Source organism: Aegilops tauschii, chromosome 3, assembly GCF_002575655.3.
Source record: "Aegilops tauschii subsp. strangulata cultivar AL8/78 chromosome 3, Aet v6.0, whole genome shotgun sequence".
Lineage (NCBI taxonomy): Eukaryota > Viridiplantae > Streptophyta > Magnoliopsida > Poales > Poaceae > Aegilops > Aegilops tauschii.
Genome location: NC_053037.3, coordinates 558384424 through 558456512, shown reverse-complemented (window position 1 = coordinate 558456512; position 72089 = coordinate 558384424). Strand labels below are relative to the sequence as shown.

The 72089-nt window shown below is 44.8% G+C and overlaps 2 protein-coding genes and 1 long non-coding RNA gene across 4 annotated transcripts in view; 2 read left to right on the top strand and 1 right to left on the bottom strand.

Annotated features, from left to right (window-relative positions):
- The window catches only part of LOC109738241 (uncharacterized), a 5233-nt gene extending 3162 nt beyond the window's left edge, over positions 1–2071 (top strand). Inside the window, exons 5-8 of the mRNA XM_020297342.4 lie at positions 56–158; positions 265–560; positions 911–1216; positions 1307–2071. Of these exons, the coding sequence (XP_020152931.1) occupies positions 56–158; positions 265–560; positions 911–1216; positions 1307–1639 (1038 nt within the window). The 3' untranslated portion in view covers positions 1640–2071. The remainder of the gene's footprint in view (positions 1–55; positions 159–264; positions 561–910; positions 1217–1306) is intronic.
- Positions 2072–21306: 19235 nt separating this feature from the next.
- Positions 21307–27174, bottom strand: LOC109737940 (serine carboxypeptidase 1). The gene is made up of 13 exons (XM_020297060.4): positions 26563–27174; positions 23994–24070; positions 23781–23903; positions 23590–23692; positions 23457–23494; positions 23257–23358; positions 23065–23145; positions 22745–22981; positions 22523–22588; positions 22323–22444; positions 21958–22071; positions 21693–21738; positions 21307–21581 (listed from the first exon to the last, which is right to left on the bottom strand). The coding sequence occupies exons 1-13, from the start codon at positions 26852–26854 to the stop codon at positions 21498–21500; spliced, it is 1485 nt and encodes a 494-aa protein (XP_020152649.1). The 5' UTR covers positions 26855–27174; the 3' UTR covers positions 21307–21497.
- A 21721-nt stretch (positions 27175–48895) lies between these two features.
- On the top strand, positions 48896–52041 carry LOC109737951 (uncharacterized). Of its 2 annotated transcripts, none has more exons than XR_002226712.4 (4): positions 48896–50426; positions 50511–51137; positions 51238–51358; positions 51446–52041. It is a non-coding gene; the product is annotated as an uncharacterized lncRNA (long non-coding RNA). The 2 variants fall into 2 exon arrangements; XR_005773717.3 differs by having other exon boundaries at positions 49017–50426; positions 51238–51363.
- The last annotated feature ends 20048 nt before the right edge of the window (positions 52042–72089 follow it).

Genomic DNA, 72089 nt, shown 5'->3' with positions numbered 1-72089 from the left:
TTTGCTGCACTTGCACAATAAATTCTGATTATATTATTTCTTTGCCTATGTAAAGGGATTCCCAGCCATCCGGCCAGAACTGGATCTTGTGGAGCAGGAGGACCAATTTACTCATGATATGTCCCTTGAAACTGAACTAGACCCTGAGACTAATCTAAGTAAGGTTTTATTTCAATAATAGGCATTGTTCTCTGTTATTTCCATCACATGAGTGGATAAATTTGTACTTTTGTGTGGTATAGCCCTGACCTTTTCAACCTACAGATGTTTTCAGAGTAAACCCGAACTTTGCTGAAGATGAGAAGGCCTACGAGAACCTAAAGAAAAGCATCCTGGGAGAAGATGATGAAGATGAAGAAGGGTCTGATGATGCTTCTGATGGCGAGGACGAAGAAGAATCAGATGATGAAGAGGATGAAGAGCAGATGGAGATAAGAGATAAAACTGAGACCAATCTTATCAACCTTCGAAGAACCATATATTTGACAATCATGTCCAGTGTTGATTTTGAAGAAGCTGGTCACAAGCTTCTAAAAATTAAACTTGAACCCGGGCAAGAGGTAAGCACTGTATATTCCTGATTTGGTATTTGATGTTGATTGCAGTTTTGTTTGTTTAAGTTGCTTCTTATTTGCGCTTTGTGTGTATTGTCTTACATTTCCTTCTGTACAAAGTTTTTTTTTGGAGTTGATTTCATGCATTTGTACTTGAATCTCTGCTGATATGAGCTTTTGCAACTGTGCCAAATAATGCATTTTTTTCCGTTGCACTCATTTATTTTAACTGATTACCCGTTGTATGGCCAGACTTTGTTTTTCCGTCTTGTGTGTTCTATTGATAGTTTGATGCTAAATCCACAGAAGATGCCATTGGCCTTAAAGCTAAACTCACTTGTTTTATCATTTGACAGATGGAGCTGAACATCATGCTTCTCGAGTGTTGCAGTCAAGAGAGGACATACCTTCGATACTATGGTTTATTAGGGCAGCGGTTTTGCATGATTAATAAAGTTTTTCAAGAAAACTTTGAAAAATGTTTCGTGCAACAGTATTCGATGATTCATCGTCTTGAAACAAACAAGTTGAGGAATGTCGCCAAGTTCTTCGCGCATTTGTTGGGTACTGATGCTCTCCCTTGGCACGTCTTGGCCTATATCCGGTTGACGGAGGAAGACACCACGTCTTCCTCCCGGATTTTCATAAAGATTCTCTTCCAGGTATGTTGTAAATGAACGTGCTACTTCCCTGTTATATGTCACTTTGCCTTTCACCATAGCAGACAACTGAAAAAGTTGCTCCACATGCAGGAATTGTCAGAGCATCTTGGTATACGATTGCTCAACGAGAGGCTAAATGATCCAAACATGCAAGAATCCTTCGAGTCGGTCTTCCCAAGAGACCACCCAAAGAACACCAGATTCTCCATCAATTTCTTCACCTCCATCGGTCTGGGAGGCATCACGGAGAGCCTGCGAGAGTACCTGAAGAACATGCCCCGCATGATAATGCAGCAACAAAAGCCTCCCTCCCCGTCCGAGTCGGAATCAAGCGGAGAAAGCTCCGATTCAGGGTCCAGTTCTCAGTCGGAATCAAGTTCCGATGAGAGCGAGAAAAAGCGAAGGAAGAGAAGGAAGAAGTAGGAAGGGAGAGGAGTCAGGTGGAGAAAGCTTTACTCGATGCAACACATCGTCGTCAGTTGTGTTTGGATCAGCTGCCTAGTTGGACTCTGTTGCGTGTGCATGTGTATCAATCAGAATTTAGCTGTTGGTGCTTGTTGAATCCAGGACTTATCAATCAGAATTTAGCTGTTGGTGCTTGTTGAATCCAGGACTTCACTATCGAAGCAGCGAGGCCACACCAACCGGAAGAAGTTCGGTTTTTCTTGGTAAATTTTAGACAACACAGGTTTTGTATCTCCTTCCGAGTTTTGTATCTGCTCAAGAATTTGTTACCTTACCGGTCTGTATGTTGGTTTGCTACAGCATTGGTATATTTTTTTCCAGCAACGCCACTTAACTCCAAACTCTTTTGTGCCTAAGGATAATAATATGAACGATGAAAGTCTTATGGAAGGACTTCTCAATCTTATCATACTTTTGTCTGTGCTTCGCTTAGGGGTGCGGTGGCTTCAATGTGGATGAACCACCATAGCCAATCAAGATCTTTTACCGGGTTAGGTAATTGCACGGAGGATCATCAAATACTCGAACCACCTCCACAACTTATCTATCACAAGCCTTTAAAAATTTAACGGGTCCCAATAACTTGCTCACTAAAATGCTCGTACCAACGAAAGACCGGGACTGAACTGTAATTTCAAAGAGCTCAAGTATCTAAGCAGATAAGCCCAGTGTTCAAATTATGAACCCAAATGATGAGTGCTACACGTGTGGCACGAAGCACTCCGGCCCTGCCCTTTTTTATAGCTAAAGTTGCCATCCAAAAAGAAAACGAAACTTGTCATCTGGGCCCTGCCCTTTTTTATAGCTAAAGTTGCCATCCAAAAAGAAAAAGAAACTTGTCATCTGAAAAAAGAGTTGTGTACCATTCTTGACAACTAAAATTGCCATCCTCACGTCACTAAATTTGCCATAAAAAATGTTTGGAGTTGCCCGTGTGTTCGTGCCATACTTGTGGCACTTATCAAGGTCCATTATGAAATGGCCAAGTATGATTTTTTTGAATGATTACAAATATGATATTGTTTCTTTTACAATTTGGGGATAGGAAACACTCCAAATCAACTGAAATTCAGAAGCCATGTTTGGGTACGATGCGTTTGGCAGTTTGCATGAGGCCCAACCAGGCCCGCACGGTGCAAAAGTCGGGCATCTGGTAAGCTGGGCTGCACGCATTTCTCGGCCCGCATGTTTTTCGTGAGCCACGTGTGGCTCTCGCCTGCATGCATTGGGAAGCGTGGGAGACGACTCGACGTCTCATAAATACTCCTTTCTCTTCAATCACCGCCCATTCGCATTCACGCGACACCCCCTCTCTCCCTTCTTTCCTCTCTCTCACCGCCGCTTCGTGCTTTCCGGTGGCCGACCTCTAGCCGCACGTCACCCCCATCCTCGTTGGCAACGACGCCATCGAAGACCGGTGGGTGGTGACCTCAACAGGCCCGGCATTGACATGATGTCGGCAATCCGGGCGTCGCCCCCATCTACACCAGGCCGCAGTCACCAGCCACTGACCCACCGCGTGATGTCGTGCCAGCCAATACGGCTCCGACTACGGAGGTAATCATTTGGGGTGTGTCGGCGCAAGGAAGCAAGTCGACTGTGGCGACGACGACGGCGGGAAGCCCATTGGTCGTGCTTGTTAGGATGCGTAATCTGGCCACTGATGCAATGCAGACTACCAAACGATGTGAACAACATAGTTTTAGTCTGCATTAGCTCAGTCAGGCCCGGTTGAGTCACACATGCAAGGGGCCGGAAAAAGGTGCAGGCTACAAAACGCATCAGCAGTGAACTAAGCATGAAAACAATGTCAAAGCTGTTGGGGATCGTTGCAGAAATTAAAAATTTTCTACGCATCACCAAGATCAATCTATGGAGTTTACTAGCAACGAGAGGGGAGTGCATCTTCATACCTTTGAAGATCGCGAGTCGGAAGCGTTGCAAGAACGCGGATGAGGGAGTCGTACTCGTAGCGATTCAGATCGCGGTAGATTCCGATCCTAGCGCCGAACAATGGCACCTCCGCGTTCAACACACGTGCAGCCCGGTGACGTCTCCCGCACCTTGATCCAGCAAGGAGGAGGGAGAGGTTGAGGAAGAGGGCTCCAACAGCAGCACGACGGCGTGGTGGTGATGGAGTGGCAGTTCTCCGGCAGGGCTTCGCCAAGCTCACGCGGAGGAGGAGAGGTGTTGGGGAGGGGAGGGGTTGCGCCTTGGATGTGTTGCTGCAGCCCTCCCTCCACCCCTCTATTTATAGGGAGAAGGGGGCCGGCCCCTCTAGATGAGATCTAGAGGGGGGCGGCGGCCAAGGGGGAGGGGGCTTGCCCCCCAAGCAAGGGGGGCGCCCCCCTTTAGGGTTCGCCCCAACCCTAGGCGCATGGGCCCTAGGGGGGGATGGCGCCCAGCCCACTTAGGGGCTGGTTCCCTTCCACCTACAGCCCATTAGGCCCTCCGGGGCAGGTGGACCCTCCCGGTGGACCCCCGGAACCCCTCCGGTGGTCCCAGTACAATGCCGGTATACCCCCGAATATTTCCGGTGACCGTATGATGACTTCCCATATATAAATCTTCACCTCTGGACCAATCCGGAACTCCTCGTGACGTCCGGGATCTCATCCGGGACTCCGAACAACATTTGGTAATCACATACAAACCTTCCTTATAACCCTAGCGTCATCGAACCTTAAGTGTGTAGACCCTACGGGTTCGGGAATCATGCAGACATGACCGAGACACCTCTCTAGCCAATAACCAACAGCGGGATCTGGATACCCATGTTGGCTCCCGCACGTTCCACGATGATCTCATCGGATGAACCACGATGTCGAGGATTCAAGCAATCCCGTATACAATTCCCTTTGTCAATCGGTACGTTACTTGCCCGAGATTCGATCGTCGGTATCCCAATACCTCGTTCAATCTCGTTTCCGGAAAGTCACTTTACTCGTTCCGTAATGCATGATCCCGTGACTAACTACTTAGTCACATTGAGCTCATTATGATGATGCATTACCGAGTGGGCCCAGAGATACCTCTCCGTCATACGGAGTGACAAATCCTAGTCTCGATCCGTGCCAACCCAACAGACACTTTCGGAGATACCTGTAGTGCACCTTTATAGCCACCCAGTTACGTTGTGACGTTTGGTACACCCAAAGCATTCCTACGGAATCCAGGAGTTGCACGATCTCATGGTCTAAGGAAATGATACTTGACATTAGAAAAGCTTTAGCAAACGAACTACACGATCTAGTGCTATGCTAAGGATTGGGTCTTGTCCATCACATCATTCTCCTAATGATGTGATCCCGTTATCAATGACATCTAATGTCCATGGTCAGGAAAACATAACCATCTATTGATCAACGAGCTAGTCAACTAGAGGCTCACTAGGGACATGTTATGGTCTATGTGTTCACACATGTATTACGATTTCCGGATAACACAATTATAGCATGAACAATAGACAATTATCGTGAACAAGGAAATATAATAATAACCATTTTATTATTGCCTCTAGGGCATATTTCCAACAGTCTCCCACTTGCACTAGAGTCAATAATCTAGTTACATTGTGATGAATCGTACACCCATAGAGTTCTGGTGTTGATCATGTTTCGCCCGTGGAAGAGGTTTAGTCAACGGATCTGCGACATTCAAATCCGTATGCACTTTACAAATATCTATGTCTCCATTTTGAACATTTTCACGAATGGAGTTGAAGCGACGCTTGATGTGCCTGGTCTTCTTGTGAAACCTGGGCTCCTTGGCAAGGGCAATAGCTCTAGTGTTGTCACAGAAGAGAGTCATCGACCCCGATGCATTGGGAATAACTCCTAGGTCGGCAATGAACTCCTTCATCTAGATTGCTTCATGTGCTGCCTCCGAGGGTGCCATGTACTCCGCTTCACATGTAGATCCTGCCACGACGCTTTGCTTGCAACTGCACCAGCTGACTGCCCCACCATTCAAAATATACACGTATCCGATTTGTGACTTAGAGTCATCCAGATCTGTGTCGAAGCTAGCATCGACGTAACCCTTTACGACGAGCTCTTCGTCACCTTCATAAACGAGAAACATATCCTTAGTCCTTTTCAGGTACTTCAGGATGTTCTTGACCGCTGTCCAGTGTTCCATGCCGGGATTACTTTGGTACCTTCCTACCAAACTTAAGGCAAGGTTTACATCAGGTCTAGTACACAGCATGGCATACATAATAGACTCTATGGCCGAGGCATAGGGGATGACACTCATCTTTTCTCTATCTTCTGCCGTGGTCGGGCATTGAGCCGTGCTCAATCTCACACCTTGCAATACAGGCAAGAACCCCTTCTTGGACTGATCCATATTGAACTTCTTAAATATCTTGTCAAGGTACGTGCTTTGTGAAAGACCAATAAGGCGTCTCGATCTATCTCTATAGATCTTGATGCCTAATATATAAGCAGCTTCTCCAAGGTCCTTCATTGAAAAACACTTATTCAAGTAGGCCTTTATGCTTTCCAAGAATTCTATATCATTTCCCATCAATAGTATGTCATCCACATATAATATGAGAAACGCTACAGAGCTCCCACTCACTTTCTTGTAAACACAGGCTTCTCCATAAGTCTGCGTAAACCCAAACGCTTTGATCATCTCATCAAAGCGAATGTTCCAACTCCGAGATGCTTGCACCAGCCCATAGATTGAGCGTTGGAGCTTGCACACCTTGTCAGCATTCTTAGGATCGACAAAACCTTCTGGCTGCATCATATACAATTCTTCCTTAAGGAAACCATTAAGGAATGCCGTTTTGACGTCCATTTGCCATATCTCATAATCATAGAACGCGGCAATTGCTAACATGATTCAGACGGACTTCAGCTTCGCTACGGGTGAGAAAGTCTCATCGTAGTCAACCCCTTGAACTTGTCGATAACCCTTAGCGACAAGCCGAGCCTTATAGATGGTCATATTACCATCCGCGTTTGTCTTCTTCTTAAAGATCCATTTATTTTCTATGGCTCGCCGATCATTGGGCAAGTCAGTCAAAGTCCATACTTCGTTTTCATACATGGATCCTATCTCGGATTTCATGGCTTCAAGCCATTTGTCGGAATCCGGGCCCGCCATCGCTTCTTCATAGTTCGAATGTTCACCGTTGTCTAACAACATGATTTCCAGGACATGGTTGCCGTACCACTCTGGTGCGGAACGTGTCCTTGTGGACCTATGAAGTTCAGTGGTAACTTGATCATGATCGTCATCATTAACCTCCTCTCTAGTCGGTGCAGGCACCACAGAAACATTTTCTTGTGCTGCGCTACTCTCTGGTTCGAGAAGAGTCATCTCATCAAGTTCCACTTTCCTCCCACTTACTTCTTTCGAGAGAAACTCTTTCTCTAGAAGGGATCCATTCTTGGCAACAAAGATCTTGCCTTCGGATATGAGGTAGAAGGTATACCCAATAGTTTCCTTAGGGTATCCTATGAAGACGCATTTTTCCGACTTGGGTTCGAGCTTTTCAGGTTGAAGTTTCTTGATATAAGCATCGCATCCCCAAACTTTTAGAAACGACAGCTTAGGTTTCTTCCCAAACCATAATACATACGGTGTCGTCTCAACGAATTTCGACGGAGCCCTATTTAAAGTGAATGCGGCAGTCTCTAAAGCATATCCCCAAAATGATAGCGGTAGGTCGGTAAGAGACATCATAGATCGCACCATGTCCAACAGAGTGCGATTACGACGTTCGGACACACCATTACGCTGAGGTGTTCTAGGCGGCGTGAGTTGTGTTGTGAAACAATTCCACATTTCCTTAAGTGCGTGCCAAATTTGTGACTCAAATATTCTCCCCCACGATCTGATCGTAAGAACTTTATTTTCCTGTCACGTTGATTCTCAACCTCACTCTGAAATTCCTTGAACTTTTCAAAGGTCTCAGACTTGTGTTTCATCAAGTAGACATACCCATATCTACTTAAGTCATCAGTGAGGGTGAGAACATAACGATAGCCACCGCGAGCCTCAACGCTCATTGGACTGCACACATCAGTATGTATGATTTCCAATAAGTTGGTTGCTCGCTCCATTGTTCCGGAGAACGGAGTCTTGGTTATTTTGCCCATGAGGCATGGTTCACACGTGTCAAATGATTCATAATCAAGAGACTCCAAAAGTCCATCTGCATGGAGTTTCTTCATGCGTTTGACACCAATGTGACCAAGGTGGCAGTGCCACAAGTATGTGGGACTATCATTATCAACCTTACATTTCTTGGCATTCACACTATGAATATGTGTAACTTCACGTTCGAGATTCATTAAGAATAAACCATTGACCAGCGGGGCATGACCATAAAACATATCTCTCATATAAATAGAACAACCATTATTCTCGGATTTAAATGAGTAGCCATCTCGCATTAAACGAGATCCAGATACAATGTTCATGCTCAAAGTTGGCACTAAATAACAATTATTGAGGTTTAAAACTAATCCCGTAGGTAAATGTAGAGGTAGCGTGCCGACGGCGATCACATTGACCTTGGAACCATTTCCGACGCGCATCGTCACCTCGTCCTTCGCCAGTCTCCGCTTATTCCGCAGCTCCTGTTTTGAGTTACAAATATGAGCAACCGCACCGGTATCAAATACCCAGGAGCTACTACGAGCGCTGGTAAGGTACACATCAATAACATGTATATCACATATACCTTTTGTATTGCCGGCCTTCTTATCCGCTAAGTACTTGGGGCAGTTCCGCTTCCAGTGACCGTTTCCCTTGCAATAAAAGCACTCAGTCTCAGGCTTGGGTCCATTCTTTGTCTTCTTCCCGGCAGCTTGCTTACCGGGCGCGGCAACTCCCTTGCCGTCTTTCTTGAAGTTCTTCTTACCCTTGCCTTTCTTGAACTTAGTGGTTTTATTCACCATCAACACTTGATGTTCCTTTTTGATCTCCACCTCCGCTGATTTCAGCATTGAATATACCTCAGGAATGGTCTTTTCCATCCCCTGCATATTGAAGTTCATCACAAAGCTCTTGTAGCTAGGTGGGAGCGACTGAAGGATTCTGTCAACGACCGCATCATCCAGGAGATTAACTCCCAGCTGAGATAAGCGGTTGTGCAACCCAGACATTTTGAGTATGTGTTCGCTGACGGAACTATTCTCCTCCATCTTACAACTGTAGAACTTGTCGGAGACTTCATATCTCTCGACCCGGGCATGAGCTTGGAAAACCATTTTCAGCTCTTGGAACATCTCATATGCTCCGTGCTGCTCAAAACGCTTTTGGAGCCCCGGTTCTAAGCTGTAAAGCATGCCGCACTGAACCAGGGAGTAATCATCAACACGTGTTTGCCAGGCGTTCATAACGTCTTGGTTTGCTGGGACGGGTGCTTCACCTAGCGGTGCTTCAAGGACATATGCTTTCTTGGCAGCTATGAGGATGATCCTCAAGTTCCGGACCCAGTCCGTATAGTTGCTACCATCGTCTTTCAGCTTGGTTTTCTCTAGGAACGCATTGAAGTTGAGGTTGACATTAGCGTGGGCCATTTGATCTACAAGACATATTAAGTTCATCTAATCAAATTATTAATGAACTCCCACTCAGACAGACATCCCTCTAGTCATCTAAGTGATACATGATCCGAGTCAACTAGGCCGTGTCCGATCATCACGTGAGACGGGCTAGTCATCATCGGTGAACATCTTCATGTTGATCGTATCTTCTATACGACTCATGTTCGACCTTTCGGTCTTCCGTGTTCCGAGGCCATGTCTGTACATGCTAGGCTCGTCAAGTCAACCTAAGTGTATTGTGTAAGGGAACGTAGCAGAAATTCAAAATTTTCTACGCATCACCAAGATCAATCTATGGAGTAATCTAGCAACGAGGGGAAGGGGAGTGCATCTACATACCCTTGTAGATCGCTAAGCGGAAGCGTTGCAAGAACGCGGATGAGGGAGTCGTACTCGTAGCGATTCAGATCGCGGTTGATTCCGATCTAAGCACCGAAAGTACGGTGCCTCCGCGTTCAACACACGTGCAGCCCGGTGACGTCTCCCACGCCTTGATCCAGCAAGGAGAGAGGGAGAGGTTGGGGAAGACTCCATCCAGCAGCAACACGACGGCATGGTGGTGGTGGAGGAGCGTGGCAATACCGCAGGGCTTCGCCAAGCACCGCGGGAGAGGAGGAGGAAGAAGAGGGGTAGGGCTGCACCGAAAGAGAGACGTTCTCATGTGTCTTGGGCAGCCCAAACCTCAACTATATATATAGGGGGGGAAGGGGCTGCGCTCCCCTTAGGGTTTCCACCCCCAAGAGGAGGCGGCCAGCCCTAGATCCCATCAAGGGGGGGCGGCCAAGGGGAGGAGAGGGGGAGGCGCCCCACTAGATGGGCCCTAAGGCCCATCTGGACCTAGGGTTTGCCCCCTCCCACTCTCCCATGCGCCTGGGCCTTGGTGGGGGGGCGCACCAGCCCACCTGGGGCTGGTCCCCTCCCACACTTGGCCCACGCAGCCTTCTGGGGCTGGTGGCCCCACTTGGTGGACCCCCGGGACCCTCCCGGTGGTCCCGGTACATTACCGATTTCACCCGAAACTTTTCCGGTGACCAAAACAGGACTTCCCATATATAAATCTTTACCTCCGGACCATTCCGGAACTCCTCGTGACGTCCGGGATCTCATCCGGGACTCCGAACAACATTCGGTAACCACGTACATACTTTCCCTATAACCCTAGCGTCATCGAACCTTAAGCGTGTAGACCCTACGGGTTCGGGAACCATGCAGACATGACCGAGACGTTCTCCGGTCAATAACCAACAGCGGGATCTGGATACCCATGTTGGCTCCCACATGTTCCACGATGATCTCATCGGATGAACCACGATGTCGGGGATTCAATCAATCCCGTATTCAATTCCCTTTGTCTATCGGTATGTTACTTGCCCGAGATTCGATCGTCGGTATCCCTATACCTTGTTCAATCTCGTTACCGGCAAGTCTCTTTACTCGTTCCGTAACTCACATCATCCCGTGATCAACTCCTTGGTCACATTGTGCACATAATGATGATGTCCTACCGAGTGGGCCCAGAGATACCTCTCCGTTTACACGGAGTGACAAATCCCAGTCTCGATTCGTGCCAACCCAACAGACACTTTCGGAGATACCCGTAGTGCACCTTTATAGCCACCCAGTTACGTTGTGACGTTTGGCACACCCAAAGCATTCCTACGGCATCCGGGAGTTGCACAATCTCATGGTCTAAGGAAGTGATACTTGACATTAGAAAAGCTCTGAGCAAACGAACTACACGATCTTGTGCTAGGCTTAGGATTGGGTCTTGTCCATCACATCATTCTCCTAATGATGTGATCCCGTTATCAACGACATCCAATGTCCATGGTCAGGAAACCATAACCATCTATTGATCAACGAGCTAGTCTCCTAGAGGCATACTAGGGACATGGTGTTGTCTATGTATCCACACATGTAACTGAGTTTCCTATCAATACAATTCTAGCATGGATAATAAACGATTATCATGAACAAGGAAATATAATAATAACCTATTTATTATTGCCTCTAGGGCATATTTCCAACAGTCTCCCACTTGCACTAGAGTCAATAATCTAGTTCACATCACCATGTGATTAACACTGACAGGTCACATCACCATGTGACCAACACCCAAGAGTTTACTAGAGTCAACAATCTAGCTCACATCTCTATGTGATTAACACTCAATGAGTTCTGGTTTGATCATGTTATGCTTGTGAGAGAGGTTATTAGTCAACGGGTCTGAACCTTTCAGATTCGTGTGTGCTTTACGAATATCTATGTCATCTTTGTGGATGCTACCACGCGCTACTTGGAGCCATTTCAAGTAATTGCTCTACTATACGAATCCGGTTTACTACTCAGAGTCATCCGGATTAGTGTCAAAGTTCGCATCGACGTAACCATTTACGACGAACTCCTTTTCACCTCCATAATCGAGAAAATTCCTTAGTCCACTAGGTACTAAGGATAAGTTCGACCGCTGTCATGAGATCCTTTCTCGGATCACCATTGTACCCTCTTGACCAACTCATGGCAAGGCACACTACATGTGCGGTACACAGCATAGCATACTATAGAGCCTACGTCTAAAGCATAGGGGACGACCTTCGTCCTTTCTCTCTCTTCTGCTGTGGTCAGGTCTTGAGTCTTACTCAATACTCACACCTTGTAACACAGCCAAGAACTCCTTCTTTGCTGATCTATTTTGAACTCTTTCGAAATCATGTCAAGGTGTGCGTTCTTTTGAAAGTATCATCAGGCGTCTTGATCTATCTCTATAGATCTTGATGCCCAATATGTAAGCAGCTTTATCCAGGTCTTCCTTTGAAAAACTCCTTTCAAACAACCCTTTATGCTTTCCAGAAATTTTTACATCATTTCGGATCAACAATATGTCATTCACATATACTTATCAGAAATGTTGTATCGCTCCCACTCACTTTATTGTAAATACAAGTTTCTAACAAACTTTGTATAAACCCAAAAACTTTGATCACCCCATCAAAGCGTATATTCTGACTCCGAGATGCTTGCTCTAATCCATGGAAGGATCGCTGGAGCTAGCATACCTTTTAGCATCCTTAGGATCGACAAAACCTTTCTGATTGTATCACATACAACCTTTCCTTACGAAAAATGGTAAGGAAACTTGTTTTGACATCCATCTGCCAAATTTGATAAATGCAGCTAATGCTAATATGATTCCGACGGACTTAAGCATCGCTACGGATGAGAAAATCTCATCGTAGTCAACTCCTTGAACTTGTGGAAATACTCTTTGCCACAAGTCGAGCTTCATAGACGGTAACATTACCGTCCACGTCCGTCTTCTTCTCAAAGATCCATTTATCTCGGATTTCATGGCTCTTAACCATTTGTCGGAATATGGGCCCACCATCGCTTCTCCATAGCTCGTAGGTTCATTGTTGTCTAACAACATGACTTTCAAGATAGGATCACGTACCACTCTGAAGTAGCACGCATCCTCGTCGTCCTACGAGGTTTGGTAGCAACTTGATCCGAAGTTTCATGATCACTATCATGAGCTTCCACTTCAATTGGTGTAGGTGCCATAGGAACAACTTCCTGTGCCCTGCTACACCCTAGTTGAAGTGACGGTTCAATAACCGTATCAAGTCTCCACCATCCTCCCACTCAATTCTTTCGAGAGAAACTTTTCCTCGAGAAAGGAACTGTTTCTAGAAGCAATTACCTTTGCTTCCAGATCTGAAATAGGAGGTATACCCAACTATTCTTGGGTATTCTATGAAGATGCATTTATCCGCTTTGGGTTCGAGCTTATCAGCCTGAAACTTTTTCACATAAGCATCACAGCCCCAAACTTTTAAGAGACGACAACTTAGGTTTCTCTAAACGGTGTCGTCTCAACGGAATTGCGTGGTGCCCCTTTTAAAGTGAATGCGGTTGTCTCTAATGCCTAGCCCATAAACGATAGTGGTAATTCGATAAGAGACATCATGGTATGCACCATATCCAATAGGGTGCAGCTATGATGTCCGGACACATCATCACACTATGGTGTTCCAGGCGGTATTAATTGTGAAACACTTTCCACAATGTCTTAATTGTGTGCCAAACTCGTAACTCAGACACTCATCTCTATGATCATATCACAGACATTTTATCCTCTTGTCACGACGATCTTCAACTTCACTCTGAAATTACTTGAACCTTTCAATAATTCAGACTTGTGTTTCATCAAGTAAATATTCTCAGCATCTACTCAAATCATCTGTGAAGTAAGAACATAATGATATCCACTGCATGCCTCAGCACTCATTGGACTGCATACATCAAAATGTATTACTTCCAATAAGTTGCTCTCTTGTTCCATCTTACTGAAAACGAGGACTTTCAGTCATCTTGCCCATGTGGTATGATTTGCATGTCTCAAGTGATTCATAATCAAGTGAGTCTAAATGATCCATCTGCATGGAGTTTCTTCATGCATATATACCAATAGACATGGTTCGCATGTCTCAATCTTTTCAAAAATGAGTGAGTCCAAAGATCCATCCACATGGAGCTTCCTCATGCGTTCTATACCAATATGACTCAAGTGGCAGTGCCACAAGTATGTGGTACTATCATTACTATCATATATCCCTTTTTGGCATGAACATGTGTATCACTACGATCGAGATTCATTTCAGGTGCAAGACCATTGAAGGTATTATTCAAATAAACAGAGTAACCATTATTCTCCTTAAATGAATAACCGTATTGTGATAAACATAATCCAATCATGCTCAACGCAAACACCAAATCTCGATAGTAGAGGGAGCATGCGATGCTTGATCACATCAACCTTGGAAACACTTCCAACACATATCGTCATCTCACCTTTAGCTAATCTCCGTTTATTCCGCAGCTTTTATTTCGAGTTACTAACACTTAGCAACCGAACCGGTATCTAATACCCTGGTGCTGCTGGGAGTACTAGTAAAGTACACATTCATATGACGTATATCCAATATACTTCTGTCGACCTTGCCTGTCTTCTCATCTACCAAGTATCTAGGGTAGTACTGCTTCAGTGACCGTTCCTCTTATTACAGAAGCACTTAGTCTCGGGTTTGGGTTCAACCTTGGGATTCTTCACTAGAGCAGCAAACGACTTGCTGTTTCATGAAGTATCCCTTTTGCCCTTGCCCTTCTTAAACTAGTGGTTCTACTAACCATCAACAATTGATGCTCCTTCTTGATTTCTACTCTCGCGGTGTCAAACATCGCGAATAGCTCAAGGATCATCATAACTATCCTTGATATGTTATAGTTCATCACGAAGCTCTACTAGCTTGGTGGCAGTGACTATGGAGAACTATCACTATCTCATCTGTGAGAATAACTCCCACTCGATTCAAGCGATTGTGGCACTCAGACAATCTGAGCACACGCTCAACGATTGAGCTTTTCTCCCTTAGTTTGCAGGCTTAGGAAACTTGTCAGAGGTCTCATACCTCTTGACGTGGGCACTAGTCTGAAATCCCAATTTCAGTCTTCGGAACATCTCACATGTTCTGCGACGTTTCAAAAACGTCTTGGGTGCCACAATTCTAAACCGCACTGAACTATCACGTAGTTATCAAAACGTGTATGTCAGATGTTTCGTAACATCTACAGACGACGCTGAGGTTCAGCACACCGAGCGGTGCATTAAGGACATAAGCCTTCTGTGTAGTAATGAGGACAATCTCAGTTTACGGACCCAGTCCGCATAATTGCTACTACCAACTTTCAACTAAATTTTCTCTAGGAACATATCTAAACCAGTAGAACTTAAAGCGCAAGACATAATTCGCAAAGACCTTTTGACTATGTTCATGATAATGAAGTTCGTCTGATTAATGAACTCCCACTCAGATAGACATCCCTCTAGTCATCTAAGTGATACATGATCCGAGTCAAACTAGGCCGTGTCCGATCATCACGTGAGACGGACTAGTCATCATCGGTGAACATCTCCATGTTGATCGTATCTGCTATACGACTCATGTTCGACCTTTCGGTCTCTTGTGTTCCGAGGCCATGTCTGTACATGCTAGGCTCGTCAAGTCAACCTAAGTGTATTGCGTGTGTGCCGAGGCCATGTCTGTACATGCTAGGCTCGTCAACACCCGTTGTATTCGAACGTAAGAATCTATCACACCCGATCATCACGTGGTGCTTCGAAACGACGAACCTTCGCAACGGTGCACAGTTAGGGTGAACACTTTCTTGAAATTTTAGTGAGGGATCATCTTACTTACTACCGTCGTTCTAAGCAAATAAGATGCATAACATGATAAACATCACATGCAATCAAATAGTGACATGATATGGCCAATATCATTTTGCTCCTTTGATCTCCATCTTCGGGGCACCATGATCATCTTTGTCACCGGCATGACACCATGATCTCCATCATCATGATCTCCATCATTGTGTCTTCTTGAAGTTGTCACGCCAACGGTTACTTCTACTTCTATGGCTAACGCGCTTAGCAATAAAGTAAAGTAACTTACATGGCGTTATTCAATGACACGCAGGTCATACAAAAAATAAAGACAACTCCTATGGCTCCTGCCGGTTGTCATACTCATCGACATGCAAGTCGTGATCCCTATTACAAGAATATGATCAATCTCATACATCACATATATCATTCATCATATCTTCTGGCCATATCACATCACATAGCACTTGCTGCAAAAACAAGTTAGACGTCCTCTAATTGTTGTTGCAAGTTTTTACGTGGTTTGTATAGGTTTCTAGCAAGAACGTTTCTTACCTACGTAAGACCACAACGTGATATGCCAATTTCTATTTACCCTTCATAAGGACCCTTTTCATCGAATCCGTTCCGACTAAAGTGGGAGAGACAGACACCCGCTAGCCACCTTATGCAACTAGTGCATGTCAGTCGGTGGAACCTGTCTCACGTAAGCGTACGTGTAAGGTCGGTCCGGGCCGCTTCATCCCACAATGCCGCCGAAACAAGATAAGACTAGTAGCGGCAAGAAGAATTGACAACATCGACGCCCACAACTTCTTTGTGTTCTACTCGTGCATAGAAACTACGCATAGACCTAGCTCTGATACCACTGTAAGGGAACGTAGCAGAAATTCAAAATTTTCTACGCATCACCAAGATCAATCTATGGAGTAATCTAGCAACGAGGGGAAGGGGAGTGCATCTACATACCCTTGTAGATCGCTAAGCGGAAGCGTTGCAAGAACGCGGATGAGGGAGTCGTACTCGTAGCGATTCAGATCGCGGTTGATTCCGATCTAAGCACCGAAAGTACGGTGCCTCCGCGTTCAACACACGTGCAGCCCGGTGACGTCTCCCACGCCTTGATCCAGCAAGGAGAGAGGGAGAGGTTGGGGAAGACTCCATCCAGCAGCAACACGACGGCATGGTGGTGGTGGAGGAGCGTGGCAATACCGCAGGGCTTCGCCAAGCACCGCGGGAGAGGAGGAGGAAGAAGAGGGGTAGGGCTGCACCGAAAGAGAGACGTTCTCATGTGTCTTGGGCAGCCCAAACCTCAACTATATATATAGGGGGGGAAGGGGCTGCGCCCCCCTTAGGGTTTCCACCCCCAAGAGGAGGCGGCCAGCCCTAGATCCCATCAAGGGGGGGCGGCCAAGGGGAGGAGAGGGGGAGGCGCCCCACTAGATGGGCCCTAAGGCCCATCTGGACCTAGGGTTTGCCCCCTCCCACTCTCCCATGCGCCTGGGCCTTGGTGGGGGGCGCACCAGCCCACCTGGGGCTGGTCCCCTCCCACACTTGGCCCACGCAGCCTTCTGGGGCTGGTGGCCCCACTTGGTGGACCCCCGGGACCCTCCCGGTGGTCCCGGTACATTACCGATTTCACCCGAAACTTTTCCGGTGACCAAAACAGGACTTCCCATATATAAATCTTTACCTCCGGACCATTCCGGAACTCCTCGTGACGTCCGGGATCTCATCCGGGACTCCGAACAACATTCGGTAACCACGTACATACTTTCCCTATAACCCTAGCGTCATCGAACCTTAAGCGTGTAGACCCTACGGGTTCGGGAACCATGCAGACATGACCGAGACGTTCTCCGGTCAATAACCAACAGCGGGATCTGGATACCCATGTTGGCTCCCACATGTTCCACGATGATCTCATCGGATGAACCACGATGTCGGGGATTCAATCAATCCCGTATTCAATTCCCTTTGTCTATCGGTATGTTACTTGCCCGAGATTCGATCGTCGGTATCCCTATACCTTGTTCAATCTCGTTACCGGCAAGTCTCTTTACTCGTTCCGTAACTCACATCATCCCGTGATCAACTCCTTGGTCACATTGTGCACATAATGATGATGTCCTACCGAGTGGGCCCAGAGATACCTCTCCGTTTACACGGAGTGACAAATCCCAGTCTCGATTCGTGCCAACCCAACAGACACTTTCGGAGATACCCGTAGTGCACCTTTATAGCCACCCAGTTACGTTGTGACGTTTGGCACACCCAAAGCATTCCTACGGCATCCGGGAGTTGCACAATCTCATGGTCTAAGGAAGTGATACTTGACATTAGAAAAGCTCTGAGCAAACGAACTACACGATCTTGTGCTAGGCTTAGGATTGGGTCTTGTCCATCACATCATTCTCCTAATGATGTGATCCCGTTATCAACGACATCCAATGTCCATGGTCAGGAAACCATAACCATCTATTGATCAACGAGCTAGTCTCCTAGAGGCATACTAGGGACATGGTGTTGTCTATGTATCCACACATGTAACTGAGTTTCCTATCAATACAATTCTAGCATGGATAATAAACGATTATCATGAACAAGGAAATATAATAATAACCTATTTATTATTGCCTCTAGGGCATATTTCCAACATATTGCGTGTGTAAATTTGGCTTACACTCGTTGTATGCGAACAATAGGACCTATCACACCCGATCATCACGTGGTGCTTCGGAACAACGGACTTTAGCAACGGTGCACAGTTAGGGGGAACACAGTTCTTGAAATTTTAGTGAGAGATCATCTTATTTAGGCTACCGTCGTTCTAAGCAAATAAGATGTAAAACATGATAAACATCACATGCAATCAAATAGTGACATGATATGGCCAATATCATTTTTTTGCTCCTTTTGATCTCCATCTTCGGGGCGCCATGATCATCATCGTCACCGGCATGACACCATGATCTCCATCATCGTGTCTTCATGAAGTTGTCTCGCCAACTATTACTTCTACTAACGGTTAGCAATAAAGTAAAGTAATTACATGACGTTTCAGTTGACACGCAGGTCATAAATAAATTAAGACAACTCCTATGGCTCCTGCCGGTTGCCATACTCATCGACATGCAAGTCGTGATTCCTATTACAAGAACATGATCAATCTCATACATCACATATATCATTCATCACATTCTTCTGGCCATATCACATCACATGACACATGCTGCAAAAACAAGTTAGACGTCCTCTAATTGTTGTTGCAAATTTTTACGTGGCTGTTATAGGTTTCTAGCAAGAACGTTTCTTACCTACGCCAAAACCACAACGTGATATGCCAATTTCTATTTACCCTTCATAAGGACCCTTTTCATCGAATCCGATCCGACTAAAGTGGGAGAGACAGACACCCGCTAGCCACCTTATGCAACTAGTGCATGTCAGTCGGTGGAACCTGTCTCACGTAAGCGTACGTGTAAGGTCGGTCCGGGCCGCTTCATCCCACGATGCCGCCGAATCAAGATAAGACTAGTAACGACAAGTAAATTGACAAAATCGACGCCCACAACAACTTGTGTTCTACTCGTGCATAGAAACTACGCATAGACCTAGCTCATGATGCCACTGTTGGGGATCGTTGCAGAAATTAAAAATTTTCTACGCATCACCAAGATCAATCTATGGAGTTTACTAGCAACGAGAGGGGAGTGCATCTTCATACCTTTGAAGATCGCGAGTCGGAAGCGTTGCAAGAACGCGGATGAGGGAGTCGTACTCGTAGCGATTCAGATCGCGGTAGATTCCGATCCTAGCGCCGAACAACGGCACCTCCGCGTTCAACACACGTGCAGCCCGGTGACGTCTCCCGCACCTTGATCCAGCGAGGTGGAGGGAGAGGTTGAGGAAGAGGGCTCCAACAGCAGCACGACGACGTGGTGGTGATGGAGTGGTAGTTCTCCGGCAGGGCTTCGCCAAGCTCACGCGGAGGAGGAGAGGTGTTGGGGAGGGGAGGGGTTGCGCCTTGGATGTGTTGCTGCAGCCCTCCCTCCACCCCTCTATTTATAGGGAGAAGGGGGCCGACCCCTCTAGATGAGATCTAGAGGGGGGCGGCGGCCAAGGGGGAGGGGGCTTGCCCCCCAAGCAAGGGGGGCGCCTCCCTTTAGGGTTCCCCCCAACCCTAGGCGCATGGGCCCTAGGGGGGATGGCGCCCAGCCCACTTAGGGGCTGGTTCCCTTCCACCTACAGCCCATTAGGCCCTCCGGGGCAGGTGGACCCTCCCGGTGGACCCCCGGAACCCCTCCGGTGGTCCCGGTACAATACCGGTATACCCCCGAATATTTCCAGTGACCGTATGATGACTTCCCATATATAAATCTTCACCTCCGGACCAATCCGGAACTCCTCGTGACGTCCGGGATCTCATCCGGGACTCCGAACAACATTCGGTAATCACATACAAACCTTCCTTATAACCCTAGCGTCATCGAACCTTAAGTGTGTAGACCCTACGGGTTCGGGAATCATGCAGACATGACCGAGACACCTCTCTAGCCAATAACCAACAGCGGGATCTGGATACCCATGTTGGCTCCCGCACGTTCCACGATGATCTCATCGGATGAACCACGATGTCGAGGATTCAAGCAATCCCGTATACAATTCCCTTTGTCAATCGGTACGTTACTTGCCCGAGATTCGATCGTCGGTATCCCAATACCTCGTTCAATCTCGTTTCCGGAAAGTCACTTTACTCGTTCCGTAATGCATGATCCCGTGACTAACTACTTAGTCACATTGAGCTCATTATGATGATGCATTACCGAGTGGGCCCAGAGATACCTCTCCGTCATACGGAGTGACAAATCCCAGTCTCGATCCGTGCCAACCCAACAGACACTTTCGGAGATACCTGTAGTGCACCTTTATAGCCACCCAGTTACGTTGTGACGTTTGGTACACCCAAAGCATTCCTACGGAATCCAGGAGTTGCACGATCTCATGGTCTAAGGAAATGATACTTGACATTAGAAAAGCTTTAGCAAACGAACTACACGATCTAGTGCTATGCTAAGGATTGGGTCTTGTCCATCACATCATTCTCCTAATGATGTGATCCCGTTATCAATGACATCTAATGTCCATGGTCAGGAAAACATAACCATCTATTGATCAACGAGCTAGTCAACTAGAGGCTCACTAGGGACATGTTATGGTCTATGTGTTCACACATGTATTATGATTTCCGAATAACACAATTATAGCATGAACAATAGACAATTATCGTGAACAAGGAAATATAATAATAACCATTTTATTATTGCCTCTAGGACATATTTCCAACAAAAGCTGCATCGACCAAATATCTGCAAGAAAGAATACAACACGCAGTGTTCCAATTGCTATTTTAGAAATTTTGAGTATGTGACTATCTATATGGCTTGTAGGTCATCTCTTTCCTGAAATTATGTGTTTCTAATTTTGGCTTGAAAGTGGGTGAACCACCGCCACCACTTATCTATTATAAACCTTTATTTTTTTAGCGCAGCTTGCTAATTAGAATGCTCATATAGTCATATGGCCTAACTTACCTATTCAGCGGAAGACTAAGACTAGTCTCAAGTATCTAATAGCACATAATCCTAGTTTCCAAATGCCCAAGTATGAATTTAGATATATTGTCCTTTCTGTATGCACTTTTTTTTGAATGATTATGTATGTACCCATTTCAAAATATGGCATTGTTTCTTTCTTTTACAGTCGAGGATACGATATACTCTCCATATCAACTGAAATTCAGAAGTCATGATCGCATAGTGGACAAATCATGAAAGCAATAATATCAAAGCTGCATCGACCAAATATATTTGCATGAATGAATACAACACGCAGTGTTCCAATTGCTATTTTTGAAATTTGAGTATGTGACTATCTATACTCTTTCTTCAAATCAACATTTGTTCATTCTTGACTGTATGCAGAAGTATATTCCCCCATTATTCGCAGCCAGGCACAAGCCTCACAACTTTGAACCATTGAGCCAACGGCTGTAGAAAGCCAATGCTTCCTGTGGTTTGTATTCAGGAACGGTGTGTCCAGCGCCCTGTGAAAAAACAAACGAAAAGGTACGGAATTTTTTTTTAAGTTAATGATGTGCTCATACATTTTTTTTTACTAACTGTGATGACCATGTATGAAAAAAATGTATGCTTACCTTAATAGTAGCAAAAGTGAGACCATGCTCATAGCCTTCGGTGTACCTAAGGAGTTCAACAAACAGGCATTGTGAGTTACATGTTGCTTCTTCATTTCCATGGTGTTTTCGCAACATATATTCTTAGCTTGAACCGTGCCAAAGTAACATTGCAAGCGTTTTAAATTTTGTTTTTAGTGTTAACCCTCGTGAAAGTAATTGTGAGTTCATGTCAAGGATACTTCAACTTGGACATTAATAAAATTCAGCAATAATAGTTCAGTACCCGGAAACTTGGTCGTTTGTGAACCATGGTCGCCATGAGTCAACAACTCCATACCCCATAGATTTTGTCCATGCTTCACTCCCGGTGTATGGCACACACATATCATGGTCACCACTGAAACAAATGCAAAATAGTCATTAATAAAAGCAGAGAATGTGACAATCCATGAATAATATGGCATCCGATTTGCTTCTCTCTGTCTAGGATAATGCAAATGAATCATTAAGGAAATATATTCACTATAAGATAGTGAACAACTCAAATATCTTCAGAAGAGTTAGGATGCCAAATTTTGCTCAATACAGAGATTAGACAACAGCCACACAGATAAGATAAGAATATCATTCTACAGGTTCATGGTGTACCTGAATATGATGGCACGATAACCCTGGCTTGTGAGGTTCTTGTGATAACTGATCATACTGCCAGCATCATGGTTGAAATCAATTTTATCCGTGCATAAGAGCCATGGCCCAATTGAGCTTACCTAGTATGAGCATGAAAAACTAGAGTTAGAAAAATGGAAGTGTCTTCAGTTCCATCTAATGCTGACTAATGATCATACTGATTGCGCATGGATTGCAGATCTGACGCCATCATTGTCCAGCCATGCCGTTGCCACTTCATCGCTCTGTACATTAAGCAAACTAAATGTTATCATATACTGGGAAATGAGCATGTTATGTATCTCTTGCAGACAGCAAATTTCCTCTGAACTATGTTTAATTCACAAGCGCAAGAATTTTAAATGTGTAGTATCTTTCTCTGAATTATGCTTTAAGCTTACCATGCATGGAACACCACTTGCAACTTCCTGCCATAATGGAACGCGTCCGGCTTTTACAGGAGCTCTCAGAGGCCAAGCACGCCCGAGCATTCTCGTTCTTACCGGAAAGGGCTTGTTAGTTGTACCAAGATCTTTGAAACTTGTAGGCAATTTGCTATTCTGTGGGTTCGCTTCTTTGATGCTTCTGCCGTGGTAGCATGGCTCAAGAATGTCATAAATGTTCAGTTCGCTGATTAACTGTGAATAAGAAAATAGTCAGCGCATCATCATGAGAGAAGAGCTTGCAGTTTTCACTCTGAAAAGGTGACACGCGTTTTTACCGAGTCGATTTTCACTAACGCGCTTTCACATGTACCATCACTGGCATTCCAGTAATTTCCATCACACGTCGTAAAAGCTTGCTGCATTGTGAGTAGACATGGTTATTTAAAAGAAATGTTTTGAAGCAAATACCAGTAGGATACTGGAAACTAATCTGACTCGAATTAACACTGTCTGTCTGAATTACCTACCTGGTATATTTCTTCTGATATTAGACCCATTCCATGTGCAAATGGCACAAGAGCATTACCATCAAAAACAGTGTCGCAGACGCCATTCCCCACCATGTAGCCCTATCATAATAGTACAGGTCAAAACGTCAAACCTGATTTACTTGGCATTTCATAAAGTTTGCGATCGGCAAACCGAGAAAATTCATCTGTACACTAACCTTGAAGTTTATAGTTGGCTTAGCTCCTCCTTGTATCCCTGTGGATAATTAATTACTCAGTAAATAAGAAACCCAAATGATTAGTAACTATACTTATATACTGATGAAGGTGAGTTGAAAACCGGGGCCAGACCTTTGACAACTTCATGCGAAAGAGTAGGGACATAAACCCCGGCATACGACTCCCCAGCTATGTAGAACGGGTTGCTCAGAAACTCAGGGTACAACTGAAACCACTGCATACATACAAGCCACATAACTTGAGCTATATAGCATAACGATAATCTCTTAATAAACCATGCTAACATGAATACACATGCATACCTTCAGAAGGAAAGTATGCGAATCCGCCGCGGTTTTGAGGTCTCCCGTTTCATAATCTGAAACATTGTTTGAGTATGACAGCCCCACACCAGCAGGGGAGTCCAGGTATATCATGGTAGACACCTAAGCCACAATTACTCAAGTTAGATATAACAACAAATAGTTTGTTGGTAATTATATACGCCACTGGGCCAATGGAAGCTAGTATCCAACCTTGGACCAGCTGTAAGGGTTGAGATGAAGCTTTGGCAGGCTTTTAACCGACCCGCCCGATTCGAAGTTGAATGGCCCTGAATGTAGACAAAAATGAATAGTACTGTATGAACTTGACGGTCACTTGTAATTTCAAGTTAATCATTTATTCATGACTTAACAAAAAAATGCGTGGATATATATATATATATGAAACGTAGTGAAGAAAAGTAAACCTTAAATGTTTCTACTTAAAGGCAAACCATAAATCTTCAGAAAAGGATCTTGTTGCGGTCAGACATTTCGTCAAGCACAGGGCGTGCTTCGCTCCATTCGGGACTTGTTGTTTGCCCATACCCTACGTGGTATCCCTTTATTGTAGAAGAAGAAGAAGAACAAGAACAAGAAGAAGAAAAGAGTTGTGTCCAGGAGTAGACGCAGCTTCCTCTGCTTCTCTGAAGATACCTATCAGACCAAGTGTGTGTCACTTTCCTCCGGTTTCAGAGAAGCAACGGATGGACGGCCTAGATTGAGCTCAGCAGCTGCAGAGCACTAGCCACGACCGTTGACTCTCTATCAAAGGAGTTTCCGACTAACATGTTCGATTTCGAGTTAGGTTTTGAAAGATATCAATATTTTAAAAAGTATTGGAATCTACCTGATAAAATAATAAAAAAAAGAAGGAAAATGGGATTTAAAAAAATGATTGCCATGCATGAAAATAGCATATTTGAAATCGGCACATTTTTCTGAGGAGTTTTCATATATAATATGTCAGATTTTGAGTTAGTATTGGAAAGAAATGGATATTTTAAAAAGTATTTAAATCTGCCCAATAAAAGAAAATTTACATAAAAATAGGTAGAAAAGTTGGAAGCAATAGCTAGTGGGCTACAGATACAAATATAGATATAAATATAAATTTCATGATGCAGATTTACATGACGTATCGTCAGAAGCAATAGCCCCTTCATTATTATTAGGGGTAGGGATATAGATATAGATATAAATATAGATACATATATAGATACACTCTACATTATTATTAGGGATATAGATACATATACACATCTAAATACAAATACAGATAAAGATGAAGATAATAGATAAAGATAAAGATGAAAGTTACATGTAATTTCAAGTTAATCAATTAATTCATTTATTCATGATTTAACAAGAAACTGCATGGATATATATGTGCAACGTAGTGAAGAAAAGTAGCAATACTTAAACGTTTCTACTTAAAGGTAAACCGTAAACCATAAATCTTCAGAAAAGGATCTTGCTGTCAGACATTTCATCCAGCACTGGGCGTGCTTCACTCTACTCAGGACTTGTCGTTCGCTTACACTCTACGAGGCAGACCTTTATTCTAGAAAAAGAAAAAATAGTTGACCTGTCCAGGACCCAAGCTTCCTCTGCTACTCTGAAGGTATCTATTTGACCAAGTGTGTGTCTATCACTTTCCTCCTAGTTTAGATAAGCAACGGACAAGTTCCAAGCGCGTGGACGGCCTAGATTGAGTTCAGTACCCACAGAGCACTCGCCACGACCGTTGATTCTCTATCAAAGGAGTTTCAAAGTAACCTTTCTAAGGGGTACCCTTTAACTAGTGACTAGCAAACATGCCCGTACGTTGCATCAGAACAAAAATAATTCATCCCTCATACACCCACTCCACGTCACAACAAATCCCTTAAAATCTTTCACGATGCTGAAGGACAAACATAATGATAAGTGGTGTTGCATAAAAACATAAATATGGGGTGATTTTTTAAATGTGCTCAAGATATTTCCAATTTATTAGACAACAAAAATATCTACCCACTCCCTCCGTTCCAAATTACTCGTCGCAGAAATGGATATATCTACAACTAAAATACATCTACATACATCCATACTTGCGACAAGTAATTCGGAACGGAGGGAGTAGTTGCCGCTATCTATGATAAGTTTATAGGTGGCATTGTGCGTAATATGTGACAACTTTAAGGGCAATTTACATGACGTACCGTCAAAAGCAATAGCCTATTTATTAATACGAAATCTGTATCTCTATCTATATTTGTATCTGTATATATCTATATCTGTATCTGTATAAGGGAAATCTGTATCTGTATCTCTATCCGTATTTGTAGTATCTATTTATTATTAGGGTAGAGATATATAGATATAGATGCAGATACAGATATAAATTTCGTTCTAACCCGGTTGTCGCCGCAAAACCACCGTTACGAAAACCGGACTAAAACGACCTAGCCGACGGCCCTCCGTAATTGGAACACACGGTGTTCCAGCTCAAAAAAAGAAAAGAAAAAACGGAGTAAAACGGGTGGTGTGTACGTGAGGCAGATTCCGTTTGTACGCCCTGGCCGCTTTACGCCAAGGCCTTTACTCCATCGACCGTGGAAAAACCAGCGAATCAGACACGGCCGGTCGCCACCACCTCCATCGGCCTCTCAGCGACTTCCCAACAGCTAGCGCCTGGGGTCTACTCCTACCCCTACTGCGAACGGACGGACGTGGCCAGTTTCCCTCCCACCCCACCGGACGCACGGACAACCACGACGAGGAGGAGGAGAAGACGCACCGTGCTCGTAGACGAAGCCGTCGAAGCTGGAGCAGCCGGGCCCGCCGTTGAGCCAGAGCACGACGGGGTCCTTGGCCGGGTCGCGCTCCGACTCCACCGCGTAGTAGAACAGGTTCCGCCCGTGCTTCTCGTCCACCGTCACGTACCCGGCGTAGTGCTTCGACGGCAGCGCGCCGTCGAAGCCCGGCAGCCCCGTCACCTCCGCGCCCTGCGGCGCCGCGCCGCAGCCGGCGGTGAAGACGAGGAGGAGCAGGGCCGCGGCGGCGAAGCCGGAGCGGCGCCCGCCGGCCATCGCACGTGCGAGGCTTCGACGGACGGTGGTACTGTGGGCTGTGGTTGCCAGCGACGAGTCGCGAGTCGCCGGCTGGGCCGTGGTGATTAGTATGTTTGGGCGCGGCGTGCGCGCGGATATATAGGGCGGAATTGACGTCCACGCCACGGGATGGCGGTGACGCACCGGGGACGCGGGAGCGCCGTGACGAGCTCCGCTGATTGGAGGGAGCAGGGGGTGCCTGCATTTGTTGACGGAATTCCTTTCCTGACGATTGGTAAGATAATGGCTTCCTTATTCGACACCGGAGACTATCTTTCCCTATTTTGACACCGGGTCTTAATTCCATTCCACTCTAACGCCACCGTCCTTTTTTTTTTTGACAAACGGTGTTAAAAGACACTTCTGCCCTTAGACATGTAGCCAATCCCTCTCTTTCTTTTCTTGCCTCGCATACAAGTGAGACCCACTCGTCATCCCTTTCTTCGACCTACCCGTGCCCCTCACCCGTAGGTAGGTTGAAGAGAACCCTCAAATTCTCATGCTGCTGATGTTAGTTTTGATGAGCATGACCATGGCGTCCGAGCTCTGCCACATGGTGCGGAGAAAGGCGTGACTGCACATAATGTGATCGAGGGGCAGCATGAGAGGTCGAATACGACAGCGGGCCTCTGAGAGCGTGGCACCGACCCCACTTTGCGGCCGCAGCTGCGACCCCACCGAATGACTATGGCCAAGGGAGGCACATCGGTGACGGGGAAGCGAAGCGCCAATCAGGTGTTGGAGGAGTGCGGTGAGGCAGAACCACGCCAGTGAGCGACACTCTTGAAACAGACTTTCACACCGCTTTATAGATAATAAAACACCAACTAGGGTGCCAGCAAGCGGCAACTCAGGGATGTGCTGGAGCTGGGAGGAATTAGTGGCCTCGACACGTGTTTAGTACATAGATAGAGGGGGGAGGAGGTCGGTGGTGTTGTGAGAAAGAGGGTTGTCTGCAAATTCCACCTCAAATTTCCTTTCGTTCGTTCTTGCCCCCTCTCTTTCCTTAGTTGGGCACGGGAGAATATCACATAAAAACCAACATTCAAAGAAAACTTCATGGAAATCATGTTTGAAAGTTTCAAAAAAAAATCCGGGATGTTAAGAAGATGATGTTCTATCGTGATGCAAGATTCCAAGTTGAAACACATTACCAGATTCGAGCAATGAAAAAAAAAAGAAATTCAGCAATGAATGGTGATGTCGCTATCCGGTACTATTCAATGTTGATTTTGCTTTTTTTATAGCTCACATCCTGTAATGTGTCTGAACTTGGAGTTTCACATGGAAAATAGAACACACCGTCTTAACATCCAGTATATTTTTTTTCATTTTTTTAAAACTTCAAAACATTGTTTCCACGTGGCTTTTACCAGTTTTCACCGACCGTTGGTTTTCATAAGATATTCTCCCATTTGGGCACATGATAAAGTCAAGGACAAATGTGTCCTTTCGCGTGACATTTAACACCGCCAGCTCGAAAAACCAGACGGTAGTGTTAGACATGATATGCAATTTAAACCCAACGTCAAATAAGGAAGTTTTTTTTGTTCATCGTCAAATAGAGAAGCCACTATCTTATTAGTGTCGAATAAGGAACTTCTAATTTGCTGGTTACCTGTTGTGCCCTGCCCTGCCGTATAGTGCTGAGCCTAATAAGTGGCGCCGTAGTATTTTACGGGCGTCAAACAAGGAGTTCTGTCTTTGATGCTTACCCGTTGTGGCCTGCACTGCCGTGTAGTGCTGGACGCAAGTGGACGCCGTGGGCGTTATTGGATTGCGTGGTGGAACGGACGCCGGCCGCATGCGCCAGTCCGGCCCGGCCGGCCGGTGGTGGGCGACGGATAACTTTGGTTTGTGCGCGTTAGTGGACCGATCGTGCCAACATCTGTGGACTGTGGTGCGCACTTTGATGCACAGTCGTGGCAATGCTTGCACGAGATTGTTTATAGTTCCCAGAACAAACGGTGCAATCAATCAACAACCGTCGGGGTGAAATGCATCGATGGAATCGATGGGAAGGGCATTTCTGTGGGAGTTGGACAAGAAATGGGAGAGAGTGCCGTGTTAGCAACAGGGAGCAGACTAGTCAATCATGGTAGTACACTCGTGTAGTGCAATCAATCACAGAGCTTCCCCTCGGATCACCCACCCGCATAGTTTACACTCCCTCCGTTCACAAATATAACATGTTTTAAACCACTTTTTTTTAAAAAAGATTGTACTATATAGGTACGTTTTAGTGTTTGTTCATTCATTTCAGTCTGTATGTAGTCCATATTGACACATTCAAAATATAGGAAGGGATTGACTATTCGTCATCCTGGGTGAGGAATAGTTATTCTTCATCCTCCTCTATTTTACCATCAATGCACCGTAATTTTACGTTCCGTAAGTTTTGTCTTATTTCTGACGTAAAAAGAGACGGTAAGAAAACCTATAATCGTCATAATTTTTTTATGTTACGTAAAATTACAAATGTAATAACATAGTGTAAAATGTACATAAAATACATTTTTTGATCTATTTTTTTGTTATGCCAAATTCTATGCAGTAAATCAATACGAATGTAACTATTTGTATTTCAAATGTAATTTATTTATGAAATGATCGTAAGATTACATCGGGTGAAGAATAACTTATTCTGCACCCTGGGTGATGAATAGTAACACTATTCAAAATATTATATATTTAAGACTCCTACACATATATTTTTAGAGTATTTTGTGCACTTCTGATGTAGGGTAGAACCCTAGGTGCCCAATCTTTCACGAAATGGAGGGGATCCCGCGAAGAACACGAAGAACACGAGGGGAAACACGAGGGAAAACGAGAGGAACACTCAAGAACAAGTTCAATCACACATCCACTAGACAATCAAACACACAAGATCCACAAGGTACATGAACAACAAAGGGAAAGATACAAGGTAAAGTTCATCTCCAAGAGGAGGTCTTGAGGGGTCATCCCATGAAGGGGTCTTGAATCCAAGGTGGATCTTCTCCGTAGAGGTGGCGGTCTCTCTCGATGGAGTAGATCCGTATGGATGAGCAAAGCTCTATCTCAAATGAGCTAAACCTATGCTAACCCTCAAATGGTGGAGGAGGAGGTCTATTTATAGTCTAAGGGGCGAAGAGGTAAGTTAGGTGGGCCAATGGGTACATGGGCCTCGGCCCGGAGACATGCACGCAGGCAAGGCCGGATGATCCGGGCATGTCCGGATGATCCGGGTCTTCATCCGGATGGTCCGGCTTCACGTAGAGGTTTCACGGGCTCTCTGACTTGCAATCCGGGCGGAGGCCCGGTGGATCCGGGCATCGGGGATCCGGATGATCCGGACGGAGTCCCGGATGATCCGGCTTCAATTGAAGCCTTCGGGTGTCTTCGACGCAGTTATCCGGACGATCTAGGGGAGGGTCCAGATGATCCGGCTGAGCTCGGATGATCCGGATGGCGGTCCGGACGTCCGGCCTGGCTCCAGCAGCCGCTCCGTCTTCTTCTTCTTCTCCTTTCTTCTGTCTTCTCTTCCATGCCTCCCTCGCGGATGGTGTAGACGTACACTTGCGCTCGCACTCCTCGTCGACATCCATGAAGTTCTGACAATACCTATGCACGCACACGGGAGAAGTGTCAAGTAGTATACCATCCTCGAAGGGGTCAAGTGAACACGTGTAAAGGAGATGATTCACCTTTATGTATGTGAAGTAGATGTCGCACGTGTCACTTGCCAAACGGACTCTTGACATGGTGATGTTTGTAGGATGCTCCACATCATCCCCTCCCCCTTGGGAAAGATCCGACCTCGGATCGAAAACCAAATCACCATGGGAAAGAGATGGCGTCGCCGTGTAGAAGTGGACGATCACCAAGTACTCGTCATCTTGAAGCTCGGAATGGGCACTCTCCAATGTCGCACCGTCTCGTGATTCCTTCAAAAGGAGCAAGGACAACAAACACTTGGAAAAACAAATGTGGTTAGCGTGAGTGCAAAACCAAGCATTCAAGCGGTGATTCACCCAACAAGTGTCATCATCAAGCATAGCATATGGTTTGACAAAGGATTGTGACACGGCATGTAAGTATATGAATTGAGCACAATCAAGGACATCATGAAAACAAGTATGCAAATGGGAGGTAGAGATGCAAATATGTTTGAGAATTGAACAAGCATCTACCTCAAGGTCATAGCAATCATGCATAAAGCGCTCAACAAACGGTCTATGGTAGGCATAGGAAGCATTCACCACAGTAAATAAAATGAAGTGTCTAAACACATGGCTCAAGTGCAAGACAATCCAAGCATAACGTGCATAGAGTGTAGTGAAAATCATGTGGCACTCAACACAATAGAAAGAGCAATTGTTCATCATGTGTGAGGCAATCAAGTCAATCATGTAGCAATCAATGGGACATGGCATATGTGAAGTGATGACATTGTTGCAAACAAACATGTGATAGGAACAAATTATCCAAGAATTGGATGCAACACACAAGGTATATATGTCATGAGGCATGGAAAGGTGAAAATGACAAGTCGAAGCAAGATCTCTAACATGTTCGCAATCAAGTGGTCCAAGATGAACAATAAGTCTCATGGGGCAAGCAACACAAGTAGTATGATCCATAATATCTAAACTCATGGTTTGGGGGTTCTCAAAAGAGAATAATATCACCTTGAAAGCATGTCCTTGTGCGTCCTTTACAATGCCGAAGCACAAGCAAGTGCGATGTAGAAGCGAGTCGGTCACAAGTGGTTCGGTCTCAAGAGCTCGAATGGTCAACTCACGTGAAGTGGAAGTCGACATGAAGTCCAAGTATCCCACACATGCACACAACAAAACAAAGAACATATGCGCATGGTAGATAAACACATCATCCATCATGATGGTTGTCTTCTCTTGCACATAACCATTAGAAGCACAAGAGCATGAATAATATGATGCAACAATGGCAATATTCATGTCACTAAGTATATGGTGCAAAGAGGTAAGACAAGCATGCTTCACAAGAAATATGTCAAAATCTCCACATATATGTGAGAATACTATGGGGGCAATCTCATTAGAAGGACTAAAATCATTGTTGCACTCAATACATGGAAAAGTATCTAGCATGAGGGAGGCAACATATGGAGATATATGACAAGAAGCAATAACAATCATGTGCAAAGCATGTAGATGGTTGTCATCAACCGCATGAAACGAACAAGTATGAATCATCTCGGTGATGCAACAAGGCAAGCAATCATAGTAATCAAGTCATGCAAGCTAGTAGTGCCAAGATGCAATATACTAGAAGAAATCATGGCAATCATGTCATGTGAGCAAATAATAGGCATAGGCAATGCACATGACATATCACAATCACGAACACAAAGCAAGATCATAGTATTATCATAGGCATGGGGCACAAAGCAAACATGGCAATAACAAGTGATATCTCCACCAAGCTTGCAAATACACATATAAGTACTAGAATCAATCATCATGTGTCATGCAAAGCATGGGTCACAAATGCATGTCAAAGGCATAAGAATGAGCATATCATGCAAAGTGAACATGACAAGATGGGCATATAATATGTAATGGACAATAACCCATAGCCAAGTGAGGGCCATGTAGAAGAAATGCGCGAAGTCTTTGCGTGAAGAGAGCGGTGGGAAAGACAATCCATGTGATCCCAAGTCATCATTGCTCTCTAGAGCTCGTTTTGTCAACTCGTGGGATTGCGAGGTTGACAAGTATTCATGGGTACCTTCACCTATGTTACCCTGTTCATTCCATCCATGTGGTGTAGGTGAGGTGGGAAAGACCATTTTTTTCTAGAAAAGGGGGAGCTCCCCGGCCTCTGCATCAGAACGATGCATACGGCCAACTTAATTAATAAGCAAATAGGTTCAACATAGGTCTTAAAGTCTCAAACAAAGGAACAAAAAAAGCTCACAAAGAGCAGGAAAAAAATAAGTAGACATAAAGCCACAACCGGCTGGCATAAGAAAGATAGGAAAACTAATTGCCTATCCTATTACATGACCGCCATCTAAACAGGTTGAAAATAGCCCATGCTACCATCTCCCATCGGATAGATCCAGTAACCAAACGCTCCCTGGCCTCCGTCGGAGTGAGTAGCGACCACATACGGATCAACGCAATGGCTCGGAAGATAACCTGCAAAAAATGAATATTTGTTGTTCTGTTAAAGACCAAATCATTTCTGCAGTTCCAGACTGCCCAAAATAAAGCACACACTCCTACGCGAATGTGTCTCGCTGTTTCGGAATCTATCCCGTTAAGCCATGTCCCAAATAACATGCTGACAGAATTCGGAGGAGTAATGTTAAAGGCTATGTGTACCGTCCGCCATAATTTTTTTGCCAGCGGGCATTCAAGAAAGAGGTGTTTGATGGATTCATCCCGATCACAAAAACTACATCTTGTAGGTCCTGTCCAGTTGCGTTTTGCCAGGTTGTCCTTAGTTAAAATGACTTGTTTATGTACAAACCACATAAACACTTTAACTTTGAAAGGTACTTTGACTTTCCAAACATGTTTGGAACTAGGAATGGAGTTAGAATTGATAACATCCATATACATGGATTTAACCGTAAACTCTCCAGTCCTAGTAAGCTTCCAACACAACTGATCGGGCTGTTGAGAAAGCTGAACCTCCATCAGTCTACTCACAAGATGGAGCCAGGCTTCCCAATGGCTTCCGGCTAGCGTCCTCCTGAAGTGAATATTGAGAGGGATGGACTGAAGTACTGTCACAACATAAGCGTCTCTTCGTTGAACAATGCTATAAAGGGACGGATATTGAAGCGCGAGGGGCGTTTCCCCTAGCCATGTATCCTCCCAGAATCTCGTAGTGGTACCGTTTCCGACTATAAACTTTGTCCTATTGAAAAAAACTGATTTAACTCTCATCAGTCCTTTCCAGAAAGGCGAGTCCGTCGGCCTCACTGTCACCTGGGACAAAGTTTCGGAATGAAGGTACTTACTATGCAGAATCTGCGCCCATGTGGCCTCCGTCTCTACAGATAACTTATACAACCACTTACTGAGAAGACATCTGTTCTTGACTTCAAGATTTTCAATGCCAAGACCCCCTTGGTCTTTCGGTCTACAAATAATACCAAATGGTGGTAATATTCATCGTCTTGATGGAACCATGTTGGGGGTTCATCATATTCCACCATGGCCATCGTCTTGTCCAAAGGAAGGACGAAGTCGTCGAGTATCGGCGCGTCATCATATATGGGACCTAGCACCAAATGAGAAGACACAATAGAGGTAGAGGTTAAGTCGTTAGAAATCATAGTGGCCTCACATGCCCTATCAACTATCACACTCTCTCTGTGTGGTGGCTCACTCACTCCCTCAAAGTAGGTGCACTCAATCTCACGTATGGTGGAGTCACTCATCTCACTCAAGTGGTCGGGGTTGTGGCTCTCCTCACATGGGAATTGGGGTAACACATCATATATGGGGCTAGTGGTGAAGTCACTCTCACTCTCAATATGGTGGCACAAGTCACTCAAGTCATCATACGTCGCCGTGGTCGAAGGGAAAATCCCATGCTCTACCATCTCGTCACCGTCGCCGTGGATGAAGGACGAAGATGGCACATCATCACTCTCACCTCCTAAGATGGAAGCATCATCCTTGCTCGTCACCATGCCATTCGCCTCCAAAGCTTGGTCCTCGAATGGCTCCGTAGTCGTAGTCATCGCCGCACCATCTTGAAAAAGAGTCGAAGTAGACTCGGCATCATCAATGCCACAAAGAGGGATGGCGGTGAATTCGAACTTGGGAGCATCGTCTTGGAGCTCGTCGGGCTTGGACATCGTGGTGGTACTAGCCTCATGCTCGCCGTCTTGGAGCTTGGTCTTCGAGAAGTGTGCTTGGGGTGGAGAAGCCTTGGCCTTCATGAGTTTTTGTTCCGCCTTGAGAGCACCAATGTAGTAGTCGTCGAGGGACTTGTAGTTCTCGAGGAAGATAGTCTTGGAGATGTCGTTGTGCAATCCCATCATGAAGTGGAACTTCATCGAAATGAGGTCGTCCACACCGGCTCGTCGCAAGGCATTCTTCATCGCCTTGAAGTACGCGTCGATGGACTTGGATCCTTGGATGGTGTTCTCCAATTGGCGTAGAAGTTGTTCCGTGTAGGCTGGAGGCACGAACTCTCGCCGCATAACTCTCTTCGTCTTGGGCCAACTCATGTCGTAGGTCTTCGAAGGTGTGTGAAGCCACCATGTCTATGTTGGGGAACGTAGTAATTTCAAAAAAATTCCTACGCACACACAGGATCATGGTGATGCATAGCAACGAGAGGGGAGAGTGTTGTCCACGTACCCTCGTAGACCGAAAGCGGAAGCGTTAGCACAACGCGGTTGATGTAGTCGTACGTCTTCACGATCCGACCGATCCAAGTACCGAACGTACGGCACCTCCGAGTTCAGCACACGTTCAGCTCGATGACGTCCCGCGAACTCCGATCCAGCAGAGCTTCACGGGAGAGTTCCATCAGCACGACGGCGTGGTGACGGTGATGATGATGCTACCGACGCAGGGCTTCGCCTAAGCACCGCTACAATATGATCGAGGTGGAATATGGTGGAGGGGGGGCACCGCACACGGCTAAGAGATCAAGAGATCAATTGTTGTGTCTAGAGGTGCCCCCTGCCCCCGTATATAAAGGACAAGGGGGGAGGAGGCGGCCGGCCAGGGGAGGGCGCGCCAGGGAGGAGTCCTACTCCCACCGGGAGTAGGACTCCCTCTTTTCCTAGTTGGAGTAGGAGGGGGAAAGGAAGGGAAGGAGAGAGGGGGAAGGAAAGGGGGCGCCGCCCCTCCCTCCTTGTCCAATTCGGACTAGAGGGGGAGGGGGCGCGCGGTCAGCCCTAGCCGCCCCTCCTCTTCTCCACTAAGGCCCATCTTGACCCATTAAACTCCCCGGGGGGTTCCGGTAACCCCCCGGTACTCCGGTATATATGTCCGAAACTCCCCGAAACCATTCCGGTGTCCGAACATAGTCGTCTAATATATCGATCTTTACGTCTCGACCATTTCGTGACTCCTCGTCATGTCCGTAATCACATCCGGGACTCCGAACAACCTTCGGTACATCAAAACACAAAAACTCATAATACAATCGTCACCGAAACTTTAAGTGTGTGGACCCTACAGGTTCGAGAACTATGTAGACATGACCGAGACACGTCTCCAGCCAATAACCAATAGCAGAATCTGGATGCTCATATTGGCTCCTACATATTCTATGAAGATCTTTATCGGTCAAACCGCATAACAACATACGTTGTTCCCTTTGTCATCGGTATGTTACTTGCCCGAGATTCGATCGTCGGTATCTCAATACCTAGTTCAATCTCGTTACTGGCAAGTCTCTTTACTCGTTCCGTAATACATCATCTCGCAACTAACTCATTAGTTACAATGCTTGCAAGGCTTATAGTGATGTGCATTACCGAGTGGGCCCAGAGATACCTCTCCGACAATCGGAGTGACAAATCCTAATCTCGAAATACGCCAACCCAGCAAGTACCTTTGGAGACACCTGTAGAGCACCTTTATAATCACCCAGTTACGTTGTGACGTTTGGTAGCACACAAAGTGTTCCTCCGGTAAACGGGAGTTGCATAATCTCATAGTCATAGGAACATGTATAAGTCATGAAGAAAGCAATAGCAACATATTAAACGATCAAGTGCTAAGCTAACGGAATGGGTCAAGTCAATCACATCATTCTTCTAATGATGTGATCCCGTTAATCAAATGACAACTCATGTCTATGGCCAGGAAACATAACCATCTTTGATTAACGAGCTAGTCAAGTAGAGGCATACTAGTGACACTCTGTTTGTCTATGTATTCACACATGTATCATGTTTCCGGTTAATACAATTCTAGCATGAATAATAAACATTTATCATGATATAAGGAAATAAATAATAACTTTATTATTGCCTCTAGGGCATATTTCCTTCAGTCTCCCACTTGCACTAGAGTCAATAATCTGGATTACACAGTAATGATTCTAGCACCCATGGAGCCTTGGTGCTGATCATGTTTTGCTCATGGAAGAGGCTTAGTCAATGGGTCTGCAACATTCAGATCCGTATGTATCTTGCAAATCTCTATGTCTCCCACCTGGACTTGGTCCGAGATGGAATTGAAGCATCTCTTGATGTGCTTGGTCCTCTTGTGAAATCTGGATTCCTTTGCCAAGGAAATTGCACCAGTATTGTCACAGAAGATTTTCATTGGACCCGATGCACTAGGTATGACACCTAGATCGGATATGAACTCCTTCATCCAGACTCCTTCATTTGCTGCTTCCAAAGCAGCTATGCACTCCGCTTCACACGTAGATCCTACCACGACGCTTTGTTTAGAACTGCACCAACAGACAGCTCCACCATTCAATATAAACACGTACCCGGTTTGCGATTTAGAATCGTCCGGATCAGTGTCAAAGCTTGCATCAACGTAACCATTTACGATGAGCTCTTTGTCACCTCCATAAACGAGAAACATATCCTTAGTCCTTTTCAGGTATTTCAGGATGTTCTTGACCGCTGTCCAGTGATCCACTCCTGGATTACTTTGGTACCTCCCTGCTAAACTAATAGCAAGGCACACATCAGGTCTGGTACACAGCATTGCATACATGATAGAGCCTATGGCTGAAGCATAGGGACATCTTTCATTTTCTCTCTATTTTCTGCAGTGGTCGGGCATTGAGTCTTACTCAACTTCACACCTTGTAACACAGGCAAGAACCCTTTCTTTGCTTGATCCATTTTGAACTTCTTCAAAACCTTGTCAAGGTATGTGCTTTGTGAAAGTCCAATTAAGCGTCTTGATCTATCTCGTATAGATCTTGATGCCCAATATGTAAGCAGCTTCACCGAGGTCCTTCATTGAAAAACTTTTATTCAAGTATCCTTTTATGCTATCCAGAAATTCTATATCATTTCCAATCAACAATATGTCATCCACATATAAGATTAGAAATGCTACAGAGCTCCCACTCACTTTCTTGTAAATACAGGCTTCTCCAAAAGTCTGTATAAAACCATATGCTTTGATCACACTATCAAAGCATTTATTCCAACTCCGAGAGGCTTGCACCAGTCCATAAATGGATCACTGGAGCTTGCACACTTTGTTAGCTCCCTTTGGATCGATAAAACCTTCAGGTTGCATCATATACAACTCTTCTTCCAGAAATCCATTCAGGAATGCAGTCTTTACATCCATTTGCCAAATTTCATAATCATAAAATGCGGCAATTGCTAACATGATTCGGACAGACTTAAGCATCGCTGCGGGTGAGAAGGTCTCATCGTAGTCAATCCCTTGAACTCGTCGAAAACCTTTCGCAACAAGTCGAGCTTTATAGACAGTAACATTACCGTCAGCGTCTGTCTTCTTCTTGAAGATCCATTTATTCTCAATTGCTTGCCGATCATCGGGCAAGTCAACCAAAGTCCACACTTTGTTCTCATACATGGATCCCATCTCAGATTTCATGGCCTCAAGCCATTTTGCGGAATCTGGGCTCACCATCGCTTCTTCATAGTTCATAGGTTCGTCATGGTCTAGTAACATGACCTCCAGAACAGGATTACCATACCACTCTGGTGCGGATCTCACTCTGGTTGACCTACGAGGTTCGGTAGTAACTTGATCTGAAGCTTTATGATCATCATCATTAGCTTCCTCACTAATTGGTGTAGGTGTCACAGGAACTGGTTTGTGTGATGAACTACTTTCCAATAAGGGAGCAGGTACAGTTGCCTCATCAAGTTCTACTTTCCTCCCACTCACTTCTTTCGAGAGAAACTCCTTCTCTAGAAAGGATCCATTTTTAGCAACGAATGTTTTGCCTTCGGATCTGTGATAGAAGGTGTACCCAACAGTTTCCTTTGGGTATCCTATGAAGACACATTTCTCCGATTTGGGTTCGAGCTTATCAGGTTGAAGCTTTTTCACATAAGCATCGCAGCCCCAAACTTTAAGAAATGACAACTTTGGTTTCTTCCCAAACCACTGTTCATAAGGTGTCGTCTCAACGGATTTTGATGGTGCCCTATTTAACGTGAATGCAACTGTCTCTAGAGCATAACCCCAAAATGATAGCGGTAAATCAGTAAGAGACATCATAGATCGCACCATATCTAGTAAAGTACGATTAGGACGTTCAGACACACCATTACGCCGTGGTGTTCCGGGTGGCGTGAGTTGCGAAACTATTCCGCATTGTTTCAAATGTAGACCAAACTCGTAACTCAAATATTCTCCTTCACGATCTGATCGTAGAAACTTTATTTTCTTGTTACGATGATTTTCAACTTCACTCTGAAATTCTTTGAACTTTTCAAATGTTTCAGACTTATGTCTCATTAAGTAGATATACCCATATCTGCTTAAATCATCTGTGAAGGTGAGAAAATAACGATACCCGCCGCGAGCCTCAACATTCATTGGACCACATACATCAGTATGTATGATCTCCAACAAATCAGTTGCTCGCTCCATAGTTCCGGAGAACGGCGTTTTAGTCATCTTGCCCATGAGGCACGGTTCGCAAGTACAAAGTGATTCATAATCAAGTGATTCCAAAAGTCCATCAGTATGGAGTTTCTTCATGCGCTTTACACCAATATGACCCAAACGGCAGTGCCACAAATAAGTTGCACTATCATTATCAACTCTGCATCTTTTGGCTTCAACATTATGAATATGTGCATCACTACTTTCAAGATTCAACAAAAATAGACCACTCTTCAAGGGTGCATGACCATAAAAGATATTACTCATATAAATAGAACAACCAGTATTCTCAGATTTAAGTGAATAACCGTCTCGCATCAAACAAGATCCAGATATAATGTTCATGCTCAATGCTGGCACCAAATAACAATTATTCAGGTCTAAAACTAATCCCGAAGGTAGATGTAGAGGTAGCGTGCCGACGGCGATCACATCGACTTTGGAACCATTTCCCACGCGCATCGTCACCTCGTCCTTAGCCAGTCTTCGCTTAATCCGTAGTCCCTGTTTCGAGTTGCAGATATTAGCAACAGAACCAATATCAAATACCCAGGTGCTACTGCGAGCTCTGGTAAGGTACACATCAATAACATGTATATCACATATACCTTTGTTCACCTTGCCATCCTTCTTATCGGCCAAATACTTGGGGCAGTTCCACTTCCAGTGACCAGTCTGCTTGCAGTAGAAGCACTCAGTCTTAGGCTTAGGTCCAGACTTGGGTTTCTTCTCTTGAGCAGCAACTTGTTTGCTGTTCTTCTTGAAGTTCCCCTTCTTCTTCCCTTTACCCTTTTTCTTGAAACTAGTGGTCTTATTGACCATCAACACTTGATGCTCCTTCTTGATTTCTACCTCCGCAGCCTTTAGCATTGCGAAGAGCTCGGGAATTGTCTTATCCATCCCTTGCATATTATAGTTCATCACGAAGCTCTTGTAGCTTGGTGGCAGTGATTGAAGAATTCTGTCACTGACACTATCATCCGGAAGATTAACTCCCAGTTGAATCAAGTGATTGCAGTACCCAGACATTCTAAGTATATGCTCACTGACAGAACTATTCTCCTCCATCTTGCAGCTGTAGAACTTATTGCAGACTTCATATCTCTCAATCCGGGCATTTGCTTGAAATATTGACTTCAACTCCTGGAACATCTCATATGCTCCATGACGTTCAAAACATCGTTTAAGTCCCGGTTCTAAGCCGTAAAGCATGGCACACTGAACTATCGAGTAGTCATCAGCTTTGCTCTGCCAGACGTTCTTAACGTCGTCAGTTGCATCTGCAGCAGGCCTGGCACCTACCGGTGCTTCCAGGACGTAATTCTTCTGTGCAACAATGAGGATAATCCTCAAGTTAGGGACCCATTCCGTGTAATTGCTACCATCATCTTGCAACTTTGCTTTCTCAAGGAACGCATTAAAATTTAACGGAACAACAACACGGGCCATCTATCTACAAACAACATAGACAAGCAAAATACTATCAGGTACTAAGTTCATGATAAATTTAAGTTCAATTAATCATATTATTTAAGAACTCCCACTTAGATAGATATCCCTCTGATCATCTAAGATATCACGTGATCCAAATCAACTAAACCATGTCCGATCATCACGTGAGATGGAGTAGTTTTCAATGGTGAACATCACTATGTTGATCATATCTACTATATGATTCACGCTCGACCTTTCGGTCTCAGTGTTCCGAGGCCATATCTGCATATGCTAGGCTCGTCAAGTTTAACCTTAGTATTCTGCGTGTGCAAAACTGGCTTGCACCCGTTGTAGATGAACGTAGAGCTTATCACACCTGACCATCACGTGGTGTCTCGGCATGACGAACTTTGGCAACGGTGCATACTCAGGGAGAACACTTTTATCTTGAAATTTAGTGAGAGATCATCTTATAATGCTACCATCAAACAAAGCAGAATAAGATGCATAAAGGATAAACATCACATGCAATCAATATAAGTGATATGATATGGCCATCATCATCTTGTGCTTGTGATCTCCATCTCCGAAGCACCGTCATGATCACCATCGTCACCGACGCGACACCTTGATCTCCATCGTAGCATCGTTGTCGTCTCGCCAACTATTGCTTCTACGACTATCGATACCGCTTAGTGATAAAGTAAAGCATTACAGGGCGATTGCATTGCATACAATAAAGCGACAATCATATGGCTCCTGCCAGTTGCCGATAACTCGGTTAAAAATATGATCATCTCATACAATAAAATATAGCATCATGTCTTGACCATATCACATCACAACATGCCCTGCAAAAACAAGTTAGACGTCCTCTACTTTGTTGTTGCATGTTTTACGTGGCTGCTACGGGCTGAGCAAGAACCGTTCTTACCTACGCATCAAAACCACAACGATAGTTCATCAAGTTAGTGCGGTTTTAACCTTCTCAAGGACCGGGCGTAGCCACACTCGGTTCAACTAAAGTTGGTGAAACTGACACCCGCCAGCCACCTGTGTGCAAAGCACGTCGGTAGAACCAGTCTCGCGTAAGCGTACGCGTAATGTTGGTCCGGGCCGCTTCATCCAACAATACCGCCGAACCAAAGTATGACATGCTGGTAAGCAGTATGACTTGTATCGCTCACAACTCACTTGTGTTCTACTCGTGCATATAACATCTACGCATAAAACCAGGCTCGGATGCCACTGTTGGGGAACGTAGTAATTTCAAAAAATTTCCTACGCACACACAAGATCATGGTGATGCATAGCAACGAGAGGGGAGAGTGTTGTCCACGTACCCTCATAGACCGAAAGTGGAAGCGTTATCACAACGCGGTTGATGTAGTTGTACGTCTTCATGATCCGACCGATCCAAGTACCGAACGTACCGCACCTCCGAGTTCAGCACACGTTCAGCTCGATGACGTCCGGCGAACTCTGATCTAGCAGAGCTTCATGGGAGAGTTCCGTCAGCACGACGGCGTGGTGATGGTGATGATGATGCTACCGACGCAGGGCTTCGCCTAAGCACCGCTACGATATGATCGAGGTGGAATATGGTGGAGGGGGGCACCGCACATGGCTAAGAGATCAAGAGATCAATTGTTGTGTCTAGAGGTGCCCCCGTATATAAAGGACCAGGGGGGAGGAGGCGGCCGGCCAGGGGAGGGCACGCCAGGGAGGAGTCCTACTCCTACTCCCTCTTTTCCTAGTTGGAGTAGGAGGGGGAAAGGAAGGGAAGGAGAGAGGGGGAAGGAAAGGGGGCGCCGCCCCCCTCCTTGTCCAATTCGGACTAGAGGGGCAGGGGGCGCGCGACCAGCCCTAGCCGCCCCTCCTCTTCTCCACTAAGGCCCATCTTGGCCCATTAAACTCCCCGGGGGGTTCCGGTAACCCCCGGTACTCCGATATATGTCCGAAACTCCCTGAAACCATTCCGGTGTCCGAACATAGTCGTCCAATATATTGATATTTACATCTCGACCATTTCGAGACTCCTCGTCATGTCCATAATCACATCCGGGAGTCCAAACAACCTTCGGTACATCAAAACACAAAAACTCATAATACAATCGTCACCGAAACTTTAAGCGTGCGGACCCTATGGGTTCGAGAACTATGTAGACATGACCGAGACACGTCTCCGGCCAATAACCAATAGCGGAACCTGGGTGCTCATATTGGCTCTTACATATTCTACGAAGTTCTTTATCGGTCAAACCGCATAACAACATACGTTGTTCCCTTTGTCATCGGTATGTTACTTGCCCGAGATTCGATCGTCGGTATCTCAATACCTAGTTCAATCTCGTTACCGGCAAGTTTATTTACTCGTTCCGTAATACATCATCTCGCAACTAACTCATTAGTTACAATGATTGCAAGGCTTATAGTGATGTGCATTACCGAGTGGGGCCAGAGATACCTCTCCGACAATCGGAGTGACAAATCCTAATCTCGAAATACGCCAACCCAACAAGTACCTTCGGAGACACCTGTAGAGCACCTTTATAATCACCCAGTTACGTTGTGACGTTTGGTAGCACACAAAGTGTTCCTCCGGTAAACGGGAGTTGCATAATCTCATAGTCATAGGAACATGTATAAGTCATGAAGAAAGCAATAGCAACATATTAAACGATCAAGTGCTAAGCTAACGGAATGGGTCAAGTCAATCACATCATTCTTCTAATGATGTGATCCCGTTAATCAAATGACAACTCATGTCTATGGCCAGGAAACATAACCATCTTTGATTAACGAGCTAGTCAAGTAGAGGCATACTAGTGACACTCTGTTTGTCTATGTATTCACACATGTATCATGTTTCCGGTTAATACAATTCTAGCATGAATAATAAACATTTATCATGATATAAGGAAATAAATAATAACTTTATTATTGCCTCTAGGGCATATTTCCTTCAGTCTACGCTTAGTCGTGGAAGTTTCTTGTGGCACATTTCACTTGTTCTTCGGGAGGGACTTGATGTAGCTTGAGGTAGTTGTCCATTAGGCGCTCCCACGTGAGATACTCCTCGGGTTCTTGAGTCCCATAGAAAGGAATCTTGTGGTCGTTGTCGAGGTCGTAGTAGCTCGTGGATGTCGGGGACTTGAGCTTGGGGAGCTTCTCTTGAGGTGCTTGTGGGCGAAGATGCCGCATGTCCAAAGGCGAAGATGCCTTGAAGTCGCTTGGCGAAGCTGCCAAGGGAGATGGTGAAGTCGTTGAGCGGTTGTTGGTGTTGAGCTCTTAACCTTCACGTTCTCGTCGGTGGTGGTGTTGATGCTGATGTGACCTTGCCGAAGATGGTAGATCGGAAGGATGTGCACTTGAGTGTCTTCTCGAAGATGAGGAAGATCTCTTGTAGGACTTGATGAGGGCCTTGATCTCTTCCATTTGAGCATCCATCTCGGCGTCGAAGTTGTTGTTCATGGCATCAAACTCGTCATTGTTGTTGTAGACCGAAGGAGGTGTGCTTTGCCTATCCATCACAAGACTCGAGAAAAGGTGAGTAGGAAATGAGATAAACAATACCAAGTTGCCTTTTCCCAAAGTTGAGGATGTATCCCGTTTCACTCAATGTGAAATGAAAGAATAGTGGAATTGGTACCAGACTTGTTCACTCACACCTATCAAGTAAAGCTTATGGAGTAGCTTGGTGAGGATAGTGGCACAAACATTTGATGCAAAATGTTAGCAAGAGTCAATAATGTTGAAAGAGATTCACAAATTCGCAAGTGAAACAAGTAGACCAATAGCAATGAATGGCACACGAAAACGCACACACGGATAGATAAATGGGGCCGTGCAACCAAGGAATGAGCACAAAATGTGGAATCTACGGAAAACACTCCTGTTGCACAACTCAAGAGAGACGCTAGCACGATTGCTCAATAGGCGGATACGAAATGTATCAACTTTCTATCCCAAGTATGCTATTATGTATGGTTCCCGGTGTTTCTCACACAGTGATCCAAGATGATCGGATATGACAATCTTATGCAATGTGGTACGATGCTATGGCTATTGCTTACAAGATCTTTGTTCACTCTCTTGCTTAAAAGATTATTCTTTTTTTTGATATGGCCACAATGCACAAACCAAGATAGCAATTGTGTATGCGATGACAACCTTGTGACACAAGAGATGAGATATGCAACACGAAGATATGGTATGTATCCTATGGGAAGTATGCTCACTAATGTGCACAAGTAACGTTGCCGGCAATACTCAAAGGATAGTCTCAATGGGTAAGTTACGCAAAATGGGCTATGTGGTTATCAATGCAATGGCAAAGTGTAGACAAAGATGTCGTCGAAGTTACCGTCTGTGGTATGTCGGGTGTAAGCAAGGACGTATGTAGATGACGTGGTCGGTGTTGAGTCCTTGGTGAAGATGAGCGTCGGTGATGTCGATGTCGAACCGTTCCTAGTTAGCCGAAACACCCTAGGAAACGATGAACCACAACTCAAATTCTCAAAAGAAAATGTGTCAAAATGTGTCGGGGTTGGTAGCGGTCAAATGGTGGTAGGGTTTAGTGTATTGAATGGGTTTGCGGAAGTTAGGTGGTGGTGGTGGAAGTGGGTATGCGGAGGCGTAGGTGGCGGTGGTAAAAAATGCAGAGAATGCAGTTTCAACAGAGATAGCCGGATGATCCGGGCGGGTCCGGATGATCTGGGTCTAGGTCCGAATGATCCGGGCAGGTCAACTGCGCACGGGGATGGCTCGGGATGAACTCGAGGATTTCGTGGAGTTTGGATGGATTTCGAGGTGGAGATGGTGGGGAAAGGTTAGATCCACTTGCAACACAACAAATTCATGGATCAAAATCAACAAAACTTCATCATACCAACAAATCACAAAAAAAAAATTGGGGGGCTATTTTTGTGGGGATTTTTGAATTAGGATGAAAAACAACAAAATCAAGCTAGAAAACAAAGGAGAAAGACTCCAAAGTCGTGATCAACGTGGCTCATGATACCAAGATGATGTAGGGTAGAACCCTAGGTGCCCGATCTTTCATGAAATGGAGGGGATCCCGCGAAGAACACGAAGAACACGAGGGGAAACATGAGGTAAAACGAGAGGAACACTCAAGAACAAGTCCAATCACACATCCACTAGACAATCAAACACACAAGATCCACAAGGTACATGAACAACAAAGGGAAAGATACAATGTAAAGTTCATCTTCAAGAGGAGGTCTTGAGGGGTTATCCCATGAAGGGGTCTTGAATCCAAGGTGGATCTTCTCCGTAGAGGTGGCGGTCTCTCTCGATGGAGTAGATCCGTATGGATGAGCAAAGCTCCATCTCAAATGAGCTAAACCTGTGCTAACCCTCAAATGGTGGAGGAGGAGGTCTATTTGTAGTCTAAGGGGCGAAGGGGTAAGTTAGGTGGGCGAATGGGTACATGGGCCTCGGCCCGGAGACATGCACGCAGGCAAGGCCGTATGATCCGGATGGGGGTCCGGATGATCCGGGCATGTCCGGATGATCCGGGTCTTCATCCAGATGGTCCTGCTTCACGTAGAGGTTTCACGGGCTCTCTGACTTGCGATCCCGGTGGATTCGAGCATCGGGGATCCGGATTATCTGGACGGAGTCCCGGATGATCCGGCTTCAAGTGAAGCCTTCGGGTGTCTTCGGCGCAGTTATCCGGACGATCCAGGGGAGGGTCCGGATGATCCGGACGGCGGTCCAGACGTCCGGCCTGGCTCCAGCAGCCGCTCCGCCTTCTTCTTCTCCTTTCTCCCGTCTTCTCTTCCATGCCTCCCTCGCGGATGGTGTAGACGTACACTTGCCCTCGCACTCCTCGTCGACATCCGTGAAGTTCTAACAATACCTATGCATGCACACAGGAGAAGTGTCAAGTAGTATACCATCCTCAAAGGGGTCAAGTGAACACGTGTAAAGGAGATGATTCACCTTTATGTATGTGAATTAGATGTCGCACGTGTCACTTGCCAAACAGACACTTGACATGGTGATGTTTGTAGGATGCTCCGCATCAACTTCCAATATTTCTTTAAAAAAGAAGAGAATACCTCTTCTTTTGCTAATACAGTATGTAGTTGCTGAAATAACCTAGCAACTTAGTCTTGGTCTTTCGGTGAAGTAAATTATCCAAAAAAGACCAATCGGTAGCCAACCGCCGCCTTTCCAAAAAGATAGCGTTCCTCTGCCTCTCGCCGGCGCCGTCGTTGGTATGTCTCGTCTCCGGCGGCCTTATGGCCATGGGGGCAGAGTGGATCCCGATCCTTACTGGTGGGAGGGCTCTGTTCTTAGATCTTTTTTTAAGTTTTGTTAGGGTTTGTGTCCTGCTCAGGAAGGCAAGATAATGGCGGCTCCCTGAAGATGGAATAAAGGTCTCCCCGCCTAGCCCCATTCCGGTGATGCGTCTAGCATCGTCAGTGGGCGTGTGGAGGCGTGTCTCTAGCGGATCTGTCTTTGGTGGATTTGCTCGGATCTGTTCGTCGTTCGTCTTTTTTCGTGTGTCTTCAGGTTGAATCCTTCTGATCTACACTCTTCATCGGCGGCGGTTGCTGTTCTGGTGCGTTGGTTTTATGGAGTCTTAGCACGACGACTTCTCGACTGTCTAGTATAACAAGGTTTGCCCGGATCCGGCGAGGGAGGGCTGATAACAGCGGCACACCTTCGGCTCGCTTCAGTGCTTGTAGTCGTCGCTAGGTGGTCTATAGATTTAGATCTAATTTTTATTATTTCTAGTATTCGTTGTACTATTATGATTGAAGATGAATAGATCAGAAGTTTTTGCCCCAAAAAAATATCAAAAACAATCATACTTTGGGCAAGATCTCTAGAAAATTTAACCATCTTCTTTTTCTAAATGTAATCAGAAGTACATCACTATGGGCGGTCTGTGGTCTTTTTTGTGTCTAGTAAATTACTGGAGGCTGATGCGCACTTCGCTATGTTAATTTTCACTGTCGCGTGCTTGCTCCCGCATGAGTGGTTGGGATCTCTTAAGTATAAGGGTGTTGTCGCCTAGCAGCAAGTATTTTTCTCTGTTAGAGTCTCAAGGTTATCAATTTAGTAGAAGTCACCTAGCAAAACAAATTGAGTAGTACCTGCACGGCATGACCCTTGCATGCATGTTTACGACACGGGCCATGGCCCGTCTAGTAAATGGGCCGGCCCATGGCATGTTTAGCATGTTTGGCCTATGTTTTTTTTGTCCTACCAGGATGTTTTTTCGGGCTATATATCAAAAAAATCAGAAAAATTAAAAATAGATAAAACGGGCCATGCCATGCCAGCCTGCCTGCGTGCCCAGTCTTTAGCGTGCCGCGTGCTGGGCACGACCCATTTAGCTCGCTCCATGCCCCTGCCTGCGTGCTAACGGGCCAGCCCAACTGGCATAGCCCAGATGGCCAGGTTGGCCTTACCCGTGCGCCGCATCGCTACCACGGGCACGACTCACCGTTGCCGCATCTTGGCACGACTCACCGTTGCCGCATCTTGGCCGGCGGCGCCGGTTGGCCTTCATCTTGTTAGAGTTAGACTAACCCATAATGGTATGTTACTATCTCTATAGTGGGGAGTAACATATGTGTGGTAACATGCAACACTTTATTTATTAGGTTATAGACTCATCTTGCCTTGATATGTGTGATGTTACTCATATTAGTAGTAGCTAGCCATGTTACCACATGCCTCTCTTTCTTCATTTATTGCTTGCCACATCATCTATTTTATCTAGATATGTGTGATGTTACTACCTATCTTACTCCCATGATGGGTAGTCTTATATTAGTGATGTCTTTTGCCCTTTTGTATTTTAGTCTTTTGGCATCCTCTTGTAGCCTTTTGACATTCCTATATATATATATATGTATATATATGATGGCTTTGGCCTTTTAATAATACAAGTTGCATGTCCATATCACATCTTACCTAGACCAGTCTTCTCAACTATCCGAATCAAACACTGAGAGGAGCTGCAAGCCCTACCATGAGCACGAGAGGGGAGATGTCTCCCCGCCGCTGCCGCCGCCGCACCGCTCTGCCGGCCTCTCTGCCAGACGCCGACGACCTGCTCCGGGAGATTCTCCTCCGCCTCCCGCCACGGCCTTCCTCCCTCCCCCGGGCCTCCCTCGTCTGCAAGCGTTGACGCAGCATCGTCTCCGACCGCCAGTTCCAGCGCCGCTTCCGCGCCCACCACGGCAGGCCCCTTCTCCTTGGCTTCTTCCTCAGGAATCCTTTCTCCTGCCCGTTTGTTCCGATGCTGGATCGACCGGATCGCATCCCCGGCGCTCGCTTCTCCATGCCTGTACACGAGAGCAATCGCGTCATCGACTGCCGCCACGGGCTTGTCCTCTTCCTCAGCCCATGGCCGCCGCGCCGCCTACTTGTGTGGGACCCCGTCGCCCGCGAGCAGCGCCGCCTCATCTCCCCACCTGAGGTGGACAGCAAGCAGATGTTCATCTTCAACGGGGCTGTGCTTCGCCCTGCCCGCGGCCAAGGCTGCAGTTCAAGCCATTTCCAGGTGGCCCTGGTAGCCCGTGACAGAGCATGTACGAGAGTCTCCGTATCCCTTTACTCATCGGAGACTGGGATATGGAGCAACATCAAATCACTGCAGCTGAAATTTTTACCTCTGGAACGAGCCAGTACTATGATTGGGAATTCCCTTTGCTGGTTACTTCCAGTGCATCGTCAAAATGTCATACTTGAGTTTGAGCTGGATAAGCACACCCTAGCTATGACAGAGCTGCCAGCACCTGTAGAACCCTATAAAAAGTTATGGATTATGCCGGCCGAAGATGGTGGGCTTGGCTTCATCCATCTCTCACAATTTCACGCCAAATTATGGAAGAGAAAGCCTGATTCTAATGGTTTGGATGTTTGGGTGCTCAATAGAGCTATTGAGTTTGAGGAGCTCAGACCAACTTGCATTGGATACTCTCTCCTTTACTGGGGTTTGCCGAGGAGAGTAATGCAGTCCTTGTACAGACAGATTCTGGTGTCTTCATGGTTTATCTCCAGTCAACGGGGTTTAAGAAACTTTCCAATCTGAGTGTCTTCTGTCTCCATTATCCATTTGAATATTTCTATCCTGCAGGTAATAGCAAGCCTTTATAGACAACGGCGATAGAGCACACGGGCTCGCGCGCTCCTGTTATCTGAACGGGCAGTACAGGTCGTGGGGTGTGTGCGACTGACAATACCGGCAGCCTGAAGGGAATTTCGAACCCAGTATGAGCTGTAGAGACAACTGACGGCGGCTGGGCGGGGCATGGGTTAACGGAGGTGTGCTAGTGGTACAAGGTTGTGCGGTCGCCCCGGGACCGTCTACTTTCACGGCGAGTAATCGCTCGCAGCTGTGGGGAAAAGTTTTGAAGCGGGGCCATGAGTTCGAGGCGGAGAGCAGAGCGCGTAATTAAACTTGAATACCTTTCCGCGGCGGCGGTAGAGCACTGCTATTAAGCGATTTTGGAGAAGACAGATGAATTCGAGTTCCTTTCAGATCTAGTCCATAGGTAAGTTTCTTGGCCTTGAGAGCTTGATTTGGATCTGACTATCTTCTAGTTTGGATGTTAGATGTGCTTCTGATTCTTCCGCAGATTTGCACCGCTGACTTTGAGTGTGGGGGACGAACTTCTTGACAAGGAGGCTTCCGGTGGATCTGTCGGATTAAGCCGGTGGTTGCACCGATGACAGGGATGTGAGCGCCGCGGTAGCCGTGAGGCCTATGGACCTGAACGACAATGGTACTTGCGAGACTGCCTTTGCGGCGGACTCGGGTCAGTTGGTGCTGAGAGATGATCCACAAACGCCTGGCTGGACAAAAGACGTTCAACGATTTAGCTGCTACTCAGTCGTCTAATTATTGTGTGTTGGCCTTTTAGTGCTGTGGCAAGTCTGTCCATAGTGTGGTTGCTGAATTTGTAATTGGATGTTGCAGGATACCGGTTGGCAGAGCACCCCTGGAGCGGCCGCGGTGCGACGACAGGGTGTGCGGAAGAACTTCAGGGAATTTGCTGAAGAAAGAACAGATATAGTACTTGTTCTGATAGTTGGTAGTTCGTTCGACTCACTAGGAGAAGCATATGGTTATTACAACCTGTACTTGTAGGAAATTCGCTTTTGTGTGAGGTATGTGAAGAGCCGGCTGAACGTCGATCGAACCAAGTGTATGCAGGAAATTGTCTGTGGCTGCTTGGTGAGGCAAACTCAGAATTAGATTATAGGTAACACCATGCCACCTGCTGAAACAATTAGATTATAGCTTGATGAACTGCACTTCATGGTTATATTTTGAATTATACTTGGCACACTGGTACTACCCAGGGAAGCATGACAAATGGTGCAAAGTTGTCTATGGAGTGGAGGTATTTGAAAATGGAGCAGAGATTACATGTGAGTGGTAATTTCGAGCATGCTTGTGTGCTCTACTGCCACTGCCATGCTGGTAATGTAATATGCCTGCAGAATCAGCTGCGTTTTTTTGTCATAAGATGACACATTATGAATAACTGACAATTACCTGTGCTGCTAGGACCTCGATTTCCTGGGCTTCACCAAGATAACAAAGAAGCACATTCTGAAAAGATGAAGCAAGGATGCAATAGATGTGCTGCCAGATCATTTGGCAAACCTGCAGAAGGACCAGATTTTGCTTAACTCTATCAAATTTCGCCATTCGAATTTGTACACACACGTTATGGAGGTTGTAATACTTGGGGACCCAAACACAACATCATACAAGGCAGCAATAGAGCTCATTAAGGCAGCAATGCGGAAGCTGACGCTTCTGCAGTATATGCCGGCAAACAGGACATAGAAGTACAGCTTGTCCTCGGGGTGACCTCCTTCTGAAACCAAGGAAGGAATCCAAATGCTCAAACATGTGCAGCAACCTGCAAAGTTGTATCTCTGCCTGGGCGAGGCTTTCCACCTCCGGTTTGGATGTTTTCTGTGGATCAACTTGAAAATTTTCCTGTTGGGCGAGGGCTCAGTAACCGTGTATGCAATAGCCGAATATTGTTGTCTAGTGTAGCAACCGTGTATTTGTATGTAACAGTACCGTGCTGCTGTATTTGGTTGTGCTGTATCTATGGAACCCGATTAAGGGGAAGTTTTTTCCGTGAGTCTGCACATTTAAATTGTTTTAGAGAAGCACTCATGTATGGGTAAACGGATGAGTGGACACAAATCACTCTCCCACATATATTGATGCGCAGGTTGTTTTATTCACAACTACGCTGTTTTCAGTTTGCCTGGAACATGGATTAGCAAGGTGCCCATCTCTGTTCCAAACTTTCAATCAGTCTTAACTTGTGCGCGTCCTCGAAGGGTGACGGATGCGTTTCTTCAGAAACTCATGTACTGACGGCGGTTCAGAAAGTTTCAGCCGGGAGTAGTAATGTGTTGTGTCTGTTTGATTTTCGCAGTACTAGATTTTTGTTTTTTTTGTTTTTTTGAATAAAAGAGGGTTCTTCTCTTTGTTCAGTTGGGGAAATCGGTCACCAGGGATATGTGACCGTGGACGGAGCTGGCTAACAGAACGAATGCTCACTGTGGGACCCCCTTGTGCTCGCGTGCAAACGTCGTTACCCGTACCGTTTCCCTGGAAATCGTTACCTCAAGTATTGGTACAGGTCCTGCGCTGAACGGCCGTCCGCTATGGGCGTGGGTCCGGCCGTAACTGACATGCATGGCAAAATAATCTATACACACGACTGTACCTGCAGCGGCCCATATCACGATGCGGAGGTACGTCCATCGATTCCAAGAGCAGGCGAGCTCGTCCGCTCCTATGCATTTTCGGCCTTTATATAATTACTTTGCAGTATTGTAAGATAAATTTATGTTTAGTCATTAGTTGCTGAAATGCCTATCATATCCTTGAGTGTTACGCTGATGATTGCAGTTCAAATCACATATATTTTCCTTTCGCTGCTTGATGAATTCCTTAAATGGAAATTCTCTTGATGAACTTTGAATCCGAGTAGTATCTAAGGTCATTGTTCTTCTCTATTGGTCATGTGCATAAATTGTGTTTCAAATGTAGCCTTGTGTGCCTATCTGAAGTATATATCTTTTCATTTCAGCACCGAATGCATAACAGCAGGAAATCGTCGCAATAGTTTTGTCATTTCTGGAAGAGCCCTGCTGTGCTTAGCTAGTTCAGTTGTAAACTCGAAAAAATAGCCGGAACCTATTATGTTTCTTGTCAGGTTTTAAGTCTTGTCATGTCTTAGTTCGTTCTGCTTGGTCTGACAAGGAATTGATTTTACTCATGATGATTTCTAGAAAGTATATTTTCTTCCGCGTGAACTGTGTTATGGTAATATTCAGTACTGGACCGCGGTTCTCTTGACAACGTGCCACGTAACAGTTGAAAATGGGAGAGAACTAAATGGAAGCTGAGACCAAACCGGCTTAATGTGTAACTCCATTGACACTTTTGCACTAGAGGATAAATAAATACCAAACCAGCTTAATGTGTAACTCCATTGGCACTTTTCTGTATGTCTACGCACGTCGCGGTTCACCATTGGAATTGTCATTGGTTTCTGACTTACTATGCTCGCAGGTACTGGCGCTGGTGATGGACATGGTGGAGATGAGGTGCTGAACAATACTATATGAGATGGTTGTCTGATGAGACATGTTAGTATGATGCGATGACTGATAAGGTGACGTAACATTATCGCCTGGAGGTGTCCATGGGGATATCTATAGTATTTTAGTATTTATTGGTGCATGGGCTTTGACTGATGATTATTTGTTATGAAAGTATGAACTCCCTTTGTAAGTCGTAAGGAATCCACTACTGTGCCTAAGTAATTGAGAAAAGTAATTCAGAATCCTAGTCAGTACAGTTTCCGTTAGCACACTATAGTACGTTATAACTGATATTCAGTCTGAGTCGGATGTTGCTTTTGTTTTATATCCAGTCAATTTCTCAACTTGATCACGAGTAGATGTTGAGTTTGCTGGTGGTGTGGCCAGTGAGGATCCATTCCCATCTGAAAATTGATCCGTTGTGGTATGTACTCCAAGTGTGAAGTACACTTGCAGGAATGAACTGTTTGAATTGTTAGCTCCCATTATTACTTCGGTAACCTCCGTAGAGACAGTAAGAAAATGGGCAGTTTGGCACCATGAGTCTGTCCCTTGTACTGCTTTCAGTGGTTCGTTTGCTTATGTACAGTCGACGAATTGGTGGGTTGCTCATGCTAGTTTCAGAGGCTAGTTTCTCTATCTGCCTACTTACTAGTAGCATGTAGCAGTGATGGTCTGGCTTCTATTGTAGACTGAACCTATATATGTAGATGGCCTCGTGCGAGTGATCTGATCTGGTTCATCTTGCGCTTCTTCCTGTCCACAAGATGACGATGTATACTGCTGCTGCAGATGTTTGGACTGTAGAATACACGCTGCTGCTATGAGCGGCAATGGCCACCAATGGCGGCGGTCCGTATATATATACTGCTGGTGCAGATGTCCTGGCTGGTCTCGTTTTTTTAGGAGACTGGGACAAGGTGATGGAGGGAGGTCCGTGGACTTTTGGTGGCCGTCCTGTTTTGATGGTGCCGTATGATGGTTTCTCAAAGCCATCGACGATAGATCTGAGTCACTTCAAAATCTGGATACAGATCCATGATGCACTGGATGATTTTGCCCCCTTGTGAAATCATTGGCAAGCAAGGTTGGTGAGTTCTATTGTTTGTAAGACCGTGGAATTCATTTTTTTTTTTCAACCTGGTGAAGTCATACTAGGCATTGGAAATCAGCTCAAAAACCATGCCTTGGTTGTGAAGGAGAAGAAACGGAAGATTCTTAGAAGTTTTTGAACGTCTCCCAGATCGGTGCGCTGTTTATGGTATGATTGGGCACCTTTACACAGAACATGGCGATGGAGTACGTCCCTCCTCGGCTCTAATCTTTAAAGATTAGCATGCAACTTGGAGTCTGGGTGGGGTGGCCATGATGCAAACCGAAGCGCGGCGGGAGATGAAGAACGTCGTGGTGCATCAATGGAATTTTTTTAATTTTTACTTTAGAAAAGAAGGATTACTCCGGTCTCTGCATCAGAGTGATGCATGCAGACCTTTTATTAAACAAAGTATTCGAAAAGTCTATGATTCAAAGCAAGCTCGCTCGGAGCTGAAAAAGTGCAAAATGAAGTAAAATATGCCATAGCCGGTGTAAACAGGACTAGATGACTAAACACATATTCTATTACTGGACCGCCATCCAAACCGGTTCATCGATATCCCAAGCTATCATCTTTCATCGGGTAGATCCAGTAACCAAAGGCTCCCTAGTTTCCACAGGAGTGACTAACGGCCACGTATAGATCCAAACATTGCATCAATGATTTTTTTAGAAAAGGAGGATTACCCCGGGCCTCTGCATCATGCATCAGTGATGCATGCAGTCTTTTTATTAAACAGAGTATCTGAAAAGTCTATGATTCTAAACAAGCTCGCTCTGAGCTGAAAAAGTGAAAAACGAAGTAAAATATGCCACAACCGGGCAAAAACATGACTAGATGACTAAACACCTATTCTACTACTGGACTGTCATCCAAACCGGTTGTACACATCCCGAGCTACCATCTTCCATCGGGTTGACCCAGTAACCAAAGGCTCCCTGGCTTCCACAGGAGTGAGTAACGAACACGTACGGATCCAAGCAGTGACCCTATAGATAACCTGCAAAAAATGTATACGAGTTTGTCTGTTAAAAACTATATCATTTCTACAGTTCCATATAGCCCAAAGTAATGTACATACTCCTATCCGAATACGTCTCGCAATATTTGTCTCTACTCCATTTAGTCACATCCCAAATAATGTGTGAATACTATTTGGAGGGGTGATATTAAAGGCTATATGAACTGAACACCATCATAGTTTGGCCAGCGGCAGACTAAGGCATAGCCTAGTGGTGGGAAGGGGCTGATGCCTTTCCACCCACCCAGGTTCAAGGCATGGTACTTGCAATTTGGGTTTGTTGCACCAATTATACTGTAGGGGTTCCCTTACAGTCCTTCTGTAAAAAAATAGTTTGGCCAGCGGACAATCGAGAAAGAGGTGTTTGATGGTTTCATCTTGATCACAAAAGCTACACCTTTGACTACCCTCCCAATTACGGTTTGCCAAGTTATCCTTAGTCAGAACCACCTCCTTGTGAACAAACCACATGAAGACTTTGATTCTTAACGGGACCTTGTCCTTTCAAATATGTATTGATTTGGGAATCAGACTAGAATCAATTAGGTCCAAGTACATAGATTTCACCGGGAAGATGCCATTCATAGTTAATCCCCAGTGAATACTATCAGCTTCATCAAAGAGGTGAACACCCATCAACCCACGCGTCCCATCGATCTCCTACCAAAGATCTCTGGAATTGGATATTTAAAGGGTTGGACTGTAATATTGTAGCAACATAAGCCTCCTTTACGCTGTACGATGTTATAGAGAGACGGATATTGTGTGGCTAAGGGCGTCTCCCCTAACCATGTATCCTCTCAGAATCTCGTCGGGTTACCGTTTCCAATAATGAATTTAGTTCTATGAAAGAAGGTTACTTTCGTTCTCATCAACCCCTTCCAAAGAGGTGAATCATTGAGTCTAACGGTAACCTAGGCCAAGGTCTTAGATTGTAGATACTTATTACGTAAAATTTGTACCCACGTGCCTTCGATCTCAATAGAAGAAAGTCTGTACAGCCATTTACTGAGCAGACATCTATTCTTTCCATCAATGGATAAGGGTAATGAACAGAAGGATATGAATATTGAACCAGGCAAGGCCAGCCATCAACAGACACACGCCCCTGCTACGAGCGACAATGACCACTAATGCGAGCAGCGATGTCGATACTATGAGGGCTCACAATGGTGTTGTGAGGCTGATGTCAAAGTGTGAAAGCGACAGAGGCTGCAAGGTGGGAGGCGACGATTGTTACCTCTTGAGCATGCGTTGGTTTTCCCTTGAAGAGGAAAGGGTGGTGCAGCAAAGTAGCGTAAGTATTTCCCTCAGTTTTTGAGAACCAAGGTATCAATCCAGTAGGAGGCCACACGCAAGTCCCTCATACCTACACAAACAAATAAGAACCTTGCAACCAACGTGATAAAGGGGTTGTCAAGCCCTTCACGGCCACTTGCAAAAGTAAGATCTGATAGAGATGATAAGATAATATTTTTTGGTATTTTTATGATAAAGATTGAAAGTAACGATTGCAAAGTAAAAATAGATTGGAAACTTATATGATGGAAAATAGACCCGGGGGCCATAGGTTTCACTAGTGGCTTCTCTCAAGATAGCATAAGTATTACAGTGGGTGAACAAATTACTGTCGAGCAATTGATAGAAAAGTGCATAGTTATGAGAATATCTAGGCATGATCATGTATATAGGCATCATGTCCGCGACAAGTAGACCGAAACGATTCTGCATCTACTACTATTACTCCACACATCGACCGCTATCCAGCATGCATCTAGAGTATTAAGTTCATTAGCACAGAGTAACACATTAGGCAAGATGACATGATGTAGAGGGATAAACTCAAGCAATATTATATAAACCCCATCTTTTATCCTTGATGGCAACAATAGAATACGTGTCGTTTCCCCTTCTGTCACTGGGATCGAGCAACGCAAGATTGAACCCAAAGCTAAGCACTTCTCCCATTGCAAGAAAGATCAATCTAGTAGGCCAAACCAAACTGATAATTCGAAGAGACTTGCAAAGATAACAAATCATACATAAAAGAATTCAGAGGAGATTCAAATATTGTTCATAGATAATCTTGATCAACAACCCACAATTCATCGGATCTTGACAAACACACCACAAAAAGAGTTACATCGAATAGATCTCCAAGAAGATCGAGGAGAACTTTGTATTGAGATCCAAAGAGAGAGAAGAAGCCATCTAGCTAATAACTATGGACCCGAAGGTCTGTGGTAAACTACTCACACATCATCGGAGAGGCTATGGTGTTGATGTAGAAGCCCTCCGTGATCGATTCCCCCTCCGGCGGAGCGCCGGAAAAGGCCCCAAGATGGGATCTCACGGGTACAGAAGGTTGCGGCGGTGGAAATAGGGTTTCGTGGTGCTCCTGGTTGGTTTCAGGGTATATGGGTATATATAGGAGGAAGAAGTAGGTCGGTTGAGCTGCGAGGGGCCCACGAGGGTGGGGGCGCGCCCAGGGGGGCAGGCGCGCCTCCCTGCCTCGTGGCCTCCTCGTTGATTTCTTGACGTCCACTCCAAGTCCTCTGGATCACGTTTGTTCCAAAAATCACTCTCCCGAAGGTTTCATTCCGTTTGGACTCCGTTTGATATTCCTTTTCTGCGAAATGCTGAAACAGGCATAAAAAACAGCAATTTGCACTGGGCCTTGGGTTAGTAGGTTAGTCCCACAAATAATATAAAAGTGTATAATAAAGCCCATTAAACATCCAAAACAGATAATATAATAGCATGGAACAATAAAAAATTATAGATACGTTGGAGACGTATCAAGCATCCCCAAGCTTAATTCCTGTTCGTCCTCGAGTAGGTAAATGATAAAAACAGAATTTTTGATGTGGAATGCTACCTAGCATATTCTTCAATGTAATTTTCTTTATTGTGGCATGAATGTTCATATCCGAAAGATTCAAGATAAAAGTTTAATATTGACTTAAAAATAATAATACTTCAAGCATACTAACTAAGCAATCATGTCTTCTCAAAATAACATGGCCAAAGAAAGTTCATCCCTACAAAATCATATAGTTTGGTCATGCTCCATTTTCGTCACACAAGAATGCTCTCATCATGCACAACCCCGATGACGAGCCAAGCAATTGTTTCATACTTTAGTAATCTCAAACTTTTTTCAACTTCCACGCAATACATGAGCGTGAGCCATGGGTATAGCACTATGGGTGGAATAGAATATAATGATGGGGGTTATGTGGAGAAGACAAAAAAGGAGAAAGTCTCACATTGACGCGGCTAATCAACGGGCTAGGGAGATGCCCATCAATTGATGTCAATGTAGAGTAGGGATTGCCATGCAACGGATGCACTAGAGCTATAAATGTATGAAAGCTCAACAAAAGAAACTAAGTGGGTGTGCATCCAACTTGCTTGCTCACGAAGACCTAGGGCATTTGAGGAAGCCCACTGTTGAAATATACAAGCCAAGTTCTATAATGAAAAATTCCCACTAGTATATGAAAGTGACAAAACAAGAGACTCTCTATCATAAAGATCATGGTGCTACTTTGAAGCACAAGTGTGGAAAAAGGATAGTAGCATTGTCCCCTTTTTTCCTCTTTTTTTTTTCTTTTTTTGGGACTTCCCTTTTTTTATTTGGCCTTTCTCTTTTTTTGGGACAATGCTCTATTAATGATGATCATCACACTTCTATTTATTTACAACTCAATGATTACAACTCGATACTAGAATAAAATATGACTCTATGTGAATGCCTCCGGCGGTGTACCGGGATGGGCAATGAATCAAGAGTGATATGTATGAAATAATATGCATGGTGGCTTTGCCACAAATATGATGTCAACTACATGATCATGCAAGGCAATATGACAATGATGAAGCGCGTCATAATAAACGGAACGGTGGAAAGTTGCATGGCAATATATCTCGGAATGACTATGGAAATGCCATAATAGGTAGGTATGGTGGCTGTTTTGAGGAAGATATAAGGAGGTTTATGTATGATAGAGCGTATCGTATCACGGGGTTTGGATGCACCTGCGAAGTTTGCACCAACTCTCAAGGTGAGAAAGGGCAATGCACGGTACCGAATAGGCTAGCAATGATGGAAGGTTGAGAGTGCGTATAATCCATGGACTCAACATTAGTCATAAAGAACTCACATACTTATTGCAAAAATCTACAAGTCATCAAAAACCAAGCACTACGCGCATGCTCCTAGGGGGATAGATTGGTAGGAAAAGACCATCGCTCGTCCCCGACCGCCACTCATAAGGATGACAATCAAAGAACACATCATGTTTCAAATTTGTTGCACAACGTTTACCATACGTGCATTCTACGGGACTTGCAAACTTCAACACAAGTATTTCTCAAATTCACAACTACTCAACTAGCACAACTTTAATATCACTATCTCCATATCTCAAAACTATCATCAAGTATCAAACTTCTCTTAGTATTCAACGCACTTAATAGAAAGTTTTTATTATATCCATCTTGGATGCCTATCATATTAGGACTAATTTTATAGCCAAAGCAAATTACCATGATGTTCTAAAGGACTCTCAAAATAACACTCCCTCCGTTCCAAATTAGTTGATTTGAATTTATCTAAATATAGATGTATCTATACTTGTTTAGTGTCTAGATACATCCGTGTCTAGATAAATATGGGTCAAGTAATTTGGAACGGAGGGAGTACAAGTGAAGCATGAGAGATCAATAATTTCTATAATATAAAACCACCACCGTGCTCTAAAAGATATAAGTGAAGCACTAGAGCGAAATTATCTAGCTCAAAAGATATAAGTGAAGCACATAGAGTATTCTAATAAATTCCGATTAATTTGTGTCTCTCCCTAAAGGTGTGTACAGCAAGGATGATTGTAATGAACTAAAAAGCAAAGACTCAAATCACACAAGACGCTCCAAGCAAAACACATATCATGTGGTGAATAAAAATATAGCTCCAAGTAAAGTTACCGATGGACGAAGACAAAAGAGGGGATGCTTTCCGGGGCATCCCCAAGCTTAGGCTTTTTGGTTGTCCTTTGATTTTACCTTGGGGTGCCTTGGGCATCCCCAAGCTTAGGCTTTTGCCACTCCTTGTTCCATAATCCATCAAATCTTTACCCAAAACTTGAAAACTTCACAACACAAAACTTAACAGAAAATCTCATGAGCTCCGTAAGCGAAACAAAACAAAACAACACTTCAAGGTACTGTAATGAACTCATTATTTATTTATATTGGTGTTAAAACTACTGTATTCCAACTTATCTATGGTTCATAACCTCCGATACTTAGCCATAGATTCATCAAAATAAGCAAACAACACACGAAAAACAGAACAGTCTGTAGTAATCTGTATCAAACGCATACTTATGGAACTCCAAAAATTGTAAAATAAATTGCTGGACGTGAGTAATTTATCTATTAATCATCTTCAAAAAGAATCAACTAAATAGCACTCTCCAGTAAAAAGTTGTAGCTAATCTCGTGAGCGCTAAAGTTTCTGTTTTTTACAGCAAGATCAAAAAGACTTCACCCAAGTCTTCCCAAAGGTTCTACTTGGCACAAACACTAATTAAAACATGAAAAAATATCTAACCAGAGGCTAGATGAAAGGTTTATTACTAAACAGAACCAAAAATCAATAAACAAAAATAAAATTGGGTTGCCTCCCAACAAGCGCTATCGTTTAACGCCCCTAGCTAGGCATTGAGATTTCGATGATGCTCACATGAAAGACAAGAATTGAAGCGCAAAGAGAGCATCATGAAACACGTGAAAAACATATCTAAGTATAGCATACTTCCTATTCATAGGCATCTTATAGGCAAACAAATTATCATAGCAAGCAAAAACTAGCATATGCAAGGAAGTGGAAAGAAACAATAGCAATCTCAGCATAACGAGAGGTAATTTTGTAACATGAAAGTTTCTACAACCATATTTTCCTATCTCATAATAATTACATGTGGGATCATAAGAAAATTCAATAAAATAGCTATCACATAAAATATTTTCAACACGATCCACATGCATGCAAAGTTGACACTCTTCCAAAATAGTGGGATTAACATTAACTAAAGTCATGACCTCTCCAAACCCACTTTTATCAAAAATACCATAACATTGAACATTCCCCAAATATGTGGGATCTAAAGTTGACACTCTTCCAAACCCACTTTCAATATTATTGCAAACACTATTATCAATCTCATATTCATCATGGGGCTTAAATAAATTTTCAAGATCATAAGAAGAATCACCCCAATCATGATCATTGCAACAAGTAGTAGACATATCAAAACTAGCATCCCCAAGCTTAGGGTTTTGCATATTATTAGCACAATTGGTATCAAGAGAATTTATAATAACATCATTGCAATCATGCTTTTCATCGAAGGAACTATCAAATATGGGCACAATAGCAACGATCTCATGTTTAACATAAGGAACTATAGCAAATTCGCCTTCAAAAATATTGGCGTCATGGCCACAAGAATAGCAAGCATCATGTTCATCAAGGGAAATTTCAATCAAATCATCGGAATCATCATTATCTATAGATTCATGCATATCATTATTTTCTTCCAAAGCAACGGTCATTCTTTCAATAAATTCTTTGACATAGACATTATGAGCATAGTTTTCATAGCAATATTTAAGTATGTCGGAATTTTCAGATTTGTGGAAAGTAATATCATACTTTTCAATCAAAGAAGCAATTTCATGAGCACCCTTAAAAACAACAAATTCTTCAATTTGTTCGATATCATAGTAACTATAAACACCCTTTCCATAAGAAGATAAGATTTCATTATCATTAAACTCACATAGGTAGGGAAGGTGTTTTTAGGGTTCTTAGAGCAACAAGTAAAATCATAAATTTCACAAAGATTCCAAGCATAGCATAGCAAACTATTTATTTGATACCATAAGAGCTCCCCCTTTTCAGACAAACGATGATGCACAAAATGATCATGCTCATGTAAAGATTTCCCATCAACTAGGCTAGTTGGGGTTTCAGCACGAGCGCATAAGGATCGAAGATGATCCAAGTAGAACACTTTAAGTGGATCCATATCAATAGATTTTTAGCAAGAAAAGATGCAAGCAAATAGAAAGCACTTGGAAACACAAGCAAAAAGACATACGGGAAGAAGGCGAAGAAAAAGGCAAAGGTGAAGTGGGGGAGAGGAAAACGAGAGGCAAATGGCAAATAATGTAATGCGAGGGATAAGAGTTTGTGATGGGTACTTGGTATGTCTTGATTTGAGCGTAGATCTCCCCGGCAACGGCGTCAGAAATCCTTCTTGCTACCTCTTGAACATGCGTTGGTTTTCCCTTGAAGAGGAAAGGGTGATGCAACAAAGTAGCATAAGTATTTCCCTCAGTTTTTGAGAACCAAGGTATCAATCCAGTAGGAGGCCACACGCAAGTCCCTCGTACCTACACAAACAAATAAGAACCTTGTAACCAACGCGATAAAGGGGTTGTCAAGCCCTTCACGGCCACTTGCAAAAGTGAGATCCGATAGAGATGATAAGATAATATTTTTGGTATTTTTGTGATAAAGATTGAAAGTAAAGATTGCAAAGTAAAAATAGATTGGAAACTTATATGATGGAAAATAGACCCGGGGGCCATAGGTTTCACTAGTGGCTTCTCTCAAGATAGCATAAGTATTACGGTGGGTGAACAAATTACTGTCGAGCAATTGATAGAAAAGTGCATAGTTATGAGAATATCTAGGCATGATCATGTATATAGGCATCACGTCCGCGACAAGTAGACCGAAACGATTCTGCATCTACTACTATTACTCCACACATCGACCGCTATCCAGCATGCATCTAGAGTATTAAGTTCATAAGAATAGAGTAACGCATTAGGCAAGATGACATGATGTAGAGGGATAAACTCAAGCAATATGTTATAAACCCCATCTTTTATCCTCGATGGCAACAATAGAATATGTGTCGTTTCCCCTTCTGTCACTGGGATCGAGCAATGCAAGATTGAACCCAAAGCTAAGTACTTCTCCCATTGCAAGAAAGATCAATCTAGTAGGCCAAACCAAACTGATAATTCGAAGAGACTTGCAAAGATAACAAATCATACATAAAAGAATTCAGAGGAGATTCAAATATTGTTCATAGATAATCTTGATCATAAACCCACAATTCATCGGATCTCGACAAACACACCGCAAAAAGAGTTACATCGAATAGATCTCCAAGAAGATCGAGGAGAACTTTGTATTGAGATCCAAAGAGAGAGAAGAAGCCATCTAGCTAATAACTATGGACCCGAAGGTCTGTGGTAAACTACTCACACATCATCGGAGAGGCTATGGTGTTGATGTAGAAGCCCTCCATGATCGATTCCCCCTTCGGCGGAGCGCCGGAAAAGGCCCCAAGATGGGATCTCACGGGTACAGAAGGTTGCGGTAGTGGAAATAGGGTTTCGTGGTGCTCCTGGTTGGCTTCGGGGTATATGGGTATATATAGGAGGAAGAAGTAGGTCGGTGGAGCTGCGAGGGGCCCACGAGGGTGGGGGGCGCGCCCAGGGGGGCAGGTGCGCCTCCCTGCCTCGTGGCCTCCTTGTTGCTTTCTTGACATCCACTCCAAGTCCTCTGGATCACGTTTGTTCCAAAAATCACTTTCCCGAAGGTTTCATTCCGTTTGATATTCCTTTTCCGCGAAACACTGAAATAGGCAAAAAACAGCAATTTGCACTGGGCCTTGGGTTAGTAGGTTAGTCCCAAAAATAATATAAAAGTGTATAATAAAGCCCATTAAACATCCAAAACAGATAATATAATAGCATGGAACAATAAAAAATTATAGATACGTTGGAGATGTATCAACGGTGCTACCTATCGTGAGGTCGGAGGGCATCCGCTGCAAGGCCAACACCTGGCACGTTCCGCTTCTGTAAGGCCGGGCTCGATGGCCATGGCCACACGTCAAGTGGCACTGCTGTGGGCGCTGGGGCGGCGGTATGGTGAGTACCGGCAGCATGCTGCGAGTCAATGGGGATGATGTCAACAATGCGAGAGCAGTGAGGGAGATTATTTTTTCCATTTGCTTTTTATTTTTAGCGGGAGATGCGAGCTGGTCGAAGGAACACACACAGGGGAGTTGCCACGGCTTGTGTTGAGGAGAGCCTGAGGCGACCGATCCGTTGTTTGGATCGGGTGTCCGACCCGTGCGCCACATCCGACATACCCATTCACCAATTCCCCGGACCATCCCCTCGCCCATGAGCACAACTCGCCGCCTAGACTACTCTCCCAAACTACCAAATCAACCATTGAGAGGAGCTGCATTGCCAAGCCCCACCATGAGCATGAGCGGGGAGATGTCCCCCCGCTCCTTCCCTCCCCCACCAGGTCGCTGCCGCACCTCTCTGCCGCCTGCCTCTCTGCCAGACGACGACATGCTCTGGAGATTCTCCTCCGCCTCCCCCGGGCCTCCCTCGTCTGCAAGTGTTGGCACAGCCTCATCGTCGATGACCATCACTCCTGTCCGTTTCCTCCAATGCTGGATCGACCAGATCACACCCCCGCGCTCGCTTCTCCATGCCTCCCAACAAGGACAACCGCATCATAGACTGCCGCCATGGGAGTAAAATGCACATAACCACCACTTTACTATCATAGTTTTGGGAAAACCACCACTTTACAAAACATGACACTTTGCATCGCACCGAAATTTTGACAGTGGTAAAAAACACTGATAGAAAATGCAAAGCGCTTTGATGTCGTCACTAATCGACCGGGCCCGTCTGTCAGGCTGAATTGGATGCCACGTAGGAAAAAAACTGCCATATCTTCTTCTTCCTCCTCCTCCTATCTCGTTAAGGCATTTTGTCAAACACCTCGTGTGCAAGTGGGGTGGAGTCAAACACAACGCAAGTCCCGATCCAAATCGAGCTAGCCGACGGAGATTCATGCGGCAGGGTCAGCAAGTGGGTAGCAGCGGCGGCCGGGTCGAAGCCCTAGACCCTCAGCTCGTCGCGCCCGCTCTACTGAGCCATGTGGTGTTGTTGGTCCTGGCTCACGACTAGCCACCATGAGCTCGCAACCGTAACTAGCCACCGTGAAGCTCGCGACCGTGACGACGACGACAACACCACCCACCGGTTATGGAGCACTCCAGCATGTGTGTAGCAGCGAGCAGGGCAACGGGAGACACACGAGAGCGACAGAACCTCGGAACCTGGACGCTGATGGCCAGATGCGAGGTCACGAAGCTTCAATCTTCTCACCGTCTATTGCAAGCTAGCTAGCTTGTCTGCGAGGAAAACAACACAACCGGATGTAAGAGCATCTCCAACAGACGCGCGGTTGTGCGATGCGCTATATATTTTTTATAGTGCCGAAATAGCGTTTTGGCGTGCTGGGCAGGTGTTTTTCTTTATCAGAAGCACAAAAACACGACGCCCGATCCGGCGGTCTTACCTGCAGCAGCCGAGATTTTACAGCGCGTATGAGCGGGCGCACCAAATAAGCAGCGTGCGATGCTGTTTTCCTCCGCACGCTGAACCAACTTTACCATGCGACAATTTTAGCGCGGCTGCTGGGGCGCCCGTTTCAGTCCCGCGTGCGCAATAAAGCGGGTTTTTCCAACGCACCGCTAAGATAGCGCGACGATCTGTTGGAGATGCTCTAAGCTAGCTAGCTTGCACGCAGGATCCCATGTCGCGTCGTCAGGCCATCGCAGCTTGGGTCGGAAGCGGGGCAGAGCACGTGGCGGCCGGCCACCGGCCACCCTCCTGGTGTGGCAATTGAGGGAAAAATTACTGTTCTAACCTATAGTGCTAACAAAACCCCGAGTTGACCTCGTTTCAGAAAAAAAATTGAATATAACCTTTCTTGGTGACGCCAACATCACTGGCGTCTGGGTTGCACGGGAGATGCCACGCACCCTGGCGTCTGGCCCCTGGACCGCACGACGCACCTCACCGTTGACCTACTGACGTGGCAAAGGGGCCGACCCTGGCGTCTGGCCCTGGTAAGTGGATAACGGCGCGGGACAGCCCACCCACATCCCCGTCTCATCTTCTTTCTCCCTGGCGGCGCCTCACAAACAGAGAAGGCTCTGTTCGTCACCCCTCTTCTCCCTCACAGCACCACCCCCCGATCTACTCCATCCTCCGCTCAAACTCATAGATCTGACGCCCCAAGCATCCTTGAGGTATTCTCCCCCATTTCCTCCAATTTGTTTTGGTTTCCCCCTCTCTCTTTGGATGCATTATTTCACATTAGGTGATGTTACATGAGTAGATGATTTCTTTGTTTTAGGAATATGTTTGTATTTGGTAGATGATTATGTAGGTAGTATAGTTGGATATGCAGGCAAAAACAATTCGGGTTAGTTTATATGTTGTCCACCAATAGACTTAGTTTGATAATTTTTTTGAATTATAGATGATGTATGCATGTGCTAGTAAATTAGTTATATGTTGGCAAGCAAATCTATTTAGGAAAAATATTATATGTGTAAAGTGGTATGACAATGCGGTCGAATATATAGATGGCATAATATTTTTTGCAAAAGAGATGATGAAATTTGATGATTGTGTGTGACATGATTTGTTCAATAGATTGGTATGGGTACTCGTATATGATATGTCTTTACTAGAATTGTCAATAGGAATGCTTTAAGAGATGTTGCATATGAAGAAATTTTGCATAACTTGGAGAAGCAAAATTTACTGTTTGTAATTGTAGTTCATGTTGTGATTTGTTTGGTAGGATGGCGGATGCTGATGGACCTTGGTATGACGGATTAATCGAGGAGTGGGATAAGGAACATTGTGCTCGTGCCATTGAGAACGGAAAGGTAAGAAGCAAGACTTATCAATTTTTGTTGTTTCTCATTTGTGTTCTTGTATTGATCAAAAAATCACTCTATTTGCAGCCTGTAGTTGCTATGCGCATGAGGGGTCATGCCGCTGATGACTTTCCTTATGATGCGCATGTTAGGGAACGTAGTAATTTCAAAAAATTTCCTACGCACACGCAAGATCATGGTGATGCATAGCAATGAGAGGGGAGAGTGTTGTCCACGTACCCTCGTAGACCGACAGCGGAAGCGTTATCACAACGCGGTTGATGCAGTCGTACGTCTTCACGATCCGACCGATCAAGTACCGAACGCACGGTACCTCCGAGTTCAGCACACGTTCAGCTCGATGACGTCCCTCGAACTCCGATCCAGCCGAGTGTTGAGGGAGAGTTTCGTCAGCACGACGGCGTGGTGACGATGATGATGTTCCACCGACGCGGGGCTTCGCCTAAGCTCCGCAACGGTATTATCGAGGTGTAATATGGTGGAGGGGGAAACCGCACACGGCTAAGAGATCTCAAGGATCAATTGTTGTGTCTCTGGGGTGCCCCCCTGCCCCCGTATATAAAGGAGCAAGGGAGGAGGAGGCCGGCCCTAGGAGGGGGCGCACCAAGTGTGGAGTCCTACTAGGACTCCCTAGTCCTAGTAGGATTCCACCTCCCATATGGAATAGGAAAAGAGGAAGGGAAAAAGAGAAGGAAGGAAGGGGGCGCCCCCTTTCCCTAGTCCAATTCGGACCAGACCAAGGGGAGGGGTGCGGCCACCCTCGAGGCCCTTTTCCTTCTTTCCTGTATGGCCCAATAAGGCCCAATACGTATTCCCGTAACTCTCCGGTACTCCGAAAAATACCCGAATCACTCGAAACCTTTCCGAAGTCCGAATATAGTCATCCAATATATCGATCTTTACGTCTCGACCATTTCGAGACTCCTCGTCATATCCCCGATCTCATCCGGGACTCCGAACTTCTTCGGTACATCAAAACTCAATAAAACTGTCATCGTAACGTTAAGCGTGAGGACCCTACGGGTTCGAGAACTATGTAGACATGACCGAGACACGTCTCCGGTCAATAACCAATAGCGGGACCTGGATGCCCATATTGGCTCCCACATATTCTACGAAGATCTTTATCGGTCAGACCGCATAACAACATACGTTGTTCCCTTTGTCATCGGTATGTTACTTGCCCGAGATTTGATCGTCGGTATCTCGATACCTAGTTCAATCTCGTTACTGGCAAGTCTCTTTACTCGTTCCGTAACACATCATCCCGCAACTAACTCATTAGTCACAATGCTTGCAAGGCTTATAGTGATGTGCATTACCGAGTGGGCCCAGAGATACCTCTCCGACAATTGGAGTGACAAATCCTAATCTCGAAATACGCCAACCCAACAAGTACCTTTGGAGACACCTGTAGAGCACCTTTATAATCACCCATTTACGTTGTGACGTTTGGTAGCACACAAAGTGTTCCTCCGGTAAACGGGAGTTGCATAATCTCATAGTCATAGGAACATGTATAAGTCATGAAGAAAGCAATAGCAACATACTAAACGATCGAGTGCTAAGCTAACGGAATGGGTCAAGTCAATCACGTCATTCTCCTAATGAGGTGATCTCGTTAATCAAATGACAACTCATGTCTATGGTTAGGAAACATAACCATCTTTGATTAACGAGCTAGTCAAGTAGAGGCATACTAGTGACTCTGTTTGTCTATGTATTCACACATGTATTATGTTTCCGGTTAATACAATTCTAGCATGAATAATAAACATTTATCATGATATAAGGAAATATATAATACTTTATTATTGCCTCTAGGGCATATTTCCTTCAGTCTCCCACTTGCACTAGAGTCAATAATCTAGTTCACATCGCCATGTGATTTAACACCAATAGTTCACATCACCATGTGATTAATACCCATAGTTCACATCGTCATGTGACCAACACCCAAAGGGTTTACTAGAGTCAATAATCTAGTTCACATTGCTATGTGATTAACACCCAAAGAGTACTAAGGTGTGATCATGTTTTGCTTGTGAGAGAAGTTTAGTCAACGGGTCTGCCACATTCAGAGCCGTATGTATTTTGCAAATATTCTATGTCTACAATGCTCTGCACGGAGCTACTCTAGCTAATTGCTCCCACTTTCAATATGTATCTAGACCGAGACTTAGAGTCATCTAGATTAGTGTCAAAACTTGCATCGACGTAACCTTTTATGATGAACCTTTTGTCACTTCCATAATCAAGAAACATATCCTTATTCCACTAAGGATAATTTTGACCGTTGTCCAGTGATCTACTCCTAGATCACTATTCTACTCCCTTGCCAAAATTAGTGTAGGGTATACAATAGATCTGGTACACAGCATGGCATGCTTTATAGAACCTATGGCCGAGGCATAGGGAATGACTTTCATTCTTTTTCCATCTCCTGCCGTGGTCGGGCTTTGAGTCTTACTCAATTTCACACCTTGTAACACAGGCAAGAAACTCTTTCTTTGACTTTTCCATTTTGAACCACTTAAAAATCTTGTTAAGGTATGTACTCATTGAAAAAACTTATCAAGCGTCTTGATCTATCTCTATAGATCTTGATGCTCAATATGTAAGCAGCTTCACCGAGGCCTTTCTTTGAAAAACTCCTTTCAAACACTCCTTTATGCTTTGCAGAATAATTCTACATTATTTCTGATCAACAATATGTCATTCACATATACTTATCAGAAATGCTGTAGTGCTCCCACTCACTTTCTTGTAAATACAGGCTTCACCGCAAGTCTGTATAAAACTATATCCTTTGATCAACTTATCAAAGCGTATATTCCAACTCCGAGATGCTTGCACCAGTCCATAGATGGATCGCTGGAGCTTGCATATTTTGTTAGCACCTTTAGGATTGACAAAACCTTCTGGTTGCATCATATACAACTCTTCTTTAATAAATCCATTAAGGAATGCAGTTTTGTTTATCCATTTGCCATATTTCATAAAATGCGGCAATTGCTAACATGATTCAGACAGACTTAAGCATAGATACGAGTGAGAAACTCTCATCGTAGTCAACATCTTGAACTTGTCGAAAACCTTTTTGCGACAATTCTAGCTTTGTAGATAGTGATACTACTATCAGCGTCCGTCTTCCTCTTGACGATCCATTTATTCTCAATTGCTTGCCGATCATCGGGCAAGTCAACCAAAGTCCATACTTTGTTCCCATACATGGATCTCATCTCAGATTTCATGGTCTCAAGCCATTTTGCGGAATCTGGGCTCACCATCGCTTCTTCATAGTTCGTAGGTTTTTCATGGTCTAGTAACATAACCTCCAGAACAGGATTACCGTACCACTCTGGTGCGGATCTTACTCTGGTTGACCTACAAGGTTTAGTAACAACTTGATCTGAAGTTTCATGATCATCATCATTAACTTCCTCACTCATTGGTATAGACGTCACAGGAACCGTTTCTTGTGATGAACTACTTTCCAATAAGGGAGCAGGTACAGTTACCTCATCAAGTTCTACTTTCGTCCCACTCACTTCTTTCGAGAGAAACTCCTTCTCTAGAAAGGATCCATTTTAGCAACGAATGTCTTGCCTTCGGATCTGTGATAGAAGGTGTACCCAACTGTCTCCTTTGGGTATCCTATGAAGACACATTTCTCCGATTTGGTTTTGAGCTTATCAGGATGAAACTTTTTCACATAAGCATCGCAACCCCAAACTTTAAGAAACGACAACTTTGGTTTCTTGCCAAACCACAGTTCATAAGATGTCGTCTCAACGGATTTAGATGATACCCTATTTAACGTGAATGCAGCTGTCTCTAATGCATAACCCCAAAACGATAGTGGTAGATCGGTAAGAGACATCATATATCACACCATATCTAATAAAGTACGGTTACGATGTTCGGACACACCATTACACAGTGGTGTTCCAGGTGGCGTGAGTAGTGAAACTATTTGACATTGTTTTAACTGAAGGCCAAACTCGTAACTCAAATACTCTTCTCCACGATCAGATCGTAGAAACTTTATTTTCTTGTTACGATGATTTTCCGCTTCACTCTGAAATTATATGAACTTTTCAAATGTTTCAGACTTCTGTTTCATTAAGTAGATATACCCATATCTGCTCAAATCATCTGTGAAGGTCAGAAAATAATGATACCTGCTACGAGCCTCAATATTCATCGGACCACATACACCTGTATGTATGATTTCCAACAAATCTGTTGCTCTCTCCATAGTTCCGGAGAACGGCGTTTCAGTCATCTTGCCCATGAGGCACGGTTCGCAAGCATCAAGTGATTCATAATCAAGTGATTCCAAAATCCCATCAGTATGGAGTTTCTTCATGCGCTTTACACCAATATGACCTAAACGGAAGTACCACAAATAAGTTGCACTATCATTATTAACTTTGCATCTTTTGGCTTCAATATTATGAATATGTGTATCACTACGATCGAGATCCAACAAACCATTTTTCGTTGGTGTGTATGACCATAAAGGTTTTATTCATGTAAACAGAACAACAATTGTTCTCTAACTTAAATGAATAAC

Excerpts from the sequence above, each read along its gene's own strand:
- LOC109737940 (XM_020297060.4), bottom strand. The coding sequence starts at position 26,854 with ATGGCCGGCGGGCGCCGCTCCGGCTTCGCCGCCGCGGCCCTGCTCCTC. Across the intron at positions 23,904-23,993 it reads ACCCTTACAGCTGGTCCAAG|GTGTCTACCATGATATACCT; the intron begins GTTGGATACTAG and ends ATTGTGGCTTAG. Across the intron at positions 23,359-23,456 it reads AGCCAACTATAAACTTCAAG|GGCTACATGGTGGGGAATGG; the intron begins GTTAGTGTACAG and ends CTATTATGATAG.